The 72,089-nt window shown below is 40.8% G+C and overlaps 1 protein-coding gene across 2 annotated transcripts; it reads left to right on the forward strand.

Moving 5' to 3' along the window:
* Positions 1-8,647: 8,647 nt before the first annotated feature.
* LOC148040411 (uncharacterized) lies at positions 8,648-42,475 on the forward strand. 2 transcript variants are annotated; one of them, XM_087699398.1, is made up of 2 exons: positions 8,648-8,926; positions 41,623-41,862. In XM_087699398.1, exons 1-2 carry the CDS (start codon positions 8,747-8,749, stop codon positions 41,644-41,646), a joined length of 204 nt encoding a protein of 67 aa, XP_087555524.1. In that variant the 5' UTR covers positions 8,648-8,746; the 3' UTR covers positions 41,647-41,862. The 2 variants fall into 2 exon arrangements, with proteins under 2 accessions (XP_087555524.1, XP_087555519.1); XM_087699393.1 differs by lacking the exon at positions 41,623-41,862 and adding an exon at positions 41,901-42,475 and having other exon boundaries at positions 8,656-8,926.
* The last annotated feature ends 29,614 nt before the right edge of the window (positions 42,476-72,089 follow it).

A 72,089-nucleotide genomic window follows, 5' to 3' on the forward strand; every position in this document is an offset into this window, starting at 1 on the left:
ATCAAATTTATCTCCTAATGCCTACTTGAGCTCTTGTATTTTCTCAAGAAATTGGTTATGTCTCAGCAAGAGGATGAATTTGAGAGAATAAGAGTTCAAGAACCAAGTACCCTATGATGCTTGATGAAGATGGCAATCAGACAATGATTCAGCATTTGTTGAGTGCTCCAAGATGCTCCATTATGCTCCAATAAGCTCCATGGTTGCAATGCTCAGCCAAGAGAAGAATCTTTGAGCTTGGTTGCTTGCCACAACATTGATGTTGAAGGCTTGGCACACCTCAAACATGGCTGCAAATCATTACAGATGCTAGATATATCTAGAACATTTAGAAGTTGGAAGGCTTGCTACCCTTGTAACATCTCAAATATGATAGAATTATAGAGGACGTCTCAAAATTAAAGTTAAAGCCAATATTTTGGACCTCACAGCAAACTATTCGCTCACTTTGTCATGTGTGAGCAGAAACCTGCCCAAAGTAATGACAGTGGTAGGTGTCCTTTCAGACTTTCGAGATGGTGGAAGCATCAATGGGTCTCTCCGAGACACTCCGCTTGTGATCCCACATGAAAGAATTATGATTGTAGCCCACTTGCTACCTATACAGACCAATAAAGGCTTGAATGGCTTATGGTCCTTCTATTGGGATGAAAACTCTCTTCTCTTGCAGATTAAAAAGAAAACTGAGGTTTTATATGTTGGATGCTTGAGTGTGGATGTTGGTGTTCCTGAACATGACGATGTGGCAGCCACATTGCTTGAGAAATTCAATTGTTTGCTTGTTTTTCTTCCTCTAGATCTTAAACACAGGTATTATGATGGCTTCTGCGACTTCAGAGATTTATCGAACACTTCCTATCCGCGAAGAGATCCTGCGGGGGCTTGTTAATGCAGATTTTGATTGGTTTCCATACCTTCGACTATGCCAGACACTTCCTTTCTTGTTGTAGCAGGATGTTGGGGCTTCAATTCAAATCGCAAAGGGGATATATTGGCTTAGAGTACTTTGGAAGGAAGGTAGATATCAAGATCATGCTAGTGGGCATTCACATGGGTCTCTTGACGGGAAATCTGAAGCACAAGGAGACACAAAAAAAAAAGCACTTGAGTTGAAGTCACAATTTGTAGACAAGACCGTGATTCTTGGAGTTGATGATCTTGATGTTTTCCAAGGCATCAGCTTGAAACTTCTGGTAATGGAACAACTGCTGATGCAGCACCCTGAGTGGAAGGGGAAGTTGGTCATGGTACCGATTGCAAATCCAACATTGTAGAGACTTGTGTTGTAACTGCAGTGAGAGATGGATTAAATTTGATTCCTTATGAATACACAGCCTGCAAACAGGGAGCTGTAGATTTACAAATTTTAAATCATCTCCTTCAGAACCAGAATGAGTACTGCATGGAGGTCACCCCCAAGACTTTAGCAAATGTTAAGGGTGGGACACTTATTTCTTATGAGGGTAGAGTTCAGCTTTTGGAGATTGCCCAAGTTCCCGACGAGCATGTTGGTGAGATCAAGTCGATTGAGAAGTTCAAAATTTTCAACACAAATAACCTCTGGGTGAACCTCAAAGCTATTAAAAGGCTTGTTGAAGGTGATGCTCTTCAAATGGAGATAGTTCCTAATCCAAAGGAAGTAGGTGGTGTTAAAGTTTTGCAGTTAGAAACAGTAGCAGGAGCGACTATTAGGTTTTTTTGACAAGGCAATTGGTATTAATGTTCCTCACTCCCACTTTCTGCCTATGAAGGCAACATCAGATCTTTTACGTGTGCACTCTGACTTGTATACTATAGAAGAGGGGTTGGTTGTCCGAAACCTTGAGAACAACATAGGAGGATGCATCTCTTGCAAGTTGAAAATGGCTACCATCACTCCATGAATAATCATCAAGATGGTCATCTATTAGAAGCTTACGATGTCAAGAATGCATTTCTTGTAGTTATCTCCCACAATGAGCAAGTGATCAATATAGTAGAAGGGATTTCCTCTATGAAAGCTTGAAAGAAAGCTCCAAGAAGAAGAAGAAAATTCCTATTCTCAAAAGGTAGAAGGGAAAATAGTCTCCTCTAAGTCTTCTAAAACCCTCTTTAACCAAGAATCCTAAAATTTACCTCAAAGTTAGTGACGAGCTACTAAATCTGTTCTTCCAGCCTTTAAACTTGGTCCAAGGACTCCATTAATGCTCCAAACTGCTATCATCCTGGTCCTTGACCTCTAAGTCCTTCAATGCTCCTCCATTTTAGTGCCTATCCCTGTGTACATGAAGCTTCTTGGAATTTTAATTGAAAAGGATGGTAATTGAGCATGTAAGGTAACTAAATGGATCGGAACTAGAGCTCTGATACCACTTGAAGAAGAGGGCATAAGAGAGGGAGAAGAAGAGGAGAGAGAGAGTGCAAAAGAGAGAGAAATATTGCAAGAAGAGAGAGAAAGTGAGTGATGAGGAGAGAGAAATACTAGAAAAGGAGAGAGAAAGACAGAAAGAGAGAGAATGAAGCCATGAAAGCTTGGAGAGAGAGGTGAAAGCTTGGAGAGAGAGGTGAAGATGAAAGGAGACTTGTATTATTATCTGATGCCCAAAAATCAAGTCCCTAACACCTTATATACCAGCCAGTGTAGCTAGTATTTCCCCATCATTAAATCCCCTTCTCTTACATAATGCTCCTACATATGGCTTTAAGCTTGAAGATGTAGAGGATGCCTTGCTTATTAAGGAAGTAAATAGAAAGAATATTGATGCAACATGCACCTCTCATGCATTCATTGTTTGAGGCTGTAATGATGGTAGATATGGTAATGACGGTTGTGGTAGAGATGCACAACAGGGAAGGCCAGAGTCTAAACCTCATGGGTAGGGTCACAATAAATCTCATAGCCCCCACGCAATCTCTTATACATCATTATTATGGATAGCAAGGTCACATTCAAACACAATGCCATAAAATGCACCAAGATAGGCGAGATAAAGGTAAGAGAAAAGTGCATGATAATACTAAGATTGAATGATCATAGCATCACAAAGTCTACCGCCAAGATTGAGGAGATAAATGCATTGAGGTATAATTTTTATGAGTACATTTTGGTTGCTTCTTCACTTGATATCCAACTCATTGATACTCAATCATCTTTCTCTCTGTGTTGATTGCTTGATTTGGGGGCTTTCTTTCATGTGACCTCACATTGTGCCTGGCTCTATACCTGTTATCTTATGACAGGTTTTATGAGATTGGGAGATGATCACGTTTGTGATATTGATGGCATCGATGATTTTCTTTTTACATTTGCTATTTGTATTTCATTTATTTTACATAATGTATGCCATGTGCCAGCTTTGACTAAAAGCCTTATCTCTGTAGGATAGTTGGGTGATACTAGGTATCATGCTTTTTTTTGTGATTCTACATGAAAAATCACTCTTGGAAACCTCATTTTGGCTAGAGGTATTAAGACCAATAGTCTTAGCTAAGATCGTTAGTCTTTATCTCTTACTTGTGTTTGGCATTGCTAATCATGTTTTAACAATGACTAATCATGTTTTAACAATGACTAATCTTCCACATATATCTCTTTGGTATCACTATCTTGGGCATATGTCCCTCAAAAGGAATGAAAGCCTTGGCTTGTTTGTAGTACCTTTGCCCCTAGACTTTACACGTTTTGATTCATGTGATCATTGTTTACATAGAATACAAACTCATAACATGCATAAAAAGTCTAACACTATGTGCACAAGTGAGCCTTTGGCTCTTATTCATTCGGATGTTTATGGTCCCATACTCGCTTAGTCCTTAGGTGGTGCAAAGTATTTTATTACATTCATTGATAATAATTTGCATAAAGTCTAGTCCTATCCCATAAAGTAGAAGTTTGAAGTTTTACCTGCTTTTCAACGCTTTCTTGCTACGGTTGAAAACCAATTAGAGCATAGGCTTAAATGCCCAAGATTTGACAATGGGGATGACTACGTCTCATGTGCTTCTGAGCAATTTTGTGATGAGAGAGATATTAAGTGTTAGTTGATCACCCCTTACATCCCACCCCGGAATGGTATTGCAAAATGCATGAATATGACTATTCGAGAAAAAGTCTATAGTATACTTAGTCAGGCAGGCTTACTATATACATTTTAAGCTGAGGCAATTACTATTGCCATTCACTTAATTAATAGATCCCCTAACACTACTCTTGGTAGAGTTGCAGAGGAGATACGATTTGGTAAGGCTCCCTCCTATGCCCATTTGTGTGTCTTTGGATGTGAGGCATTATGCCATGTTCCCAAAGACAAATGCAACAAAATGGATACAAAGTTTGTCAAATGCATATTTCTTAGATATGGTGATGCGATTGAGATGGGCTATCACCTTTGGGATCTACAAGCTTAAAAGGTTATCCATAGCCATGATGTTGTCTTTCATGAGGGTAAGATGTATAAGTAGCTAGAGCCAATGATTGAGATACACAGGATGATATTCCAAGAGAAACCTTTTATTATTGTACAACCAGCCCAAGTTAGATAGCCTATTGATCCAATGGTATAGAATCCACTTCTTATGTAAGATTATGATGTTAGATAGAGAAGATAGGATGTACAAACACCCCCCTGCAAGTCTTGAGATGCTCTAGCAGAGCCTCACATGGAGGCTATGCATAGAGGTGATATTCATACTTGGGAAAGGGCCATGCAGTCTAAGTTTGATTTACTACACAAGAATCATATGTGAGATTCAGTTCCATTGTCTAGTGGAAAATATGTATTGCCATGCAAATGGGTGCACAAGTTGAAGAGCATCCTTAGTCACCCTAAGCCAATGTATAAGGCCCTTGGGTTGCTAAGGATTTTAAATAGGAAAAGGGAGTTGATTTTGATGAGATATTCTTTCACATAGTCAAGACAATAGTCCTTCACTTGGTTTTGGTCAAGACGATAGTCCTTCACCTGGTTTTGGTCTTGGTTGTCTAGATGGATTTTGACTTGTACTAACAAATAGATGTAAAAACATCTTCCTTACATGGGGACCTACATGAGGACATCTATATGTAGTAGCCTAAGGGCATTGTGAAAAAGGGCAGGCAACACCTAGTGTGCAAATTGAGGAAGAGTCTTTAAGTATCTAGGAAATGGTATCACAAGTTTGATCCTTTCATGCATTCACAATCATAATATTCCCATAATGATTATGGATTTGTGTTTGGTTCGTAATGGTAGCATTATTATTTTAGTATTTATGTTGATGATATATTAATTGTTGGGAATGCTCATGATGAGCCGGATACTTCTCATATACTTGGTATACACATTACATGCAATTGCTTTGAGAGACTCCTCTACTTCTCACAAAAGGAGTACATTCACAAAGTACTTGAGCAGTTCCATATTTAGGGTGAAGGTTAGTCATGTAGATTGTCCCTAGTACAATGATGAGAGGGTTGAGATGGCCAAGATCCCATATGTATCTACAGTGGGCAACTTGATATATGCCATGATAGCTAGTAGACTTGACATAGCGTTTGTAGTGGGAATTGTGGCTCCTTATATGGTAACACTTCATAACCAACCTTGGGACGTTGGAGTCATGGGTTATACACACTCAGATTATGCAAGATATGTAAATAGTAGAAAGTCTACCTTTGGCTATGTCTTCACCTTTGTTGAGGGTGTTGTTTCTTGGATGTTTAAGGTATAGAAATGCACTATTTTATCTACTACCGAGGTTAAGTATATTGCAACCACCATTGAATGTCTAAGGTATAGAAATGCACTATTTTATCTACTACCGAGGTTAAGTATATTGCAACCACCATTGACGCTTGCAAGGAGGCCCTATGGTTAGGTCGCTTGATTGCAAACCTTGGTATCATAGGTATATGACTCCTACATTGCATTCAGACTCTATGAATACCACCAGTTGGCATGTAATTTGGTCTTTTATTCAAAGACCAAGCATATTGAGATTTGTTATTACCACTTTATTAGAGTGATGGTAGATGACAAGCAAATATAGCTTGTCATCATCTCTACAGATGAGAATCTTGCTAATTTTTTCACTAAAAGTCTCTTAATGGAACGTTATGCCTTTCTTAGGAAGATGATGGGCGTAGGATAAAATGATGTCTATTTTTCATTTAGTTGTACTTATATGTATACATTGTAGTTTGTCGTTTTTTTTCTTATTTTCTCCTTAGTTGGACACATTCACCTTCAAGTGGAAGGTTGTTGGGTTAAAGGCACCATGTGCCTAGCCACTATTGCTTGCACACTTGTACATTGTAGGTGGTGGCCACCCATCACAGTCACTTTATTCTATATTCTTACTATAATATTAGAATAAGGGAAGGCAAGTTACACATTGTGACTATTGGAGTTCTCATATATGGCCTTGTTATCTCTTCTTGCTTCAACCTCCATAGCTCTTGCTTCTTGCTTGTGCTTGTACTCTCATTCTTGGTCACCCTTTCTACCTTTCACTATAAGTCGTGAAAGGATTTGAGATCCATCTGTGAGCTCTTCTCAAGACTTGCAATGACTTGTACTTTTATTAAGAGCCTATTTTCAATGCTTTTAACCATGTTTACATCTCCCACAACAGTGATTGGACATTAAAGTCATTAAAGAATTCCATAGTTGTTGGGCATTACATTGAGCATAAACAATTATTACTACAAATCACTCTTGTTCTTTGAAGTGAATAGATAACCACCTATTGTAGTTGTTTGTAGTTATACTTATCAAATAACCCTTGAAGCTAATATGTATTCCGATTATTGTTTCCCCACTTTTGTGATTATGATGGGTATTAAACCATACATATTTACTATTGACAAGTCTTAGATTTTTATCCATGTTCTCTCTTGTGACTTTGACTTCTTTTAAGTAAAGAACATTTAGGGCAATTGGTTGATCTTTCAACCACTCAGATGATGGTCTTGTCACGGTCTTATCAACCCTTTGTAGTTGAGAGATAGCATTTTAATGGACTTAATCATTAAAATGATTATTTTTTGGCTTTTCCTTTCCTAGCACTCTCCTTGTTCTATAGACTTGATCATTAAAATGATTATTTTTTTGATTTTCCTTTCTTACCACTCTTCATGTTCTTGGAGAAGGGATTACTTACACTAGTCACCACTTTAGAGTATCTTCTTTTTGCATGTTTACTCTTTATGTCATTATCTAATTTTTTTGGACTCAAAGAGATTTCACTTTACAAAACCAGTCTTCAGTTCCTTTGCCCTCTTTGACATTCTCTATGGTAACATCACATTGCTCATTGAAATCTAAAATATTTCCTTCTTTTTTTTGGGAATTGTCCACAAGTATTTCCTCACCCTTAGAATCTGATGAGAAGTCTAAAGTTTTCTTCTACTAACTTGGGTCCATTTGAATCATTAGGGACCTCTGATAGGAGGGGAAAATATCTATTGCTATCCCCCCCCGGGCAATCTTTGATAGAATACCCAATTTTCATGCATTTAAAGCAAGCATTATGTAGATTTCCATATGACAATGCTTGCTTTACAATGGTTTTACCTTTTTTGTGTTAGAGACATGTAGTCTTTTACTCATGTCCATCTTAATCAACACCCATGGATACCACCTAGGATTGATTAGATTCATTGGTCTCTACCCTAAAAGCCTTTGTAGGGGTGCTATTAGGGTTTTGATGAAGGGGAAGAGGTTTTTGGGTAGGTCAATTAGCTCTATTAAGGCAAGTACCAATCCTTAGCTCTAGAAGTTTCTTCATGTCCAACGGTGTCACAAGAGAGTTAACCAACATTGCAAACTTACCATGCAAAATGTGAATTTAAGGACTTCCCTTCTCCTCTTACAAATCTCACCTTACACAAACACACACATGGGAATGTCAATCTCTCTCTCACTTTCTCTCATTAGTTTTGCTACTAATTTAAGGTAAGTGTACCAAAAATAGATAGAGATTGTGCATTCATTTTGTGTGAGAATATGTGTGCGTGCATATGTGTGCGTGTGGCAGTTTGTTGGTATAGGGCGAGATTGATCTCCTAATCCAACATTCCTAAGACCTCCCAAGTGAAAGTCTTACGGTTTGGGTCTCTTTGGCACTTTCCCCCAGTCTTGGCTCCCTCCATTCTGAGGAACAACATTTTGCTAGATATTTTGATTGAGTAGGTCAGTATTTTGGTAAATAGAAGGGGCAAATAAAGGATTAAATAAGAACATTAGAGAATTGACAAGTCCTTGATTTTCACTATCATAGGAAGCGCCTATTGATAACATAATGCTTGTTGGAATTGTTCCAAATTGTATTGTGTGAGCCATCATGTTAGCTTGTGGCGATGACCTTCCCCTGTTTGAAAGGGGAGAGATTGACAACATTGCCCCAAGCCTTACTCACTGCTCACAAAGCTCGACAATGATAGGGTGGAGGTTCCTCTACTCCATGTAGGATAAGTTGCCCAAATGGAAAAGTTTCCCATTGGGCCAAGTTCATTGGCTCTTCGCGTGAGAGTTCTCAACAGCCCTAAAATCGTTCCTTTTCGCTTGTATATTTTAATATTTGTGATTGTCGATCTACCCCTAACATGAAAGAGGTTTTTGCAAAACCAGGAACCACTAAAAAAACAGGCTTTCAGAAAACCACTCACGAGAAAAGTTCCCTTGGTTTTTAGTGAAGACAGCGATACTATTGGATTGACCAGCGATAGTCGTAGTAGGTAACTCACTTAGCAGGGGTGCGGGCAGGAAAGAGGAAGACAGAGAGCGCGATGGCGTCGAAGGTGGTCCCTAAGATCGCATGGAGCCCCCGTCTGGTCATCACCCTTGTACGCGGCTTCCCTGGCTCTCGGGAGCTCCATCGTCGCACCCTCCACGCCCTTGGCCTTCGCAAATCTTACCGCACCGTCATCCGCGACAACACCTCCACCATCCGTGGAATGATCAATCAGGTCTCTCTCTGTACCTCTCTATGTGTCGTATGTAACACGCTAATTTCCATCCTTATGTTGATCATCTTGCTTTTCGTTTCTTTATATCCCTTTATGAATGAACACTTTAGGCAAGGCATTTTGCACAATCAATCAACCTCGACTTTACCGTCTGTGTCCATAAAGCAAGTGGCAATCTTCAAAAATCTGCATCCTGTTGCGAACAACCACACTCAAAGCAGCCGTCCATTTACAAGCATGCATCCTCAGAGAATAAGAAGAAGATACTCCTCACTAACCACTTAAATGAGGATAAAGTTCTCGGTGTAGTACATTGCACCGTTAGCCCCCTCTTAAGCTAAAAATTAGTCTTTCTTCGGTGTAATGTTAGTCGATATCTTTTGGATAGTGGAGTCACTACTATGATAGTGGAAGCAGCTCCATTGACTGATGAGATCAAGGGCAGCAAGTCTAAGATTGGGCATAGGCTCTAAACTAAGGACTAGTTCCCAAAGGCCTCGAGACTTCACAGCTGTTGCGTGAGATTGGACTGAATTGTGAAGTTTGACTTGTTAAAGTATTTTTTTACTAAAAACATTCTTGCTGGTTGCAACTAGAGTTTTAGTACTGGCTGAAGAATAGGATGGGGAGTGGATTACACTTGGGGGATTTGCCCCAAAGTGCCCATGGGCCACAATGTACATGCATAGTAAATCCAAAAGTGGTGGTTTAAAAAGGCTAAATTCAACAAAGGCACGAGAACCGTCTAAGTAGTTGAAAGATGAGAGCGGTGCAATGTAAGCAAGTAAGGGAAATCCTTGCGTTCAAGTGGTCAAAATGTATGGTACAAACTACACCAGTGAGATTCCTTATGAAGATGTGCTAGGGTTTGCAAGGAGAAAACACAGAATGTATAAACATGACTAAAACTCAATAACTTAGACATTAACATAATAAATGCAAACCCTAAATGTAAAACACAAAAACACAAATACAAACACAAACAGAGAGAGAAGAGAACTTTGAAGTGAATGAATCAATACAGTAAATGAACGTAAGAGTGTACAGAATGCTCAAATGCAGAGTAGTGAGTGATGACGTTCATTGTAGACGAATCTTGGGTGTTGAAACCAGCAGTTGGAGTGCGGAAGAAGGTTGGAAAATGGTCACCTCAGGTTGTAGACAGCTAGCTGATAGTATAGGAGGGGTATGATGATGAAGGTGGCTTGTTGGACAGCAAAACACAGTGGTAACAGGTGTTGGAGGGCACGGCAACATGTTGACCAGTAGCAAGTGTAAATGTAGGTTGGGAAGGTGTGGGAGAGAGGAAAATAGCTAGCGATGGTAGCAGGATTGCAAATGGAGTTGAGGGGATGTAATATTCCTGCCACAACGTTTCATATCAAGAAACAAATTCGGGCTTGAGGCGTTTTACTCACCTAGGGATAGGTCTTAAAACCTTGGTCAGAAATTATCTTAGGGGAAAGGTGTGGTGGCTGTGCGAGAACTCCGTTAAGGTTCCCCGAATCCTAGCCAGTTGCTAGAAAAAAGCGTTTCACTTCATGAATCAAGGGTAACTACGATCGCTCCAGTCGGACGAGAAGCCCTTATGGGACACCTTTGATGGAGCTAGTTATGTATCGAGACCTCAATTGTCAAATTAGGACCCCGAGCTTATAGGTTGATTCTCGTGGGAACGGCTGGTACCTTCCGTCATGGGGTGGACTCTGGGAAACCTAGACGATAGACCTTGTGCATTCTCGCGAGTGCTGGGTGAAGCCGTCTAGGATAGTTCCCCCATGGACCACGAAAATGTGCTGCCAGGGAATTGCTAGCTAGACACATGACAGGGGAAGATCTAGGCAGCAAGGCGACAACTAAATTGAGGGTGCCAAGTGCTGGAGAGGGTTGTGTTGTAGTTGGGAGGGTTTGGACAATAGATGGTAGGTGATTGATGGTTGAAATCTGCATGGTAGAGTAAGAAACTTGCACACAAGAATGGAATTGAATGGTGGACAACTTGTCTATTTATAGATGCAGAAGGAACCACCTAAATTAGGGTTTTGCATGTGGGACACAAAAACTCTCTAGGACTGTTTCCCGTTTGATGACATTCTTGGTAATTTATATGTTTTCGGGTAACAGTTTTAAAGAGCTAATCGGAATATAATGAATTTTTAGCTTAACACGTCCTCTTAAGCACAAAATTGAAACTAGAAAGGGATTGTAAGAAAAGCTCAAGTCCATTTTTACCCCAAGACATCCCACCCCAAAGTAGCTAGGGTATCGAACAAAGGGTGCACGACAACTGCGAGCAATGATTGTCTTACCAAGGGAGTCCAAGTGATTATCCTAGAGAGGCCAAGGTATCAAATAAATGTTTCTTGTCGGCTGCCTAGTGGTCTACCAAGACCTACAAAGGTGGATGGGATCAAATTGAACTTTTTCTTTTTGGGTTAGTTGAGAATAGATATGGTTTGTTGCAGCCTATTCTCAAGATCAGTTTGAGATACCAACCATCTATGAGATTGGTGATGTCTTTGAGGGTCTTTTGCCTCTTGCATTGGGACGTGCGCCTATTGTAAATGCAAAAAAACAGATGTATTATAGCAAGTTGTTGCTTCACCTGCCCCAAATCAGTCCTTGGTTGATTATGTCTTGCCTTTGGTAGCGGACCAAGTAGCTGAGCAAGAAAGAGCTGTTATGCAGCAAAAACAGTCCAGAGATGGCTGTTACAAACTCTCTTGGAGAGTAAGGTTGATGCTCCTTTGCTTCAATGTACTAGAAAAGACTACTAAACAAGTTGCTCATAATGCAAGGTGGTACATTTTGTGGAGAATTCAGAAGTTAATACTCTTCTTGATGAGCATGCATTCATTCATGAGCTCACTTTTAGATGAGGATGAGTGTACTTCATCCGATAATGCACAATAGGATGTACATTGGTTGCAGGCCATGCAAGAGGAGTTGGACTCTGTTGCTACCAATGGTACTTGGGATCTTGTTGAGTTGCCACTTGGCAAGAAGGCTATTGGCACTAAATGGGTTTTTAAAATCAAATGCACGGTTGATGGTTCGATTGATAGATACAAGGCATGCTTGATTGCCAAAGGCTATGCTAAAAAAAGGGGCATAGATTTTGAGGAGACTTTTGCTCCTACATCTTGCATGAGTACAAATAGATGTGTTATTGCTATGGGTGCCCATCATGGATGGAAAGTACATTAGTTGGACATTAAGACAACATTTCTTAGTGGTGACCTTCATGAGGATTTTTATGTAATCTTTAGGGTTTGTGGTTAAAGTAAAGAGCACTTGGTTTGCAAGTTAAACAAGGCTTTGTATGCCTTGAAATGAGCTTGTGCATGGTATTAGAAGGTAGATGCTTATTTGAACAAAGGATTTAAGAACAATCCAATTGCTCCTACTCTAGCATTAGGAATGAAGGGGGGGGGGGGGGGGGTCTTGTTAGCAGAGTATTTGTCAGCTCATGTGTGAGTCTGAGCTTGATCTGGGCTGGGCATTTTTATTAGGTATTTTAGGTATTTTTCTAGTGTGGCATTTTATGCCAGTGGAGCATTTTTATGCACCAGTCGGCCAGCATTAATGCTGTCCGACCAGCATTATTGCTCCCCATTTTTCAGCCTATTTATACTCAGTGCTCCTCCTCAGTCAGTATCATCATCTTCACCATCTGCAGACTCTGTGGAGAGAGGAGCTAGTGCCAGTGCCCACGCAACCAGTGACTCACTGTTGTATGCGACTATCTCGTGTTCAGATATATGGATTCCATTTCCCGTGCATACATATGAGTTCTCATCTGTATCGTGTTCTTTTCTTTTATCTTTTTGTCTTGTGTTTCAGCAGTTTATTTCAGCACATGTTTATGCTTCCACCGCTGCTCCACTTTTGACATGGTATCAGTTTTCAGGATTTGTGTTTCTGCTGCGTTTTCTTGCTGATTTCAGGACTGTTTTGTACCCCTGCTGATCAGACGACTGCTGTCGCAGCCAGGCGACCTGTTTTGGGGCTATTTTCAGCCTGCGTTTTTTGCAGTTTTGCCCTCGCCTGCTGCCTCCGCACCCTCTGCTGCCTACGCACCCTCTGCTCCCTGCGTTTTTCATTTGCAGCTGCTGGCGATAGTTTTCTACCTGTTTTTCTTCAGTTTACAGTCTGTGTTTGCTGATTCAGCATCTCTCGTGGCTGGGTGACTGTTACTTCAGGCCGTTTTCTCTGTTTTTGGCAGTTTTTGACTGATTTTTTGACTTTCTGCAGCAGATTTTGTCTTCTATTGATCAGATTTTGGGTTCTATTGCATGTGAACTCTCTTTTTCTGTAGTCTGTGCTTGTGTTTTGGCTGTGTTTCCTCTCTAAATTCTATCTCTTCTCTACTTCTCTTCTTATCCTCTCCATATGGCTCCTCCGTGCACTTCCACTGATGATAAGTTATATATGACCTCGATGCTTCTTGAGTATGAGACATCCTTGAGATTACAGGGGCGGCTTCCGGCACATTATGGCGGTGAGGCTTATGTAGCTTCAGAGAGGGGTGACGGGAAGAAGAAGTCGAAGGCCTAGTGTTACCACTGTGGCAAGAAGGGACATTTGCGGAAGGACTACAAGAAGTTAGTGGCTTCCAGGAAGAAGGAGCAGAAGACGAAGCGGGATGTTGACTCTACCGATGAGTCCTCTCCTTCATCCGACTCCGACTCAGATCCTCCGACCAAGGTGAAGTCCAAGGCGCGGAAGGGATCCTCTTCTTCGGATCGCGGGAAGGGCTTGGTGGCCCCTTCCTCGGCTGCTTTCTAGTGGTGGTGATGAGGTCATCCCTCACGACTCTCTTGTGCCAGAGAGGGAGTGTGAGCGGGTGTTCAGATGGGGCAGCCGCGCCTCAACTATATTTTTATACAGGTGCATAGGTTCCAGAGAGGGACGTCCCTGACGCATCGACTTCAGTCTGGTGGAATCAAATCCTGGAGCTGGGATTGACATCCAAGTTCATGATGAGCTGGTCATCTGACAGAGAGCGGGAGGCTTTCGTCTGGAGCACACATGAGGGGACACTTTGGCGGTCTGGCCGAAGGCAGGGAATCCATGGTCACCTATGTTCAGAGGCATTTTTGACAGGATGGTCTTGTATGCTACTGCGAGACATTGGTGATGGACACAGAGACATGCTATAATCTCTATTTTCAGGTGTTTGGTATGATCGACATCGACATCAGGTTCTCTCCGAGGCACCTTGGTGGTGGCTTGATCACCCACTGCTTGGGTATCCATGGTTCTACTTGGTGGTTCTATGTTGTATAGTTTCTGATCCCTTTTCATTGTTCTATTGTATTGTATCAGATCCCTCATGATCTGAGAGAGGGTGTTAGCAGAGTATTTGTCAGCTCATGTGTGAGTCTGAGCTTGATCTGGGTTGGGCATTTTTATTAGGTATTTTAGGTATTTTTCTAGTGTGGCATTTTATGCCAGTGGAGCATTTTTATGCACCAGTCGGTCAGCATTAATGCTGTCCGACCAGCATTATTGCTCCCCATTTTTCAGCCTATTTATACTCAGTGCTCCTCCTCAGTCAGTATCATCATCTTCACCATCTGCAGACTCTGTGGAGAGAGGAGCCAGTGCCAGTGCCCACGCAACCAGTGACTCACTGTTGTATGCGACTGTCTCGTGTTCAGATATATGGATTTCATTTCCCGTGCATACATCTGAGTTCTCATCTGTATCGTGTTCTTTTCTTTTATCTTTTTGTCTTGTGTTTCAGCAGTTTATTTCAGCACATGTTTATGCTTCCACCGTTGCTCCACTTCTGACAGATCTTTCTAGTCATCGTTCTTTATGTAGATGATATGTTACTCATTGGACCTTAAGAAAATAGAGTGGCATATTTTAAGGGTGAATTGAAGAATACATTTTCTATGTTAGATATGGGTATTTTACATTACTATTTGGGGATTCAGCTCACCCAAAATCAGCATGGTATCATCATGCCATAGTTACAGTATGTGGAAAGCTTCTACATAGGTTTAATATGTACAGAGTATCCAAGGATAGAGTAGTGTTGTTGTCACAACTCTATAGAAACAGAATTTGTATCCTTTTTCATTAATTTATCTATATAATGATTTATTAAATTTATTTCCTTTGCACTAATTAGATATAAAGAAAAGTGCATTGGAGCTGGCCACTGATGAGTGGTCACAGGTTATGGTGGACCCACACGGTGGGTTAGAGAAAAGATAGTTTACACTTCCACCTATATGACCCGATTGGGCGCCTGTGACTAGAACTCACGCATATCAGGGTTAGACTCGCACACAGAAAGGATTGATGCCTTGAAGTGTGGGCTAGATCCACCAGAACAGACAGTTACAATCAACAAGATGGCATGATCATGAAATGCTTGTATAATGTGCATGTGTGGGCTGAAAGCTTGAAATGCACATTTCTTTGCATAGGAAAGTCACATGAAGATTCGGATACCATTTTTGCGATGTACACGGAAAAAGCTTTCATATGATACCCATATTGGGGGGGTCCCTAAATTCTAGGAGATCCCTAAATTTTAGGAGGTCCCTAAATTTTAGGAGCCTCGAATTAGCCTAAAAATGCTAGTCCTAAAAAATAGGGATGTCATTTTAAAAATAGTAAGTTCTGTACTCTGATTGTGCTTACTAAATTTGGTTGTTTCTATTCTTGACAGTATTCAACCCAAAAAGGAAGGCCATAGAGAAGAGACAAGTGTCAAGACACTTGTCACACAAGTTTCCAAGTGTCCCACCACTTGTCACATCTCATGACATGTGGATGGACACTTGTCTTGTGCTACTCCACTTTCCCCTTTTGTACTAGCTCTCCCCTCTCCTATAAATAAGAGCTCGTTTTTCTTCATTGTACATCATTTTTCTTTGCTGTAAACTCATGTATAGCACCCACAGATAGCCAGAAACTGGCCCCATCCATCCCCATCATCATTCCCCACTTCTCCATTATCAAATTCCTCCATATTCCCTCTTCTATCACTGTTGTTTTACAAGACAGCAAGACTGTAAATTCATTACAGCACCTCCTTCTTGAGCTCTTTCTTCCATTTTAGCTACAAGAAGCAAGCTCTATCCATGTACTGCTGATCAACGATGGAGAAAGGCTGAATTCCCCTTTTTATTCTCTCATACTGTAAAGAAATCAGTTCTTATCATTGCATAATAGATAATGCATGTGTGTTTGTACATCTTTGCATGATCTTGTGAGAGTGAGAATTACTTCTTCTCACTCTCAGGTTGATTGTAACTGAGCTCTTCCCTAAGGGACTTGGGTTGAGCAGAAATACATTCCTTCGGGGGGGGGGGTTGCCCATCTTCAACCCTCAATCTTGTCTCCATTACTTTTACATTTTTATGGCTGTAATTTTGTGAGTAATTTTCATTTTCAGCTTTAAGTGTTCATTCTCTTTTCTATTAAATCTCGAAAACAAGCAAATATCATAATTGTTAAGCATACTACATTGTTCGGGGCGTTTACAGTTGTCGGAGAGTGATTTCACTGGAGACAGATCCCATGTCATGAGGACATGTATTTTTGAAACCTCACTTAGCATGTGGATTAATTTTTAATCACATGATTAAGTAAATATTGCACATGTGAGGCGCCACTAGGATTAAAGTAAATTTACGAGCCTGGGACCTGAAGAAATCACGGGATATCAAAGGCAAAAGTTGCTATAAGTCATGCCGCACAGGTACTTGGTGGTATCCGGTGCCAGTTGTTAACCTAGATCATCCATTTGGCCATAAGTGTTAGTTGGTGACACTAGAGAAGTGGTGTTTAATGGTACCTAATGCTAATCTGATGGTCAAAGATGACGCAGAGACATTTGGGAATGGAAGTTGCCTAGCCAATTTAATTATTGGCCAGTCAGATTATTTTTCAGGGCACCAAAATAATTATTAGATTAATTTTCAGTATTTAAAGACTGAAAATTAATATTTAATTATGAAAAATGCTAGAAAAACCATTTGGGAAGGTTGCCACTTGTCAAAAATGCCCATGCAAGATTGAAAAACGTCTTTAGAGGCTGGAGAGAGGCATTTTTATAAATTCAGTTTGCAAGAGATAGGAAGGGGAGGTTGCTGGTCTGATTTGCAGCCATTGGAGGACCTTCTGAGCCTATCAAGGGCAGGAGAAGACCAATCAATAGCAGGAGACAACATCTACAGGTTGTTGCTGTTGAGATAGGGTAATAGGAGTAAACGACTGATTTTCTTCAGTTTTTTGCATCTACAAGCTGTTGTGGCAGGGCAGCAGCTGCATTTGACTGATTTTCAGCCATTCTTCACAACAAAACTCTGAATTTTCGCTCTTTACAGCTTTCCCCTCCAGCCATTTCATAGCCTTGCTATGAAGATCTCAGTATTTGGACCCTTGGAGGCTGAGAAATTTCATATTTCTCTGCTGTAAACCTTTGCAGCAAGAATTAGGGTTTAGCAGCAGTCTTGGGAAGCGTGCTAGAAATTGGAAGCTCCAAGACTTGGATTCAAGAAGGCTGAAGCTGTTTTTAGCCTATTCAAGTGGAAATACCAACAAATAATTGAATTTGGGGCATTTTCCATCTCCATTAAAGTGGGTGAAGGCCAATTGATTGCTCGAATCAAGGGGCAATTCGGACTAAAGACTTGCTAGTGATTCATCACAGCAAGGGGAGTTGGAATACGGAAAGGGATTGGGAGAATCCCATTGTAAATCAACTTCTTCTTCAATAAAGCTAAAGAAATACCGAAAGGGGCACCAATTTCGGGGCCAATCGGGTGTGCATTGTCCAAGATCAGTAGGTAAATTTGTATTTTCAGATTTGCATTAATTGTTTGCTGCTGTAATTAAGTTGTAATCAGGGACTTACCACCCATCCACGGAAGGAAGGCTGGTTACATCACAAGTACTTTTTTTTTCTTTCAGAGAAAAGTAAAATTCTATTAATACACCTTAGAACAAAGTGTCCCAAGACTAGAGCATTATAGACCTCCCAACTAGCAGAAATGTGCCACTAGAGAAAGCTGAAAACTAATCACTCAAGACAGAGAATGGTTAGGAGACAAAAAGAGAGGTGTTTGCAGACGTAAGTGGCTTGCTGGAAAGCAAAAATACAGGTATTGCAATAATTGCTTGGTAGGAGAACCAAATTGTTCAATAACATGGTCGACAATTGAGCGAGTTTGAATGGATGCCATTCTTTAGAAATATATCTTACTTTAATACGCTAATGGAAGGTTGGTTGTAGGAAGAATCACTGTTTAATATTGAACTTGAAGCAGAAAGGTGACAAAAATGGAGGGATTCTTAAATGCATGCCAAAAAGTTGTATAATATTGGATATTGGAGGCAATTTGTGTCAGAGTGCAGTGAATGTGGAAGCATATGGACAAGATTGAAAGAAAATGAACATGAGAGAAAGGGAGAGAGAAAAGAGTTAGAAGGACGTAGAAATCTATAGTTAATGAAGGCTGGCATGAAGAGGGCAGATAAACAAGGGCTGTAGACATATCTCTTTGAGTCGAATCTCTCCCACCGGCACTTGGAAAACAAGTATGTGTGGCAGGCTGCCAAGTGGGTTAAATAGGAGAAAAGAATGCAGTCAGCCAGCAAAAAACTGGCCGATGTGATAAAAAATTGTTGACTACAACATAAATGAATAAAATAATCAGCGATCAGTCCTCTAGTTGCCATGTGGCACCATCGCCTACCTGACAAACTACCCATACATTGTGTCTGGTGAAAATGTTGAAGATAATTGCTGGTCCCTCCACTTGAATTTGATTGAAAACAGCTTCAGCCTTGTTGAATCCAAGTCTTGGACCTTCTAATTTTTGTCACGCTTCTTGAGGCTACTGCTAAACCCTAATTTTTGTTGCAGATTAGGGTTCATAGTAGAGAAATCTGAAATTTCTTAGCCTTTTGTGATCTCAATGCTATAACCTTTAGAGCAAGGTTGTAGAAAGGTTAGGAGATGAGAGAGAATGTTGAGGAGAGAGAAAATTCAGACTTTCTTTGGGAAGAATTGAAGAAAATCTGTCATTTATTGCTGTTGCCTTGTCTCAACAGTGTGTGGATGCAAAGAATTGAAGAAAATGATTCATTTACGGCTGTTGTCCTGTCTCAACAGCCTGTAGATGCTGTCACCTGTTGTTGATTGGTTTTCTCCTACCCATGGCTGCCTTTGGTCCTCCAATGGCTGCAAATTAGACTAACAATATCTCCTTCCTCTCTTTTGCAGGCTGAATGCACTAAAATGCCTCTCTTTAGCCTCTAAAGGCGTTTTTCAGTCTTGCATGGGCATTTTTGACAAAGTGACAGCCTTCCCAAATGGTTTTTTAGCATTATCCATAATTAAATATCAATTTTCAGTCTCTAAATATTGTAAATTAATCTAATAATTATTTTAGTGCCTTGAAAAATAATCACACTGACCAATAATTAAATTGGTCAGGCAACTGCCATCCCAAGTGTCTCTGTGCCATCTTTGACCACCATCAGATTGACATTAGGTACCATTAAATGCCACTTCTCTAGTATCACCAACTGACACTTATGGCTAAATGAATGACCTAGGCCAATAGTATCAGATATCGCCAAGTATGTGTGCGGCATAACTTACAACAACTTTTGCCTTTGACATCCCGTGATTTCCTGGAGTCCCGGGCTCGTAAATTTACTCTAATCCCAGTTACACCTTACATGTGCAACATTTACTTAACCATGTGGTTAAAAATTAATCCACATGTAACGTGAGGTTTCAAAAATACATGTCCTCATGACATCATGTCTTTTGAGCTAATCGCCTTCCTTGCGTTTTGGGCTTGCATCTGCAATTGCTAAAGCTTATTAACATGCTCCCGTATAGAAGAAGACTTGTTAGGACTTAAAGTCCTCATTTGAACCTATAGGGACCCGCTTCACCATGATCATCCCATTGTACATTTGATCAAGCTCCAACCATATATCCCCAACCACAGTTAAGTGCTCGATATGAGCAATGATGGCTCGAGTATAGGAGAGAATAAGGAAAGAACGAATGCGGGCATTGAAATTGTCCCAATGTGCTTGTATCTTCATCAAGTCGGCTTTCTCATTTGAAGAAAGCTTGGAGGGAGGACGGTCTATAGCCTCGGTCACAAGTTCCGTCAAATCTTAAGACTCCAAGATGGCAAGCATCATTGTATGCAAGATGGGATGATTCTCCCCATCAAGCTTTTATTTGTAGGAAGAGTCGGCAATACGGGGTCTTGGGTCCATAATAGCTTGAAACTCCGTGTCAATTTTGGTCGACATTGTAAATAGAATGACTTGCACAAAAACAAGGGCAGCCCCCTTTGACTCCGCGCACGGTGCTGGTGCCTACTAGGGCTCCCTCTGCTCATCCTCAAAAGAGTTTCACCAATCGGAGGTGATGAAAACTCAAAATTTGTAGGGAAAGGTTGAAAACACAGCCTTCCTCCTTCATGAACAGCAAAAACTCGCAAAAAACAGCAACTTTGCTCCTTCCTATTCACTATAGCCTCCAAAGGCTGAAAACTGAAGCTTTTGTCATGAAGAATCTTCGTGATCAAGTCTTCCCATGATCAGTCAGCCCTCCTACGCTGCTCTGATACCATATTAGAGTGCAATGAATGCAGAAGCTTATGGTCAAGACTGAAAGAAAATGAACATGAGAGAAAGGAAAAGAGAAAAGAGACAAAAGAACGTAGAAATTTGTAGTTAATGAATCTTGAAATGAAGAGCGCAGATATATAAGGGCTGTAGATGTATCTCCTCAAGTTGAATCTCTCCTACGAGCACCTGGAAAACAAGTGTGTGGGGTAGGTTGCAAAGTGGGCTAAATAGGAGAAAAGAATGCAATAAAATAAAGTAGACGGCCAGCAAACAACTGGCTGACTTGATCAAAATCTGCCGACTAGCACATAAATGAATAAAATAACCAATGATCAGTCCTCCATCTACCACATGGCACCATTGCTTGCTTGACAAACCGACTATACAGTGTCCGCTGAAAACACCCATTGATTGATAGGAATAATGAATAATGCCCTTCGAGAGTATCTCTGATAGAACTAATTGCACCAATGGTAACTTGAGAAATGCTAGTCTGAGGGATGAATAATCTCTAACAATTTGGTACTAGATGTTGAAAACGCAGGCTGATTAGGTGCTATGATGATGTAGCAAGTGGAGACCTCCAAGTAGCAGGGCGATGGTTGGAAACAGGTCGCCTAGGTTTGGATGGTGATGGGTTGTAGTTGGTGATGGTTGGATAGCACATGGTAGGTGATTGATGGTTGAAATTTAGACGGTAGAGTGAGAGAGCTGCACAAAAGGATGGCGACTGAATGGGGGCAATTTGTCTATTTATAGATGTGGATGGATCCTTCGAAATCAAGGTTTCATAGAAACTCTTGAACCGCACATTGTTTTTGTGTTTTTCATTAAATAAGTATGTTTTGGTGGGCTATTTAAGAGGCTAATCAGTATGCAATGCATTTCTTAGCTCAACACCTCCTCTCAAGCCCAAAATAGAGCTAGAAAGGAAGGCCAATTGAGGTTTGCCCAAGGTGCCCCATCCCAAAGTAGTTAGTGCATCGGACAAACGGTGCACGGTGGTTGCCCAGTGGCCTATCGAGACTATAGAGGCAATCGTTATCTTACCAAGGGAATCCAGGTAGTTGCCCTAGAGAGGATAGGGCATTGGACAAAGGGTGCTCATCAGTTGCCCAGTGGCGTATGAAGTCTTGCAAGGGTAGATGGAACCACAATGAATTTTTTTTTTTGGTTTGGTTAAAAAAAAGAAACATATTTGGAGAGATGGTTTGCAGTGAATTATGTAACTGTATGATACGGGAGAATGAGAAGGGATGGTTAGGTTCAACCTATCTCAAAATAGATAAGCTATCTATCCACTCAAGGGTATTGATGACAAGGGAAGAGTGATAAAGTAATGGTGGTGCGGTGTACAAACCGATGGTGGAAACACAACTTAGAATTTGTCTAGTGGTGCTTTGCACAATGAATATGCTATAGGCTGTGAAATGCTCATGTAGTAGGGTGCCACTTGGATAGTGCCCCTTGTGGGGAAATCGTTTACTTGCCTAAGTGCCCTTTACAAAGATGATGAAATCATGCAATGAAAAAGGAGGAGGTACAATAGGGGGGGAAAAGGCCAATATCAAAGACAAGTGCCAAAACTTGTAGAATAGCAAGAAGGGTAGTAACTCCCTCTCAACCTTGGATGTTGAGGTTGAAGGAGAAAGGGGAGACGAATGTTGATCTTCATGTGGTGCCAAGAACCATGATGTGAGGAAGCAACCCAACTGGAAGAACAAGATAGAAGGCATTGCTATGATAGGATCAAGAGAAATGCTACACGATCCACCTTGGGAGGGGAAGCCGCCATGTTGATAGAACTTAGAAGAGCAAAACTCCTAGTATGGACTAGCTAGGCATGGGTGTGGTAACCACATGAGGAGCCCATGGAGGAGAGATAGGGTCATGTGGAACAGAGGATGGGAATTTCTTTGTAGGAGTGACCTATGGAAAGCGTGATGATGTACCATAAGTAGAGGATGGAAATTCGTGCGTTTGAGAAGTCAAAGGTGGTGTGTGACTAAGGGTAGTGAGGGGGATGCTTATCGCAACCGTCTCAAGGAGAAATGATGTGCTCATTGGCGGAAAGGTGAAGGAAACTATGTCAAAGAGTGGGATTTCTTGTAGCGAAGCCCTAGGGTGCAAAGTGGCTTGAGGGGGAGTGGTTGGTACAATGTTAAAGGGTGGCATACCTTGAAACGATCCACCATGATATAAGTGGTAGGAAAGTGTGAGCATGAAATGGAGAATGAGAATGTGCTAGGAGCGGAAACAGAGGTTTCAACTCCCAATGTGAATGTGGAGTGCAATCCAAAGTTTCGGAATGAAGAAGAGAGGAAATTGAGGTGGGAACAAGAAGAGGGTAGGATGGGAGGGATTTGAGAAGAGTGACTTATATGCTCAAATGAAATAGAAGATGTATATATACCTGAGGAAGGATGTTTGCTTCAAGAGCCCCCTCTATTGAAGTTTAGATACAAAAAATCAACTGGATCATGTGCACCAAAAGGGGAAACAAGAGAGGGTTTTGATTCATATGACCCAAAGGGGTTGAAACTAGCCTTTCTTCCATGGATGGGTGGTAATTCCTTGATTACAACTTAGTTACAGTAGTAACATTTATTACCAAATTGAGAAATGCAAAATTACTTAAATTGAAAAAGAAGCTGATACACAATGGGTTCTCCCAATTCCTTTTGGTATTCCAACTCCACATGTTGTCCAAAATAACCAACGAGTCTTTAATCTGATTTCCCCCTTGATTGGGGCAGTCAATTGGCATTCACTCGCTTTGATGGAGATGGAAAATGCCCCAAATTCATTATTTTGCTGGTCTCGCCACTTGAATTTGACTGAAAACAACTTCAGCATTGTTGAATCCAAGTCTTGGACCTTCCAATTTTTGGTACGCTTCTCGAGGCTGTTGCTAAACCCTAATTTCTGTTGCAGATTAGGTCTCAGCTTTCTGTGATCTCAATGTTGTAATCTTCGGAGTAAGGTTGTAGAAAGGTTGGGAGATGAGAGAGAATATTGAGGAGAGAGAAAATTTAGACTTTCATTGCGAAGAACTGAAGAAAATCTGACATTTATTGCTGTTGCCTTGTCTCAACAGCTTGTGGATGCAAAGAACTGAAGAAAACCAGTCATTTACTGCTGGTGTCCTCTCTCAACAACATGTAGATACTGTCACTTGCTATTGATTGGTCTTCTCCTGCCCATGGCTGTCTTAAAAGGCCCTTCAATGGTTGCAAATTAGACCAGTAGCATCTCCTCCCTCTCTTTTGCATGCTGAATGCACTAAAATGCCCCTCTCTAACCTCTAAAACGTTTTTCAGTCTTGCATGGGCTTTTTTGACAAGTGGCAGCCTTTCCAAATGGTTTTCCAGTATTATAAATTAAATTTCAGTCTTTAAATATTGTAAATTAATCTAATAATTATTTCAGTGCCCTGAAAAATAATCAGACTGACCAATAATTAAATTGGCTAGGCAACTCCCATCTCGAGTGTCTCTGTGCCATCTTTGACCATCAAATTGGCATTAGGTACCATTAAACGCCACTTCTCTAGTGTCACCAATTGACACTTATGGCCAAATGAATGACCTAGGCCAACAACTGGCACCAAATGCTACCAAGTAACAACTTTTGCCTCTGACATCTCATGATTTCCTCAGGACTTGGGCTTGTAAATTTACTCTAACCCCAATTACACCTCACATGTGCAACATTCACTTAACCTTGTGATTAAAAATGAATCTACATGTTAAGTGAGATTTCAAAAATACATGTCCTCATGACAGGGGTTGTACGAAATTGACACTATGCTTGGCTAAGATGAAGAAGATGCGTTGCTAGTCATCCCAAATGTCCTTTGTCTTCCATTCTTCCATGATTGGAGTGGTGGCCAGCCTCACCAACTAGTCCAGATGGAGTAGCAAAGCTGGTAGGAGGTGTGTAAGTTAGACTATACGTTATGCACAAGTAATTTTGAAACTCCTTTGATATGAGATTGAAATCTGGAATAGGAGAAAACAAAGAAGGTGAAGGTGAAGAGGAAGGCGGGGTGTCATCTTTCTTGTGGAGTCCATAATGTCTTCTCAAGGCCTCCAGTGATGAAGAAGCTTGATAAGACATCATGAGGTCTTGAGAAGAAGGCGACCAAGACATTGTGATTCGGTTATGAGTCATTCGTGTGCCTCACACAAAACCTAGCACTCCTTAATATCCTCAGGATGCTCTCTACAAGAGCCTCTAATACCATGTGAAGAAAACTGTGGAGTAGTTGCTAGGGTTTGCACTGAGAAAACACAGAATGTATGAGCACGATAGAAACACAATGATACAGACACGGACGTGCAAAATGTAAACCCTAAAAGCAAGACTCAAAACTCAAACATAGAAACAAACACAAGTAGGAGAGAGAAAGAACACAACTCAAGTGAATGAAAATTGCAAATGAATGGAGAGTGTATAGAGTGCCTAAGGATAGAGCGGTAGTGTTAGAGAGTGATGTCCATTGAAGGTGAATCCCAAGTACTGTAACCACTAGTCGAAGATGAGAAAATGTTGAATAATGAAGGGTAGCAAGCTAGTCACCAAAACACAACAGTTGGAGGCTGAAATCTAGTAAACGTAGCAGTGTACCACTAGAGAAGACTGAAAACTAATCACTTGAGGTAGAGAGCTATCAGGAGACAACATGAGAGGTATTTGTTGATGTAGGTGGTTTGTTGGACAAGAAAAACGCAAGTACTGCAGTAGTCGCTTGGTGGGAGAGAGAGAGAGCAATAGCGTATCACCTGTCATCAGATGCTGAAAATGCAGGCTGATCAGGCGCTATGATGATAGAGCAAATGGAGTCCTCCAAACAACAAGGCAATGGCTAGAGCTATCTAGGTTCAAATGGTGATGGGCTGTTGCTGGTGATGTGGACAGCAGATGGTAGGTGGCTAATGGCTGAAATTTGGCCAGTAGAGTGAGAAGTGTGCACAAAAGGATGGAGATTGAAAGGGGGCAACTTGTCTATTTATAGATGTGGATGGACTCTCCCAAATTAGGGTTTCACAGAAATTCTCTTGAAACATGAACCGTTTTTTTGTTTTGTATTATAAGCATGTTTTGGGGTTGTTTACGAGGCTAATCAACATGTAATCTATTTCTTAGCTCAACAAGTACATGGAAGTCTTCATAGCACCAATAGAATGTGTATCGCTGTGTAGATTGCTAGCTAATCTACAAATTTCATTGGAGGGTCCTATGCCTATTCTCTCAAGCAGTCAAAGTACTATTGCAGTAGCACAGAATCTTGTGTTTTATGCTTGCATGAAACACATTGAGTTTCATTATCATTATATTAGAGAGAGATCTTATGCAAGAGAGAGCAATTCGATGTATGTTTCCATACAGAAAAATGTTGCAAACATTTTCACCAAGGCTTTATCACATAGAGCATGAAAGACATTGAGTTTATCACATAGAGCATGAAAGACATTGAGTTTATTACCATTATATCAGAGAAAGATCTTATGTAGAAGAGATCAACTTGATGTATGTTCCAACACAGAAACATGTTGTAGACATTTTCACCAAGGCTTTACCATGTGTGAAGTTCAAGGCTTTTCACAAGTCCTTAAACTTATTTTTCTTTGGTGATTTATGATCCTTGTACTTCATCACATTGGCATTGTAGAGGGGTGTTAGAATTTGCAAATTCTGGGTAGTGGCCAATGTAATTTGTGTGGTGTGCCTTAGGACTTTAATGTGGTGACACTAGGCCCTAGAGTTAGTTAATTCAACTCTAGTTAGGGTATGGAAGGTTGGTTAGGTCAACCTTAAAGCTTGATTGTACTTTTATTTTGTCATTCAGACTCGAGCTCATACACTCTCTTTAGCTCATACATTTTCATTGTCTATTGTCTCTTGTTTCTCTCTGTAGCTGGATCTCACAAGATAGCGGATGAGAAATTGCATAAATTTTTGAAAACAAAATTGGGTTTTTTTGTAGAAAATGGTAGGCAAGATTGAGAGAGCCAGTGGAAAGAGTTGTGTGCGAGATTGAATGTAGGGTTGCGTGCAGCTTGGAAAATTGACAATGTAAGCGTAGGGAAAAACGTGAGAATGACAATATTTTAAACTTAACCAACTCGATTAATTATCACCATGAAGATGAGAGAGAGAGAGAGAGAGAGAGAGAGAGAGAGAGAGAGAGTCGATACCATGTTGAGAGGGAAACCAACCCGTCTCTCTTGACAGAAATTTATTGAAACAAAACCATGGATACCAAGTGCTTGAACCATATACAAAAGGGTTGATTTGCTACAATTTTGAAAATTAGGGTTTTGAAATTCTAATTTGTACAAACTCCAAGTAGCAAGTTGATTGTCTTCTTTAGTTCTTGGATTAGATCAAGCTAAGTAGAAAGTGCTTCTTGGATAGTAGATAGATAGAAAAGTCAAGTAGAAACTATAAATGAGAAGTGTTTGTTGAAAATGATAAGTATAGGCTTTGCATTAGATATTACAATTAGTAGTTTTATCATACAACAAGATACTAATGGATAGTTCTGGTCGGCGAAATTTCGGAGCTTTTGAGGCAAACAAATTTTTATTTAAGCAACTTTAAAAAATAATAACCTCCTAAATTTTAGGAGTCGCTAAATTTAGCTTCTGGAGAGTTTCATTATATACGTTCATCGGTTCATGGTTTGTTTCTTTGATCATGAGCATCTGGCTTCACTTTCTAAAACCACTTATTATGTGGGTTTTCAGTCAATGTGACTATTGGAGTGTAAAAGTCTTAGTTATTTGAGCTTTTCGGTGAATTTGACCGTTCGACTAAACTTTTAATTTCTCTTGGATATCTCATCAATGACGACCCAAGTATAATTATAGGGCGTTTTGATCTTTGGCCATACTTAGATAGAAAGATGAACATTTAATTATATTATGAAACACTTAAATAATACAAATCGCCTTTTAAAATACATGAGCATAAAATTAATTTGGAATCATTGAGCCAATATGTCTTGGTAACAATTGATATGCAAAAGGTTTGTTACATCCATCCCTTTTAAAATCTATCTTGTTTTCAAGATGTTACTTGAAGTATTTTTAATCCTATAACTTCTTCATAAGCTGCAAGTATTTTTGAATAGTCTTTAAAATACTATTATGACATTCATTTAGTATCTAATTAAGAGTAATTTTTAAATTTCAAAAGAAACTTTCTAGAAATATTCGAGACGTTGCTTGAAGTATTTTTGATCCTACAACTTTTTCATAAGCCACAAGTATTTCTAAATAGTCTTTAAAATACTCTTTTGAATACCATTTAATATCTAATTAAGAGTAATTTTTAAATTTTAAAAGGTATTTTCTAGAAATGTTTCTTTCTCTTTTTTTAACTACATGAAAGACTATTTGCTTTGGTTGAAGTATCTTTTCTTGCTCATCTATTTTAGGTGGATCCTCTATTATAGATTCCAATGGTGGAGGCTCTTCATAAGGCTTTAGAAGATGGATATGAAAAGCACAGTGAATTCTCTAATGCTCTGGAAGTTGTAACCTATAATAAATATCATTAATCTTTTCAGTGACTTGAAATGGTCCATAATTTCTTGCTGCGAGCTTAGTGACTTGCAATGAAGGCTTGTTAGAGCTTCTTAGACAAGCTTTAGCAAATTTCAGCCACACCCAATCTCCTTTTTGTAAAATCAATTGTCTTCAATGCTTATCTGCTATTTTCTTTTGTTTTTCTTGAGATCTTTGGATAGCTCGTCTTTTTTTTTTCTGGAGATCTTTGGAATGCTCGCTTAACTTGAGCGAAGGCTATATCCATATCATGCACAAACTCATTGGCATGAAATATCTTTGGAGATCTTTGGATAGCTCGCTTAACTTGAGCGAAGGCTATATCCATATCATGCACAAACTCATTGGCATGAAATATCTCCTCCTCAGTTTTGAAAATAGGTAATAAGAGTGGTTTTACATATATAATCTCAAATGAAACTTTACTTTTAGAAGTATCAACTGTGTTGCATAGTACGGGGGAGTTTCGAAAACGGGAGAAACGAAAACGGAAAAAACTGGAGTTTCTGCCAAATTTTGAAAATGGGAAAACAACGTTTCGGATTGTACACTAAAATAAATACAGTATTATATGGGTATATAAATATATCAATTGCTACAATATATACCCAAATTTCATATAAAACTTTGAGTCTTCATGTCATATGATTGAAATTATGATTTATTACACATGTCACGACTCACGAGTAAAGATTCATGAGTTAAGGCTCAATAGTTGAAACTTAAGACAACTTAACACAATTAAGACTCAATTTTCAAAACTTAAGGCAACAAAATGAATTATAATTTATGGCTCATGAATCATCTATAATCTAAAGAGCAACGAAGATTGACATTAAGAATAGTGGAGATTGACATCAAGAACAATGGAACAAGAATCAAGATGTATAATAAGTGAAATCAAGATCAATGATCATGTAATTATGTCATGTGAATAATCTGTCAAAACTCCAAAGTCTAGTGTAAACTGAGTACTATGTATCAATCTCTAGACTCTAGTAACTACTGAGTAATAAGTATTAAGTGATCTAAGGATTTCGGAGCCTAGAGTGAATGTGTAGAGAGTTGAGAGCAGCAGAGTGAGAGAGTGAGCACGACACTTCATGTTGGATACAAAGACTAGTGTGCCACTTCTAGGTTTTGAATATATATATAAAGTATAACAAGTGAATGGTGTGTTTACACTCATATCCGAACTCGAAAAAAAAAAGGCACAGTGAGCTTTTATTCCCAACAACCTCCCACTAAAGGCAACGTGTGTGAAGGTAGAGAAAAAAATCAGCCAAGTCTATGTATGTACAAAGTTGAAAGATACATATACTATCCAACCCCATCATTTGGCCGCAATGAGCAAACCGCTCGATTGGAAGGCCGTTTGTAAGAAGGTTTGCAGGGTTATCATCTATATGTACCTTGTCAAGCTCAATGCCTTTGCTGTCAAGTACATCCTTGATAAAGTGATACTTTACATATACGTGCTTTGTCTTTGTGTGAAAAACAGGATTCTGTTCTAGCACGATAGCACTATGATTGCTACAGTGGAGGATAGGAACCTCTATAAAGTCTCTTTGCATGCCTCTGTGGCAGCCACATATTGTGCCTTTGTAGTAGACAATGCAACACACTTTTGCAGTCTAGATATCCAAGAGATTGCTCCTCCTGTGAACATGAATACATATCATGAAGTAGACTTCATGCAGTCATCAGGATGGCCAACACAGTTTGCATCCATGAAGTCAACAGCAAATAACCTTTGATTACCAAAGCAGATACACAAATCCTTTGTGCCCTTAAGATATCTCATGATACCGTTCATTGCTTCCCAATGCTTTTTGCCAGGACATGCCATGTATCTGCTAACCACTCCCACCGCAAATGCAATATCAGGACGTGTGGCAACCATAGCATACATCAAGCTAACAACAATTGAAGCATAGGGTATCTTGGCCATTTCAACTTTTCCATCATATGATGCAGGGTTGTCATCTGCACTAAGTTTCACATATGGAGGCAATGGTACACTAATAGCTTCCCCCCCTCCATATTGAAACGTTGCAGAACTTTCATAATATACTCCTGCTATGATAGATAAAGAAGACCCTTTGATCTGTCTTTGAGTATACTCATGTCAAGAATGTGATTTACCTCACCAAAATCTTTCATATCAAAGCTATTGTGTAGACTCTACTTCAAGGAGTCCAAGGCACAAACATCCTTGTTTGCAATCAGCATGTCATTCACATACAGAACCAAGAGAATAAGATTGTCATCTGCTGCCTTCTTGGTGTATAAGCAGTGATCAACTTGAGAACGATGAAATCCTTGAGACTGCATGAATGTATCAAATTTGTGATACCATTCTCATGGTGCATGCTTCAGCCCATACAGACTCTTATGGAGTTTACATACCATGTGCTCTTTTTCCTTTGCAACAAAACCGTCAGGTTGTTGCATATAGATTTCTTCATGCAGATCACTATGTAAGAAGACGGTTTTTACATCCACCTGTACGAGTTCCATGTCCTTAGATGCAACCATGCCCAAGATGGTTCGCAAAGTAGTCATTTTGACTACAGGAGAAAAGATTTCATCAAAATCAATTTCATGTTTTTGCTTGTATCTTTTAGCAACTAAACGTGCCTTGTACTTGGGCAAAGAACCAGAAGTGACTTTCATTTTGTAAACCCATTTGTAGGGTAGTACTTTTTGTCCTTTTGGTAAATATACCAAATCCCAAGTGCCATTCTTCAATAGAGATTCCATTTCCGATAGCATTGCTTTTTGCCATTTCTTACTATCCTATCTGTCCATTGCTTCTTAGAAGCATGACGGTTCACCAGAATCTGTTAACATGACATAATCAGCCACATAGTTTACTCTAGGAACAAATCTATTCGGTTGTTTTTTGCACTCTCGTTGACCTACGGACCCAGTGGTCAAAATTTGCTAGCTGTTCAGCCAGCAAATCTGCATTAACAGTTTGCTGTTCTGCAGGTTCAGCATGCTGTATAGCTAGTTTAGGTTGTTCCAGGTGCACATGTTCTTACTGAATTTGTGGGACATCATGGGCAAGATCCTGTTGACCATTTTCAGCATCATTCCCTGCATTTTCAAGGACATTTACAACATGTATTTGTTGCTGTCTAACGGGCACTCTTTGTTGTCCTATTGGTACATCCTCCTGGAGTACAACCCTTCTTCTTAACAAAGCAATTGATTTGGTGGACGAAGTAGCTATCAAATTGAAGATGAAAATAACATCAAAGCCTACTGTTGAAAGGTATGGGTTTACCCTATTCGTAGCAAGGATGAAGTGCTTGAGAAGTTTAAAAAATTCTTGGCATTGGCTGAAAATTAGATTGATAAGTGTCTTCACTCTGACAATGGTGGGGAATATATGTCCAAGGCCTTTCAGGCATTTTGTGACAGCAAAGGGATAAAGAGGGACCTCATTGTCCCTCATAATCCACCCCAAAATGGAGTTACAGAGCGTATGAATTGGACCATACAGGATAAGATCCGTACGATGCTGTCTCATGCTGCATTACCCCATGGTTTTTGGGCAGAGGTTGTTATGACAGCCGTACACTCGATTAATCGGTCACCAAACAGGTCTTTGGGGGGGGGGGGGGGGGGAGTCTCCAAGAAGCGTGGTCGGATAAGCCACCTTCGTATGCACACTTGAAAGTGTTTGGTTGTGAAGCATTTGTAAAGAAAAATGCAGCAAACTTGAGCCAAAGTCCTATAAATGTATTTTCCTAGGATATGGTGACAAGGGTGAAATGAGATATAGATTATGGGATCCCGAGAAAAGGAAAGTAGTACGCAACAGTGATGTTGTCTTTTGGGAAGATCGCATGCATAAACAACCCAAAAGTTTGAGGAGGTCTGTAGGGTTGTATTTTGGGAAGAAATACCTTTTGGATAGCAAAATGTGCTCGTTGTACAGCAGCAAATACCTATTGTAAATGAACTTACAAATGCAAAAAATAATGCTGGAAATGATCAGCCAGCTATTGCCCATGATAATGAGCCACTACATGTGCAGGAAGAGCTAGGATAACAAGCTGTTAATGCTGATTTGCAAGCTGAAATGCCAGGACAGCAAGCTGAAAATGCTCAACAGCCAGCAAACAATGATCATTGGGTTAGGAGATCGTCTAGGGCTACTACACAACCTGATAGATTTGTTCCTGGTGCAAACAATGTGGCTGATTATGTCATGTTGACAGATTGTGGTAAACCGTCTTGCTTCAAGGAAGCAATAGATAGACAAGACAACAAGAAATGGTATAAAACCATGTTGTCAGAGATGGAATCTCTTGAGAAAAATGGCACTTGGGATTTGGTGCAGTTGTCGAAAGGACAGAAAACCCTTCCATGTAAATGGGTTTATAAGATGAAGGTCACTTGTGGTTCCTCACCAAAGTACAAAGCAAGATTGGTTGCGAAGGGGTAGAAGCATGAACATGGAGTTGACTTTGATGAGATCTTCTCTCCTGTAGTCAAGATGACTACATTGAGAACCATTTTGGGCTTGGTTGCAGCTGAAGATATGGAGCTCATACAGATGGATATAAAGACTATATTCTTACATGGTGATCTGCATGAAGATATATATATACAGCGGCCTGAAGAGTTTGTGGCAAAAGGGAAAGAGAACATGGTATGTAAACTCAAAAGAAGTTTGTATGGGTTGAAACAAGCACTAAGACAATGGTATCATAAGTTTGATACATTTATGTAGTCTTAAGATTTTCATAGAAGTCAAGTGGATCACTGCTTGTACACCAAGAAGGCAGCAGATGGCAGCCTGGTTATCTTGGTTCTGTATGTTGATGATATGCTAATTGCTGGCAAGGATACTCATGTCTTGGACTCATTGAAGCAAAGTCTTCATGGCAGCTTTGACATGAAGGATCTTGGTGATGCAAATCACATTCTTGGCATGCGAATACTTAGAGATAGGTCAAAAGGATTACTCTATCTATCTCAGCAAGAGTATATCTCCAAGGTTTTGTAGCGCTTCAATATGGAGGGGGGAAAAGCAATTGGGGTTCCATTGCCTCCGTATGTGAAACTCAGTGCAGAGGACAACCTTACATCTGATGATGAGAAGGCTGAAATGGCCAAGATACCATATGCTTCAGTTGTTAGCAGTTTGATGTATGCTATGGTTGCCACACATCTTGACAGTGCCTTTACAGTGGGAGTGGTTAGCATACATGGGAAACCCTAGTAAAAAGCATTGGGAAGTAGTGAAAGGTATTATGAGATACCTTGTAGGCACTAAGGATTTGTGCATATGCTTTGGAAAGCAGAAGGCATTTGTCGTTGGCTTTACGGATGCAGACTATGTTGGTCATGCGGACTGCAGAAAGTCTGGGTATATGTTTACCTTCATAGGAGGAGTAGTCTCATTGAATCTCTAGGCTACAAAAGTGTGTTGCATTGTCTACTACAGAGGCGGAGTATATGGTTGCCACTGAGGTATGTAAGGAGTCTTTATGGCTTTCACATTTGGTGGGAGAGCTTGGCATTACAGAGTTACTGGTTTTCCATTGTGATAGTCAGAGTGCTATCATGCTAGCACGGAATCCCGTCTTTCATGCAAAGACGAAGCACATACAGGTGAAGTACTACTTCATTAGAGATGTACTTGACAGCAAGAGCACTGAGCTTGTCAAAGTGCATACTGATGATAATCTTGCAGACCTTCTTACGAAGGGTCTTCCAGAAAGCGGTTTGCTCATTGCCGACAGATGATGGGAGTTGGATAGATATATGTATTTCAGCTTTGTACATACCTAGACTAAGCTGATTCTTTTCTCCTCTTAAGGCACATTGCCTTTGGGTGGGAGGTTGTTGAGAATAAAGGGCCCTCGTGCCTTTTATATGTGCTCGGGTGTGAACACACCCTTAGCAGACTTATACTTACATATATATATATATATATATATATATATATTAAAAACCTAAAGAGGTACACTCGTCATTGTACCCACAAGTCGTGCTTACTCTCACTCTCTACTCTACACTCTCTCTGTCTCCTTGTTGCTAGCAAGCAGTGCGTGTCTCGATTCTCGCATCTCGGATCTCAACAAATTTCTTTGCTCAAATTGCTCAAATGACATTAAATATAACTCCTGAATTGATTGCACAATCCAAATTTACCAAATTTTCACAAATTTTGCAAAAGTTCCAAAATTCGTCCGGGGTTCTAATTTGCATAGAAACTGTATTGCAAGTACATTCCAAGATTAAATTTGATCCAAATTTTGCAAATTTTGCAAAAGCCCCAATTTGTAAGGGGTCCAATGTGTCAAAATTCCAAGAATTATACCTATCCCATTGCAATTTCTGCACACACGTGAAAAACCCCAATTTCTGAGACTTGAGAGTGTGCAAGAAATACACAAATTTTACTTTGACGAGTAAAATCTCCCGCATATACCAAAATCCCTAAATTTCAAGGTTAGAAGCGTACCCAATTTCCAAGATTTATTGGACTGTGCTTGTGTGTGTATGAAAGTCTGTAAATTTTAAACAAAGGATTGACCTTTGAAGAAAATAAATGATTTCTTAAAAAAAAAAGATGTGACAGGCGATAGCTTACTGTCCGTCGAATCTTGCACTAGTGTTGACGTGGACGACTTGTTGGCAAAATTGACCTACTGACAGAACTGCTTGTCAAGGGCAGTGCTCTCGAGGGCTTGTTTGCCCTACGTTGACTTGTTTGACTGGTGTGTTTGCCTCGTATTGACTTGTTTGCCTTGTTGAGGGTATATTGGTTGCCGCACACTTGATCAGGGCTGACGACATGCAACTTGATTGCGACTTGCAACCTTCAGCTTTGATACCACTTTGTGGTGATTGATGAGTAGTGGAGGTTCAATGTTAGGCAATGGCAATGGCACACAGAGAGAGAGAGAGAGAGAGAGAGAGAGAGAGAGAGAGAGAGAGAGAGAGAGAGAGGAGTGTGTGTGTGTGTGTGAGCAAGAGTAGTAGAGAGTGATGCATGATGTGTGGATATGAAAATATATACCACTCTTTACGTTTTTAATAGTTATATGTAAAGGACTAAAATACAAGTGCTAAGGGCGTGCTCACACCCAAGCACGTATAAAAGGCACAGTGGCCCTTTATTTCCAACAATAGATAGGAGAGTACGAAGTATGTGGTTGAAATTTCAATATGAGAGCTGGTTTCAATTTAAGAGAGAGGCTTTCAATATATAGATGTGGAGCTTGGAAGCTTGGCTACAAATGACAAGTGTTTGTTGAAAATGACAGTGTAGGGAGACAAGGACACTTGCCTCTTCAAAATGACACATGTCCTCTTCTAGGTGCTACATGTTACTTTTCTAGAGAGAAACTTCTAAACCTTCTACTCTAAAAATCTCTCAAATGGTTAAGAGCTTGAGATAGCTGTTGAAGACAAAATTGTTCTTTGCGAAATTTGGAGCCCTTGATGCAAACAAAATTTCCATTTGAGCAACTTTCAAAAATAGTAATCTCCTAAATTTTAGGAGTTGTCAAATTTAGCTTCTAGAGAGCTTCATTATATAGGTTTACCGGTTCATGGTTTGTTTCTAGTCAATGTGTCTATCTGAGTGTAAAAGTCTTAGTCATCTAGCTTTTTGGTGAGTTTGACCACTTGACTAAATGATAATGAAGTAGTTCAAGATGTGAAAATTTGCATAAGTGCATTGGACATGTAAACATACAAAGGCTGAAAACCGTGCAACAAAAGGAGATTACTTGCCTTGTCAAAGTTCATTTATACAAATTTAGGACATGTATATTCCGCTTGTCGATTTGAAAAGCAAGTGTGGTTTCTGTTTGCTAGACACGTCAGAAATAGTTCTAGACCTTCGCAATTGGTGCATTCGAATGTATGGGTCTTGCACATAATGCATAATGTAGTGGTGCAACTTTTAATTTCTCTCGGGCATCTCATCAATGATAACCCAAGTATAATTATAGGGTGTTCTGGCCATTGGCCACCCTTACATAGAAAGATGAATATTTAATTATATTTTGAAATACTTAAATAATACAAATCGCCTTTCAAAGTACATGAGCATCAAATTAATTTGGAATCATTGAGCCAATATGTCTTGATAATAATTGATATACAAAAGGCTTGCTATAGACGGGTGGACTTGGTGATTGGGAGCTCCTTCTTCTTGAAAACAGTAGCTTTTCTTACTTCTTTGGCTGAGTGGATGTCATGTGCATGGCACCGGCTAAGTAGTGTTTGTTAGCCAGTCATTTCCTGGATAGTCAGTGTAGTATGGCAGAGGAGGTGCCACGTCATCAGTGCCGCGTCAGCAATGCAGTTGGACTGCACAGTCGGTCAGATTTCTGCTGTTGGTTGCATTTAATGCAGCTGACCTGATGCTGTTTTTTAATTATTTCTTGGCTATGTAATAGCCGGTTCTTGTGTCACACTTCATCATTCACTCTTCAGTGATTTCAGATTTTGATCTTGAAGATTTGTTGGCTGAGACAGACTGTGCTCGGGCTGACAGAGATCGAGGTCATCAAGTCGGAGATACATATATATTTCCTCTGCCCCCTTGTGTATTTCTGCACTCTTATACAGCATATTACACCGCATATTTTCTGCTTTTACACTCTCCTTTTCTCTCTCTCTCTTCTCTCTGTGTTCACTCTCTCTCAGTCTTTGTCCTACGCTTCCGCATCGCTGCACTCTGACATGGTATCAGAGCGGTGAAGATGGACTGACTGAGGGCCGAATCTATGTGAAGAGGAGATTTCAGTGCGACACAAGGCTGCGTTTCGAGGTTTCGAGGGCGAGTGGGAGGGCTGCCCATCGGATCAGGGCTGAAGCGAGCGTGGGCGTGCGGGAAAGGAGTCTAATCGATGAATTTGCTGCAGGTTATTGCTGTTTGTAGGTAAGGAAGGTTGTGTTTGAGGCCTTCCATTGCAAATTTTACCTTTTCATCGCCTCCGGCGGGTGAAGAAGATTTGGGCAGCAAAGGAATCAGTCCTAGAAGGCTGCGTTTTCACAGTCAGAGGGGGTTGCTTTTGCGTTTTAGCAGGTATTGCAAGTTAACATGTCTTCAGAGACTGATTTGGAGTTCTAGGCGATCATGGACAGGAAGGTGCCTGTCCTACCGGCTCTTCCCACGGATCAAAAGCTTGATGGTGACAATTACTTCATCTGGCGGGTTATGATGTTGGCCATTTTAGAGTCTTATGATTTGGCGGAATTGGTGATGGAGAAGATTAACAGGGCCTCAGTAAGGGATGAGTCCAAACTCTCTTCCAATGCTCGTGCGGAGTTGACCAAGGCCCAATCTCATTGGGACAAACTGAATGCCAAGATTCGATCTTTTCTGTTTCTGTCTTGTACCACAGCCGTGATAGCTCACATGGAGTACTTAACGGTGGCTCGTGAGATATGGCTGGAGCTCGATTAGATGTACAACCGGATGACCCTAATGTGAGGGTTTCTTTGGAGGTGCAAATGCGGACTTTGTCCGTGAATAAGTATTCTTCGCTTCGGGAACACATCATTAAGCTTCGACAGCTTCAGATGCAGGTTCAAAATGCGGGGAAGTCTATTTCTTCCGAAGACATGGCGATCACTTTACTATCCCAGTTGCCGCCACGATTCAGTATTTTTTATTTCTCTTTGATTGCTTCAGGGCGGGAGTCGACTCTTCAGTGGGAAGAGGTGGTTCCTATGGTCTTGGACCAGGAGGAATTATTGAAGGGACATAATGCTTCCAAATCGGAGGCATTGGTTGGTCAAGCCTCTTAGATAAGGGGAAGGACCAAAAGAAAAAGAAGGACAACAAATCCAAGAAGGACAAGGAGAAGGAATCAACTTGCCATATTTGTGGCAAGACTGGTCACTGGAAGAAGGATTGCCCCGACAAAGACAAGAAGGATACCAAGAAGAAGGACACGAAGGACTCTGGAGCGATGGCTACACCCTCATCAGGTACTTTTCTACACTTAGCAGTCATTGAGGACTCTATACTGACAACTTCTGATGTTGCGATGACAGCTCCCCAGGCTCGAGAGTGGATTGTGGACAGTGGTGTCTCATGGCACATGACTCCTTCTGCTGGTGTTGCCCATTTGCGACCTTCACGTGGGCAGATTTTCATTGGAGACAGCTCTTCTGTGTTTATTGCTACGCGGGGTGAGATGCAGCTTATTCCAGATGGATGTGGTGGTACCCACACCTCAGAGGTGTTGCATGTGCCAGGATTGGGGTATTGGTGTCAAGTGGGTCTTCAAGACCAAGTACCTTAGCGATGGTTCTTTGGACAAGCACAAGGCTCGCCTTGTTGCTAAAGGTTTTGTTCAGTGCCGAGGCATTGATTTCCATGATACTTTTGCCCCCACTGCTCGTATGGCGACTATTCGAGCTGTTCTTGCCTTGGCTAGCTATAGGAGATGGCCTGTTTATCAGTTGGATGTGAAGTCGAACTTTCTGAATGGCGACTTGCAGGAGGAGATCTATGTTGAGCAGCCTCCTGGCTTTGGCTCCTCGGATGGGAAAGTTTATAGGTTGAAGAAGGCCTTGTATGGCCTCAATCAGGCTCCGCGTGCATGGAACGAGAAGATTGACTCGTTTCTTTAGTCGCAGTTGGGATATCGGTGCTCCAAGGCCGATCTGCAGCTCTATGTGCACACTTCGAGGTTGGTCGTGTGTTGTTCGTGTTATATGTTGATGATTTGATTTTGACAGGGGATCATGCACAGAAGGTCGGAGAGACCAAGACAGCTTTACATCAGGCATTCGAGATGACGCATTTGGGGCGGCTTCATTTCTTCTTGGGTCATGAGATTTATCAGTCTCAGAGAGGGATTTTTATCTCTCAGCAGAGGTACATTCAGGAGCTCTTGGTGACTTTCGAGATGGAGACTTGTCGGTCCATTCCTACTCCTATGGATCTAAATTTGAAGGCCACTTTACACTCAGATTCTCCGGTGATGGATGCTTCACGCTACGGTTAGTTGATTGGATCCTTGATTTGGCTTCTCAACACTCGTGTTGATCTTTGTTTTGCTGTGGGTCTTTTGGCAGGGTTCATGACGGAACCCAAATAGGTGCATTGGCAAGCTGCCCTGTGGATTCTTTGGTATTTGAGGGAGACCTCTGACTTAGGGATTTCTTATCCCGTAGGTACAGAAGCTACAGATTTGGTTCTTGCAAATTGGAGTGACTCGGATTGGGCTAGAGATGTGGACCACCGACGGTCTACTACAGGCTATTGTTTTATCTTGGGTATAGGTGTTATCTCTTGGAGTAGCAAGAAGCAGCCCATGGTAGCCCTTTCTTCTACTGAGGTGGGGTATTAGGCTGCGTCTTCCACCACATGTGAGGTTGTGTGGCTTCGGAGATTGTTGGAGGAGCTTGGTTGCCCCCAGACTCGTCCTATTCTTCTGCGGTGCGACAATGAGAGTTGTATTGCCTTGGTACGGAATCTCGTATTCCGTGCCCGGACGAAGCACATTGAGATCCAGTATCACTTCATTCGGGAGAAGCTTCTGGATGGGACCATTGATGTGGAGTATTGCAAGGCAGAGGATAATCTTGCAGATTTGTTTATGAAAGCGCTTCCCCAAAGCATAAATTTCAGATCTGCAGATAAATTTTCAGAAGCACTAAACCTTGTGCTACAGCATTCCACAACTGATTACAACTGTTCCAAGGACAAATACATCACATTACATGAGAAGTCCCAAATTTTAGCTGCAATTTCTGTTGTACATGCACCCACGGGCACAAAATTTGACACGCACGGTCAAAAGTCCCAAAATTTTGTGCTCAAAGCATCAACCATACATCTGCATTGTCTCTGACATGCATAGAACAAGCCAATTTTGCCAAAATAGAGCGATTTCAGCAAAACCCCTAAATTTTCCAAGTGCTAGATGTCCAAATTGTATGAAATTGAACCCCCCATGTACATAAAATGACCAAATGGTGCACAAATTTTGCCCAAATAGCAAAAGCCCCAAATTGCACGGGGTCATATGTGCTCAATGCCGAGAAATTGGGTAAATTTCAGCCCAATTCTTGCATGTACATGAAAAGCCCCAAATGTTGGAGGCAAAATGCCACAAATCCTTGCAATTTCTGAGACAAATGGTCTTGCTCTGCATCACAATCCCCAAATCCGGGAAAAGCCCCAAATGTTCGAGCCAAGATTGCACAAATTTGAACTCTGTGCTTATGCGTGCGAACACTTGGTAGTAGAAGAGGAAAAATTGCAAGAATTTGACAAAAAAAGACGAAAAAAGGAGCCCGTCCGTCGAACTCGACACGTTGACCTGTCAATGTGTCGTCAGCTCGCTTCGTCCGGCCCACACCTGTGCCTGGTCGCTGTCAGTCAGCTGCCCTGTCGCGCCCCCGTCACGCAGCTACAGGTTGCGTGCTGCCGTGTTGGTCCCGTCTGACGTTGACCCGTCCTATCTGGTTGCCCGCTAGCAGGTGCCCGTTGGTCCCGCTGGTCTTCCGCTCGTCGACTGCTTGCTGGCGCCGTTGGTCTTCTACTTGACCTGCTCGCTTGGCACCACTGGTCCTCTACACGACTGCTTGCTAGTCTTCTGCACAACCTGTGCTACACATGTCGTTTGCATGTGACCTGTTCTGCCTCACTTGTCGAGTGCTGTTTGTAGACTTCTGTCAGTCTTGCGACCTGACACTCCTTGGAAACATGAATGTTGTAACCAACGCTCTGATACCAGTTTGTTAAGGCCTGTGGCAGGAGGATTGAGACACACACTACTTTCTCACAGTAGAGAGACAGAGAGAGAGTGCAGAGTAGAGAGGAGTGAGCTCGACTTGTGGGTGCAATGACGAGTGTACCTCTTTAGGTTTTTAGATAGATATATATGTGAAAGTACAAATGTGCTAAGGGTGTGTTCACACCCATGCACATATAAAAGGCACGATGGCCCTTTATTCCCAACAGCTTTTGAGCTTCTCTACACTCCAATACTGAAGCCTCTTGTACACTTGAATCTACTCCTGAGAGTGCCCACTGCCTCTCCCAACTAGCACTCTAGGAACATTGCTGCAAAAAAGTAAATGATAATAAGGCACAAAGAAAAAGAAGAAATAATGAAAATGTTAATCAAACCTTGGTGTTGATTGGCGAGCAGGTTGAATTCATTTCCCTCTGCTTTGCTGCTGTTGAAGGTATTCCTGGTCTGAGAGGATTGTGGATGGCAGACAGTTCAATTCCTTTGTGTGTGCTATTTTGAATTTTCCAAACGAGTGGGTTTGGACATGATGCAGCATGACATTTTTAGTGTGGGGTGTGTGCATGGTGGGTCTGTATTTACAGTTGTGATCCTCATTAGATGGTTAAAGCAATTTTTGGCAAGAGACTAACGTTGATCATCTGTAGGGGGTTTATAGTTCTTCTTCCCTGTTTATAGTAGAAACTTCAAAATAATTCTTTATGTACAGCATATGACCCGAATTTGATGAAAATATCAGGTAAAGAAAGTTCAATGCAGCTAAGATTCCCAATGCCTACTGAGCTGCAGACTGTGAAATGCACTGTTCAGAGGAAAAAACAAGTGAATAAAAGGACACATGCTATTAGAGCTCAGATAAGAGCATTTTCCCTGCCACATTTTGTTCTTTTCTAGTTTTGGTGTTATTATTTTTGGAGGGGGTGGGGGATCGCGTAAATTGTTAAGTCCACTTTGGTGAATCCTGGGTTAATGGTTAATGGCCCTCTAAAAGCTGCAATTTGTTGACTTGGTTGGCAGGTTAAAAGACATTTGAAGGTGGAAACAGAGGAAATGTACAGGGCTCGATTGCAACAAGAAGCTGAACATAGAGCCCTTCGAGCACCGATTGTGATAAGACACACAATACCCTCGCCTCCAACGAAGGTAGAGGGAGTAAATTCTCAAAAGAAGTGATTGGTGCTCATTGCAAGTAATTGCTTTGTGGCCTTTGCAATTCTGAGGGCTTTGTGGATGAAGGAAAACTTCAATCTTGTTTGGGATGGCCTTTTAATTCCATGTAGGGTTTTTTCCATAGCCTGTTAAGTGATCCTACCGGACTTAATAGCAAAGTAGTCCAGCAATTCGGTTTGAGAAGGAAGATTTATATTTACCATGCGTATATGGCATGTTTTTGTAAATTATGAACTGAAAGGTATCAGAACTGTGGTTTCTTTCTAGCCTTACCTAGTGCTACCATTTTTGGAGTAGTTTACGGCAAGCATACTTATACATATGCTTTTTCTTTGGTTATCCTTCAATCGAATAACCTGGTCAAACTTGTAACTTAGTTCTTGATTTAATCTTTAGATTCAAAGGAAACATCAAACAAAGAAGGATTTTTGATAATGCTGGTAGATTTCTTAAACTTGAGTTAATCAGATTTTCAGATGACTTGTGACTCTGATGATTGAAGTTTCTGTGTTGATTGGGACTCATCATATTTCCACTCATTTAGTCTCGTACGTACGATTTATATTTCAAGTTGGTGTTTTGGAGTTCAAATTATGATAGGTTAGAAGAACAGAAGGTTTTATATTGGACCTCCATTCTAAGGTGACATTGTGAGCAACTGTCAAGAACTTCTTGTTCTTCTAAGAACTACAATAGTATAATTATCTCACAGGTTGAGCTTCTTCAAGGTGGGATTGGCTTGCTCTAGACAGTTCCAAGGAGGCTTGGAAGCATTCTGTCTGTATGGTAAGATCAAACCAGGATCAAGGTTTCTGTGCACATTTTCCCCCTCTATACTATAACTCGGTGGTTGAAATATTGTTTTTATACCTTTGATGGAGAGATCCTAGAAATGTTCTGATGAAGAGTGGGTTGTAGTTCCCCAGGGTATTGCTTTAAGGCTTTTGCAAAGTAAGGGCGTCAATTAACTGCGTTTGACAGCACAGTTTCATGTGGATACACTCAAAATCACATCAGTGAGCTGTTTTGCCATTTGATTTCACGGATCAACTGTTTACAATTTGTTAAAAGACACTGGTTTCCAGACTAGGGTAACCAATAGTCTTAATGGATGGCCTTCTTTGATTGGCCACCTAATGTGCAAATGGGGCATTGTGTGCAAGCTAAGACACTGGTTGGGCTTCATGCATAGCTGTTTGTGATATATGATACATTTCTAGCTGTAGTCTGAGATGAGTTGGCTGTGATTTATATTTGAGAACTGGTTGAGATATCATTTAGAATGAAGTTGTTCTGATGCCAGTGTTACAATGCTACGGCAATTTATGCATAATTGTCTGTGTTGTTGAATTGACTTGCCATGGTTGCTCATAGTTTTCTGCTTGCTTGAAAATTGGAGCCATAAAGGTGTGAATGGGGCATTATGCAAGTTGATGACAGTTGTTGGATTCCATACATGGACATTCGTGACATAATTCATATGGCACCATTCTAGTAGCCTGTTTTTTGAAGTGAATTAGCTGAAAAATACCATATATAAGAGAACCGGCTTGGGATGGATGTTGTCCTGCTGCTAGGTGTCATAGTGCGTGATGGAACTCTATTGGATTTTCTCACCTACAGTTGCTCCTCGCCTTCTGTTACCTTGATGACTGATGATATGTTCGGATTCAGCATTTTTATACATGAAAAGACAACTGTGGGGTTAGACTTCTGTTTTTTTCTGTTATCTCTACTTCTGATGAGACTTATGTTTTGTGGGGTTAGACTTCTGTATTTTTCTTTTCTCTCTTCTGATTATAGTTGCTATTTAGAGGGTTTTTTGATTATTTTTCTGTTATCTCTAGTTCTGACTATAATTGCTGTTTAGAGGGTTATTTGGTCAATTTTGACTTGATATCACCTTTTGCAACAATTCATTTGGATAAATATATTGCCCAAACCTGTTCTTGCTCTGACATGGGAATGCGACCGAGACAGCATAGGGATGGGATGGGATTGGGACAGGAATCTAGAAAACGGTCGTCCCATGTTACTGTGTTTGGAGTTCAAATTTGGGTCTTAGGACAGGGATTGGATGGGATTGGGACAAGAAGCTAGAACACGGTTGTCCCATGTTACTATGTTTGGAGTTCAATTTTTGGGACTCGGGAAACAGGCAAGTGATAAAAGCTTGATCAATTATACTGGACTTTGCCTGTGGTCATCTACTTTCTGAGGCCCCTGCTTTATAGTAGCACCAGCTATGAATAAGCATGGTGTGAAAATATGGCCCATACTCATTTTCTTTCCAAGAAAGACAAATTGAATGGCCGTATTCAAGGTACCTGTTTTCCTTCAGGCAGGCCAGAGTTAAGCTGAGGCTTGCTTCTAGTCGCAGTAGATTCTTAATTTTCATCAGAATGCAACTGACTGAGAACTTCTTCCCTCGTGCACGAGTTCTTGAAAATGGATTGGTGGTAATGTACCCCTGAAGCAGTTGAAAAAGTCTAGGAATATCGCTTACATCTTGGTAATAGTTGGCTGGCTGAACGTACTAATTTTCAATTGGATCTCTTTGGTAGTCATGTCTTTCTGGAGTCTCTGAGAAGTGTGCTGTCCGTTAAGGTCCTTATATGGGGATGTGGCAACGGTTTATGTGGCTCCAAGATTGAATTTATGAGCTGCAATCTGGATTCTGAACAACCTTAATTGAGTGAAGAAAATGGATCTCTTTTCACTTTGGTTATCTACACTGGTCTCTTTTCTGCTAGACAATTTAGAAGATTCTGTGCAGGTCATTTTTGCACGTAGTCTACCTGCTGTAGGGTAGCTTAGTGATCGTTTTAACCAGCATATACATATGTTGAGGGAAAATATGAAACAACAAAAAGGCTTTGTAACTGCATGGTGGTTGGAATGAGCAGAGTTCAAGCTTTCCTTCTGATGTAAATGCAAATTTTAGAGGCATGTAGTCGTCAGACCGAGTCTGTTGGCCTGCCCTAATGCCATAGTAAAGAGTTTCGGCAAAAAATTTTCCCAGCCCAGAAATTAGGGAAAAACATTATAATAGTAGTTAAAATTATGCAATGGTTGAGCTGCCACTTCTTTATGATGCAGCGATGAGTTAATATAGAAAATATTTACACGAGCCCTAACAAAAGGGGGAATGCTACATAGCTGGATTAAGAGAGCCCTAGCTATTCTTACTGAATGTCTTACAGGCAGCTCTAGCTACATAGCTGGATCAAGAGAACCCTAGCTATTCTTACTGAATGCCTTACAGGCAGCTCTAAACAGGCGATTCTTCTTTCCTAACAGGGCTATCAATGCCGCCTCCTTACATTTGGCACTGCTGAGAGTAGTAAACCTTGGGAATCTACCAAAAACCCTACGATTTCTAAACTTTGTAATATATCTTAGCACTACACTAGTGTTCTCAGTACATTCCAATGAGCTGAAGAGCCTTCGTTGAGTTTCCCCATGTCTCCAAATGTGGAAGCCAGCTGCTTTCATCCATTTCCGAAGGGTTGTTGGCCATAATGGTTCGACTTACTTGCAGTCCCAAAATTAAGTGTCGCACCGACTTCTCTGATCTTCTACATAGCTTTGAAAAGCCATTCCCTTGCGGGGAAGTTCATTCAGTAACACTTTACAATGCGCAGAGCTTTGCTGCCTCGAAGGAGTGAGTACTCCAGATTTTCCTGGTTCTCTTCCAAGTCCTCAGTTTTGTGCGTGGCTAGACCTTCCTCCATTACAACGGAACCTTGAAGGCTTGCCGCCCTTCATAGAACTGGAAATCCTTCCTTTCGGAACAATCCCACGGCTTCATTTGAAAGGGACTTTAGTGGAGGAAGATCTCTTTTCAAGTGACATCAGTGGAGGAAGATCTCCACAGATGTACGATGTCGGCCAGTTAGACACCTTCCTATTCATGACATTTATCAACCAGTCGTCTTCTCTCTCATTCAGCCTCCGCTTGTTCTCCGTTTCCTCTTGCATGAGCATTCTCAAGTGTGTAGGTTCCCACCTTCTCACTACTTTTAAGGTTTAGCATGCCAAGCTTGTTCATTTGGAAGAATGGAGAAGGTGTTATTACTTTAGTTGACATCTCTCACTCTCATAGCTTTAGTAGTCGGTTTTCTTTTTGGAGCCAATAGTGCCTTGCTATCTATTTCTTTTTGTGCTGATGGCTCCTTGAAGTGGATTGTGACTGAAAATTTTGATTTTAGTCTTTGTAGCCATGTGCACCGTTCAGAACCTTTTTAAAAGCCTTGCCACCCACAATGCCGCGTAGCCAAATGAATACGTGGCATTAGTCTTGCCACAGAGTCACTCGAATGGGGTCATTTAGATGAGGGTTGGCAAGGTTATGACATGCCGTTAAAGCAAACCAATGCACATTCTCACACACACAATAGCTTTGCTCCAGGCCACGTATTGTAGACACAACATGCACTATAAGATCGTAAACATAATTCCAATTTCATAAGATTAAAATATAATGTAAGTTATTTTATGATAAAAAACCTCGATTAAAATGACTGTCAATATGGAAAAAATTTGAAGAATGACCCCTTAATTATAGGATAATCCTTAATATATAGATTTGTATTTTAAAAAAAAACATGACTTACATAGAATATGCATCTTACATTCAAAAGTAATTTCAAAATTTAAAAAAAGAAAAATATTAGATTTAGCAAAAAAAGAGAGGTTATAAATAAGTATGATGTCAAAAATATGGAAGGGTTTAATGAAAAAATGGAAGAATATAATCACATTTATATTCAAGAGTGACTAATTCTCTCTTTTAAATACATTGATGATACAAGTAAGTAACACTAACCAATCCTTGCTTTCCTACAAGCTAACCAATAAGCCACAATCAAAATAAATCTTCCTTTTGATCATCATGCATATCCAAAAGCCTTTACTTGTCGATACAACCATAAATCACATGGGATTTGGACAATCTTAGAATGTATTGTAACCACCTAGTTTACACACAACAAACATAGTCTTCTAAATTAAGTAAGTATTGTATTAAAAGTAAATTAATTGAAGAATACTCTCACTACAATGTAGTGGAAATGAAATGTCAACAATTTAATAGCTGCATGCAATTAGAGAATTAGCTTGACACACAATTTGCAATAAAATATAACTAACCATTGCTTAGAATAGTTCGAACTATGTCAAAAGCAATGATATTGCACTTTCTTTGATCATATTTAGGTCATGATATCACATATTAGTGTTGAAGACCAAGGCCAAAAAACTTTGCATGAGAATACAAATCACATAAATAATAGAAAAAATACATTATGATCGATTTTCAAACAACACAAACAACAAGATAGACCTATATTAATGGATAATAATACATTAAATATGATTGATTTTCAAACAACACATAACTAACAAGATATATCTATAACAATGGATATAAACATTCAAGATGTTCAATCTTCGACGTATAACAACATATAAGTAACAAAGTAGACCTATAATAACACACAAAGAATGAGATAGGTCTATAGCAATGGATAAAGACATTCCAAATGTTCAATCCTTGAGGAAATTGCATCAAAGGGATAATCAAGGGTGTTCAGAATGTCTTAATTGTAATGTGTTTGGCCATGTAGTAAAATTGTAGAAAACAAAAGAGATCAAGTGTTAACCTCAGCACAATAAGAAAGCGAAAAAGGTAGAAAAGCGCAAGCTAAGTTAAAGGCAGAAGCACATTTTTAAATGCAAGGCGCCCCTAAAACTTTTTGTAAAAGAGCGCGAGAAACTTTTTGTAAAAGAGCACCCGGCTCCCTCCAGTGCAAATTGTAAAGGTAGATGGGTGGTAAAAAGGAAGCTAAGAAGATAGGAGGACAATGGGAAATAAGATCGGCTATGTAAAAAGGGGATAAGGGGATGATTGCCCAAAATGGATTTAGGGTTTTATATATAAACTCAAAAAGTAAATGAGAAGCTCATTCTTTGGTGTGTGGCAAAGTGAACTCTTCTTCTTCTCTCCTCGTCTCTTGCTTGCTTACTTGTGAGTGCTTGAGGAAGGGAGTATGAGTGAGTGAGGGAGTGAGTGTGTGAGGGTGAGGGATCTTGGAGGTGAAGCCCTCCACCATCTCCTCTCTTCTCTTTTATTCTCTTCTTTCGTCTCGTACGTGGCTATGGAGGATGGAGCTTGGAGGAAGAGGCTTGAGGATACTTGAGCTTGCATCACGAATCGTGGAGCTATCGGAGTGCTTGAGAGAGGAAACAACTCAATTAGGCATCAAGGTAAGCTCATTACACTCGTAGAGAGGGATAGCGCGTCGGCTATGTGAGAGATAGCCATTAGTGCTTGCTTGAAATGCTTGAAGGAATAAGCGGTTCGTGGGTCTTGGCGGTTGAGCATGAGCTTTGGTTCCGTTGCGGAAACCAACGGATTTAAGCTTGAGTGGTTGCGCGCTTCAAATCAAGCATCAAAGTAAGGGTTTCATCTCCGAACCGGAGCTTGAGATGGGTAGGAAGTTTTAGGTTATTAATCTTCACAACAAGTATTTTGGTTATTTTGGTGGTTCGATGATTAGGAGAGTAGGAAAAATCGTTTCAGTACTTTGCTTTCAATTCTTGTTGCATTTAGAGTAGGTTAGGATTAAGAAATTGGATTGGAAAAGCATAGAATTTGCTATTGTAAAACAAACCCAAATAGTGCATAAATCAAGAAAAACGGGGAAAAAAGAGTACTCAAGGGGATTAAGGTCGACAAGTGAGTGATTAGGAGTGGCAAGACGTTTGCCGGGAAGGGGTTTAATAGCAGAGAGAGAGAGAGAGAGAGAGAGAGAGAGAGAGAGAGAGAGAGAGAGAGAGAGAGAGAGAGAGAGAGAGAGAGAGAGAGAGAGAGAGAGAGAGAGAGGATTCACTTTGAACTTGCCGCCGACGAGTTCGTTGCCCACTACAGGTATATCCAACCCTTTTTCTTCATTCATAGATATGATTTGGAAGTGCTTGATGATTTCCTTGTAGTGAATCCATCAGTTCGTCAAATTTTTTGGCATTTTGGCCCTCGGCCACTTGTCCTTGGCCTCATCGGCCCAGTCCCATTTGGTCACTTGGCCTCGGACACATCAACCACTTGGCCCTTGGCCATTCGACCCACCAATCATTCGGATCATCCGAACCCCATATTTGGCCTCAGCCCACTTGTGCCACGTGTAATTCGGACGTCCTAATTCAGCCCAGTCCCACTCAGTCCTGGACCATTCGGCCCATCTGTTATACACTCAGCCCCTCCAATTTGGACCTGTTGGGCCGAATTCGATTTTTCCCAAAATTTTTAAATTTTGGACCAGACCCACCTAAACCCAGACTGTACGAACCTTCAAAGGCCATACAGACACTTGAAACACATTTTTTGCGCAAGGAATAGAATAATCAGTAAGACACAAATGTAGAGGCAACGCTAGTCAACTATCTAGCGACCCAACCCATTAGCAGCATCAAGCGGAGTCGTAAACCCCTAAATGAATCTTGAGTGAGCGGAAGGTGTAGCAAAAACCCTATAAACCGTCGGGATGGCCAGAAATCGAACATACAAGCCTATCAGGCCAAACCTAGGAATGAGAGTGCAAGAGCCACTTAGACACTTTGTTTTCTCACTCACTTTGATTTCCGGCACTTGAAACACACTTAAGAAAAGCTAAAAGCCTAATTGGGGACAATGCACGGAAAAGAGTACACATATACACACAGAGTGAAGGTAAGTTGAGGACTGTTTGTAATTAACAAGGAACTCACTCAAACATAAAAACTTGAAAGAACCCACCAGTAAGAGAAGATCCCAAGACATAGATGGGTGATCGAGTCCCCAAGTGTAGGACCAAGCAAAGAACACAACTGACAAGCCAGACATAGCAACAAGGACCGACACTATCGGGAAAGTGGATCTACATGATCTCATCAATTTGATTGACAACTTGGAAAAATAGAAAATCTTAGACATGGAAGAGGGTAGCTCAGATCGTAAATGAGACAAAGAACTTGACCTAGGAGACTTTCTTGAGGCAATCCAACAATTAGTGAGCAAGTATGACACTCAAACCCGATTAGAACATTGGGGCAAACCTGTAGAGGACATCATAGAGGACCTTGAGGAGGAGAGGAAACTAGCATGCCAAGCTGTGTAAGGCATAATCACTTACAACCAGGATCAACAGACTAGAAGCTTGCACTAGAGCATGGAAATGCAAGAGATCTAGAGAGTGCTAGCCCTAGCAGGCAGAAATCGAATAGAGAATGAGAGAGCGCTAGAAGGAGACCTCACAATGAGCGAGCTTCTGATGACGAAGCGACTGCTAGATAACACGACAACAGAGCAGAGTGATGTAGCATTAGTAACATCGCTATTGGCAGGGTTAGGAGTCAGCTAAGGCTCTAAGAGCTAATCGAAAATTCCCATAGTAGCAAAGCAACTAGACAAATACCAGCCAAACGACGATCTGTATAGCTTTGTAGAGTAGTTTGAGTAGGTTTGTGAAGCCAATGGCCTTACTGATCTCACTCAACGCTTGCAAGCTTTCTGTGCTTAGGTGATAAGGGTAGGACTTGGTACATGAGTTTAGATGTTGCTGAGCAAGCCAATTTCAATGGCGTGAAAAATCTCTTCATTAAGAGATTCTCTGGAACCAGGGTACTCCGATAACCTACTAGTGCAACTCATGAATGCCAAGCAGAGAGAGAGAGATATCTGAGATTACATGACCCATGTGACGAGCCTTTTCAAGAGAATCCCTATGGGTGAGAGACCTACCGAAAGAGCGGTATCCACATTGTTCATTAATGGAATACAAAGTGAAGAGCTCTACAAAGCTTTGGTAGGCAACTCAAGCTTGTAGCGAGACGTGCTGGCAAGGGTCTTTGAGGAAGCTATTAGAGTGGATGACCAACTCAAGGAGAGAAGCTCCAGGAGCTCGAATCGAGAAGAGTCCAACACTAGGAATTTCGAGAGAGCTTCAACACCAACCGAGAGATCATGCCTAGGTGCTCAGGATAAAGGGAAGGGCACTGATTCAGGACAAGAGCTAGCATAGATGAAGATGGACATAGCCAAATGGGAATTGATTTTCGTAAAAGCCATGATCGAATCCTCATGATGGACATAGCCAAATGGGAATTGATTTTCGTAAAAGTCATGATCGAATGCTCACGATGGACATAGTCAAATTGCAGGAGATGATGAGATGACCAACGCATCCACATGTCCAATACGTGTATTGTGGCGAAAACCACTTGCCAATGGCAAGTGTCAGGACCCTAGGTCATGACCTTGCGCTAATTGCGGTAGGTTCGGCCATGATGCCATGCATTGTCAATTACCTCGGAGACTCCCATACGTGCAGCCTTATGGTCAACCCTACCTTGCGAATAGGCCATCTAACTTCTTTGGAAGGGGAGCCCCATTGGCCCTCCCATCACCTAATGACACTAAGCCAACCATCCCTAGGATGGAGATGAACCCTACAAGTATCCCTAGGCCACCCGGACACGTAACCCATCCACCGAGTGACACTCTAGTCCACTATGTGGAGGAGTTGAACAACAAAGAGCCTTATGTACACCCTTACGTATCGTATGATGAAGAAGGAAATACAATCCTTATGGATTACCGACCAGTAATGGTGATGGCGTTAGGTAAAGGGAGAGGCGGAGTCCTAGGAGGGCAGACCGGAGAGCCAACAATTGTATGTTGGACTTGCGGTCACCCAAGACACGTTTCTTCACACTGACCCAAGAGGGAGCAAGGAAATAGAGACAGGTTTGATCTAAGATGTGTTGAGTGTGGAATCACTCATCTCTTTGTCGATTGCCCTAGATGAAAGCCATCCTCTAGTTCGGCAGACAAGCCATCGGTCCCATTGGGGTTATTCGGTGTGTCGAGACACTCGATGGGGAGGCCACACCTATCCCATTGCATGTCATCATCCGTGCACAGACAAAGCAGGCAAACATATCATTGCCAGGGCCTAGCAATCTCGATGCAACCTCAATCGGAAAGAAGAGCTAGAGACGGAGGAAGAAGAGACCAGATGCTAAGGTTATGCTCAAAACTGAAAGTGCCACGACATTGCTTGCTGGAAAGAAAGTCACTGACACACAGAGGCAGAAACATTAGCTCCAAAGACGGCTAAAAAGGGAAGTGCCAAGGTCGGGGAGTATCCCAACCCGAAGCACCAACTCGAAGCCATCGAGAAAGTGAAGGAGTGGGTGAAGAAAGCCCAAGAGCATCTCAAAGATGCTGAGCCCATACTAGAAGACGAGGTTGATGATCTCTCAAGCATAAGCACGCTGGTCTCACCCCCATGACCAAAATCAAGGGATGTGGCTACACCACAAGCAATGGTGTTTTGACAAAGTCTAAATGCTATGGCCAGCAAATTAGTCAAGGCCATTGGCCAAGAACCGTGGATTTAGGAGAGAGGCAAGCAGCTAGCGACCTCCTTGATACATTAGTGACCACCCCTGTGACTCTACGCTTAGGAGACTTGCTTAGGCAGCATCCAACGCTATGACAAGAGCTGAAACAGTGGGTCGAAGAATCAAATGAGCAAGCTGCCGCTGACTTACACGAGCACAATACAGAAATGAAAATACCGAGCTTGACATTGCACTTCGTGCCTAAGTCCTTGTATGTCAATGCTTTCTGGGAAGGCATAGAGATGCATGCAGTCCTGCCGATCTTAACTCTTGGAGATGTCACAAGAAAGGAATCGTAGACACATGAGTGGGAGTTAGTGTGCTAAGCCATGTGGTACTCCAAACTTGGGGTAATCCACCTGTCGAGATTGCTAGGTTCAACATCACACTGGCTAATGGAATGAAGGTGAGACCATTTGACGTGTTAAAGAATTAGCCAGTGAGCATCACAGGAGTCCAATTCTCTGTTGACTTTATAATCATGAAGGGAGTGGACTTTGACATCTTGCTAGGTTGACCTTGGATGCGCAACACGAGAGTCATAGAAGACTGGGGCAACTGTCTCATCTTCCTAGGCAATTGAATGAAGGCTGTAAGGGTAGAGATTGACACCTGGAAGACTACACCAGTTGACCTAGATGCCATATCCACCATGCTGAAGGGTGACAACCAAATTAGGAAATCCTACAGGCCCTTAACCAGATATATCCCGTGTCCTGAGGATGACTGAGACTCGATGCATGTTCTTGCTACCATCGACCTACCGTTCTCGGACAATGAGGAGTAGGAACAAGCCATCAAGACAATTGGCAAGCCCAAGGACATAGCCTCAGTACTAGTCTACATGATGGTTGGAAGCCTATGCGTAAGACCCAACCTTGTCACATTCCAAGTCTTGAACAATAGATGAGAGCTCCTTGAGATCCTAGGATATCTGATTGACAAGTTGGCTGGTAATTCGACAACGAATCTCAAGCCACTCCAAGATCTCTTGGACAAGCCTAAGTGGCGATGGTCCAAGGTGCACTATTTAAACTTGATGTACAATTGGGCCTTAGTCCCTGACCAATAAGAAGAGATGATGGAGCGGTCAGACAAAGATAGCTCTGATGATGAATATGAAGATTGTTGTTCCTTTAGTAGATGAGAGTGAAGGGAAAATAGAAACTATAGAATACGACAATGGGGGACGTGTAATCAAACAAATACCAGATGACTCCAGACCATGCAAGCAGAATGCCTTTAGGTTAGAGAGAGGAGTCATGTGCATGGATTGTGATTGAACCTGGTTGGAGCACATAGGCGCATCTGACTACGAGTAGGCAAGCCTAGCCCAACCAAGTGTCACACCATTGCTGAGAATGGACTCACCTTCTGAGTTGCGACCACTAGGAGAGACCCCCTCTTCTAGTGAATGTGGAGAGTTTGATTCTAAGTTAGAAGTCATCTCAAATAGTGATCGTGAGGTGCCTCGACCTTCCAATACTAGATGCACCAAGGGGAACCTACCTGTCCACCTAAGGCGCCGACAGTTAAGGGAGAAATAACATAAGCTACCTAAGGATACGTAGGAAGAAGAGTGACAAAAACCGCAAGGCCTACCAAAGCGATTCACGAAAAAAAAAAAGACAGGATAGTAACCTTGCTGGGAGCCAAAAGATAAGGGCAAGCAAGCGAACCAATCAAAGGACCAGCCAAGGTCAAGGAGGTCAATTTAGCCAAGGAAGAGGAGTCACTCTGACTTATCTTTATAGCTGATGAATTGATTGAGAAAGAGGAAGCAAGTCTCATTGCTCTCTTACGAGAGTATATATACGTCCTTGCTTGGTCCCTAGAAGAGCTCAAAGGGGTAGACCCGAGTGTAGTGACTCACAACATACCCATGACACTTGATGTAACGTCGGTCAAGCAACGACTGTATCCCATGATGCCCACGTCGTCAAGGAAGAAATTGACAAGTTAATGAGAGAAAGATTCATCTACAAAATTGAGCACACGGACAAGGTTTCACTCATAGTCATTGTATTGAAGAAGAATGGAAAGATAAGAGTGTGCATCAATTACAAGAAGATAAACACTGCTACGAAGAGAGATAGCTATTCATTGCCATACACCAAGCACATGCTCGAGAGAATGGCTGACAAAGAGGCCTACACTTTTTTGAACGGCTTCTCTGGATACAATTAGGTGCAAGTGCATCCTAATGATAGACATAAGATCGCATTTTCCACTAAGTGGGGTGTCTTTGCCTACATAGTCATGCCCTTTGGGTTGACTAACGTGCCAGCTACCTTTCAATGACTTATATACACTATATTCAAGGATATGCTTAGGAAGGAGTTAGATGTCTTCGTGGATAACTTGTGTGTTCAGTCTACTTGGAGGGAACACTTAGACTAACTCAAAGTGGTCTTTGAATAGTGTTGACTATATCGTCTCTTGTTGAACCCCTTGAAGTGCCAGTTTTGGGTAAAACACGGATTCATCCTAGGGCACGTAGGGTCGAAGAACGACATTGCCACAGACTTCTCGAAGGTCAGGGTCATTGTCAATCTTCTACCCTAACTGATTACAAGGGCGTTCAATGCTTCTTAGGCCATACAGGGTTTTATTGGTCGTTTGTGTTGAACTATGCATTGATTGCTAGACCTCTATACAAGCTGTTGATCATATTCGAAAATGGACGGAGGAATGCCAATGCACATATGATGAACTGAAAAAGGCTCTGATCACTGTACCAATTCTACGAGCCCCAAATTGGACACTCACATTCCATGTGCATATTGACGCTTCGAAATTCGCTGTAGGAGCTATGTTGTGCCAGCTTGGTGAACACAACCTAGATTACCCAGTGAGCTTTGCTAGCAAACAACTCATTGAGATGATAATAAATTACTCAACAATGGAGAGAGAGGGTTTGGCCATGATGTTTGCTATAACGAAATTTTGGCAATACCTTGTGCTACAGGACACATGAATTTGACTTATGCATGGTGGTATGTAAAGGGATGCAACACTACATGGCTAACGATATGTCTCACATCCTCACAGGAGAAGCTGCTACAACGAACTACCACACATGTATCTATTCAACTTATCTAGCGAAAGAGATTTGTTTAGAGTCGACATGACACTGTATTGGAAAAATGACATAGTCCAAGTACTTGAGCATGGACTATTCAAGGTATTTAAGGCCTTCTATTGTCTACACTAAACTATCAATCAATTTATCTTCTAAGATTCATCTAGTTTAGTTATGACTGTCGTGATAAAGACCCATAGCAAAATATGTCTAAGTCTAGACCTGGTGGATAGGGTCATAGTAAATATCACAAACCATAGTGCTGTTTCATGGGTGGTGTTTAAAGAGAATCCTCGCACATAACCTGAGAACAAGACGACAAGGAGTGCTAGTAAAGTGATTGACTTTGCTCAACTCAACTAGACTGTCGTGACAATTCATGACCAAACTCCAGTAAACCCGTTCCAAAATAAACAACTACTATGCCTCTCATGTAGCTTCTAACACATTGAGAATATTCAAAATGTAGAGCATCTACAGTTTCAAACAAAAACAAAGTAAAGAATGCGAGTTTGAAAAAATAACTTCACACAATCTTCATACCTCTATTAAGTTGTGGTGATACATCGAGCCTTAAGCATCAGGATTGTGAAAGTTCGACAAACACAAACTAAATTCCAAAAGCTTGGATGTGACCCTCCTCTTCTCTCAATTAAGTCTTTTACAAAACCAAGAGAAGGGCCCTTTGCTTTTTGTTCTCTATCTTTATATAAAATTTTCATCTTGTACACATTCCAAAAAGCTTAGGCATGTTTCAAAGGATGATATGATTGCAGTGACATTGAATGGGTTAGGCAACGAGTATAAGGCATTTGATACATCAATTTTTGTGAGAAAAGATCCCCTAATTGGGATGAGTTACTTGCACTCCTGCTACATGAATAAGTAAAGTTGTCTTAAATACGGGTTCAAGCACATCTCAAGGCAGAGACACTGGCTTTTACTCTAGTTAGTGAGCTAGAGGTGGTAGAGCTTGTGGAGCTTTTCGGGGTTGAGGAGACACTCGAAATACACATGGATAGCAGTAGAAAAATGCTTGGCATAGCTCAAATATGCAAGGACAACGAGGATCTGGAGCCTTTGGAGGCAAGGGGAGATCACTTAGAGGCAGAGGTGGCTCGTGGGTACTCGCATAAGCAGTCTAACAAGGATAAAGAGTGTCATTATTGCAGGAGATATGGGCATATTGCGAAGGATTGTTATAAAACGCAAGCTGATATAAAGGCAAAAGGTAGACAATATGGACATTATGCATCTTCCAGTGGTACTCAGGATGACTAGGAGATAGACTGTTTGCTATGCAACATGTATCAAAGAATACGCCTAAGCAAGGCAAAAATGAGAAATGATACATAGACTCAGGAGCATCCAATCATATGACTCCTCATGGCAAATGGTTTGATGAGTTAGTAGGGTCTCATGGATTTGTATGTATTGGTGATAATACACAGCATGATATTCAACATACAAGTGTGGTTCCATTGTTCATGCTTGATGGCAAAAAGAAGAGCCTACATGATGTACTACATGCACATTCTATTATTGAGAATTTATTGTTGGTTGGGTCAGATTCAACAGGGATGGTTGTTTTATTGAAGAATATGGCAATGGCTATAAATTGATTGCCAAAGGCAAGAGAGATGGTAGAATGTTTACTTTGGATGCATCTATCCCAAAATTAAAGGCAGCTATTTTGCCCATGATAATGGAGTAGTTCGAGATGTAGAAATCTAGCACAAACATATTGATCATGTTAATGTATAGAAGCTGAAAAATATGCAGTAGAAAGAGGTTGTACTTGGCTTGCTGAAGTTCAAGTACAGTGATCTTGGACATGTATGCTTTGCTTAATCAGCTTGGGAAACAAGCGAGATTTCCATTCATGAGACATTCAGAAACAGTTCTCGGCCTTTTCAGTTGATACATTCGGATGTATGGGGTCCTGCCCATAATGCATCTTTTGGTGATGCCAAGTATTATGTATCCTTCATTGATGATCTCAATCGATACACATGGCTATACATTCTAAAGCACAAGGATGAGGTGCTCGATGTCTTTAAGGACTTTAAGAAGCATGTTGAAAATGAACTTGGCTATTATATCTCATGTTTGAGATTTGATGGAGGTGGAGAATATGTATCCAGAGAGTTTGATAGGTACCTTGCTAAATATGGCATAAAAAGGCAGCTCACATATTGTTACACACCTCAGCAGAACAATGTGGCAGAGAGAAAAAATCGGGTGCTTATGGAAGTTACCAGGGCAATGCTTAATGAAAAGAATTTGCCAAATGCTTATTGGGCTGAAGCAGTGGTTACTACAATTTATGTGCTGAACCGAACACCTACAGCTAGGGTTCACGATTTGACTCTGTATGAGAAATTGTATAGGTCAACATTAGTCACCTAAAAGTATTTGGCTGCATTGCCTATGTACATGTGCCTGATGAAAAGAGGAAGAAGTTAGACCCGAAGGCTGTCAAAAGTGTTTTTCTTGGCTATGCATAGGAGAGAAAGGCTCACAAATGCTATGATCCATCCATCGGGAAACTTTGATTAGCATGGATGTACTTTTTGATGAGCTGGCCTCATGATACGGTAATCTTAATGCAGTGGTCTTTGATGGACCAGCCATCCCTATTTATGTTGAAAATCACCCTTTAGCTAGTACGTCTATGAGTGGACCAGATGGTTTTGTTGGACGACTCTGCAGTCGCACTATTGCATCCACTGACATGGATATGTTAGTGAGGGGGAGATTGGATAAAAGCAAAGAAAAGATGTTTGACGATGTGATTGGCTTGCTTACAGCTGGATATGAGTCACATGTGACAGTCTTGATAGTGAATTGGGCATACCATCAATTATGATGCCTGGTGCAAGGCAAAGTAGGTATGTGCCGCCTCATGAGAGGCAAACCCAGAGTGCACCATAGTTAAGGAGGTTTGAAAGGGTTAGAAAACCAGTTGATAGGCTGACATAAAGTGGGTATTCAGCCAGACATTATGCATATATGACTAAAGTGTTAGGGTACAGAGAACCTACGAAATTCAGTGAGATAGTTACAGATAAGAATTGGTGTGTTGCCATGGATGAGGAATACGAAGCATTGGTTGAAAATGAGACATGGGAATTGGTCTATTTGCCTGAAGGCAAAGTACCCATTGGCTGCAAATGGGTTTATAAAGTGAAATGCAAGTCTCATGGTCTGTTGGAAAGGTATAAATCCTGGTTGGTTGCAAAGGGATATGCACAGCAATATGGCCTAGATTATGAGGAGACTTTCAGCCCGGTTGCCAAGATGGCAATGGTGAGAACAGTCATTGCATTAGCGGGCTCTAAGGGTAGGAAATTATGGCAGATGGGTGTCAAAAATACATTCTTGAATTGTGACTTGCTTGAAGAGGTGTATATGGAGCACCCTGAGGGATATGTACACCTTGATTATCTAACATATGTGTATAAGCTGAAAAAGGCCTTATATGGGTTGAAATAGGCACCGAGGGTATGGAATGCTCGCATAAGCACTTATTTTCAGTAGCTTGGTTTTCAGATAGGTCATATAGATCACAACCTGTTTACAAAGAAGACAAAGCATGGTTATGTTTTTTTGGTGGTTTATGTTGATGATTTGATCATCTTTGGAGATGATGATCGTGGGATTGTTGAAATTAAAGCAATGTTACAGGAGGCTAAATTCAAAGTCAAGGATCTTGGTGAGCTGAAGTACTTTCTCGGGATTGAGGTTATGTCTACACCTCAAGGTATATGGCTATTGCAAAAACAATATGCTCATGATATGTTGTTGAAGTATGGCATGATGGACTGTAAAGCCATGGAAACACCATTGGATCAGAATGTCAAAACTTGCAGTTGATGTTGGGATTGAGATCGAGAATGTCACTATGTACAGACAAATGATGGGTAGCGCGATTTACCTTACTATTACCCGTCATGACTTGAGTTATGAAGTGGGGTTGATCAGCCAATTTATGCAGAAACCTCGTAAGCCACACTTAGATGTAGTCAGGAAGATTATGCGGTATGTGAAGGGTACTGCTAATTATGGGTTGTTTTATGAGCATGGAAAATCATTGGACTTGATAGGTTATATGGATGTTGATTGGGCTGGTTGTCTCTATGACAGCAGGTCAACCGGTGGTATGCTTTCAATTTGGGCAGCAGTATGATCAGTTGGAGTAGTGAGAAGTAGCCAGTTGTTGCTTTATCTAGTACAGAGGCAAAATACAGGGGTGCAACCTTAGTGGCATGCGAAGCAATTTTAGATAGGAAGGTCACCTTGCATTGTGACAATCTTAGTAGTGTGATGTTGGCTAGCAACCCTGTCTATCATGCTAGATCCAAACACATAAAAGTTCCTTACCATTTTATCAAGGAGATGGTACTCGCTAGAAAGATTGATCTACTCTATATGAAGACAGAAAACTAGGTAGCAGATATCGTTACCAAATCACTTGGTAAAGAGAAGTTTGTGCATTTCAGGGAGCTACTTGGAGTACAATAGTTAGCTTGAGCTTGAAGAGGAGTGTTGACAATTAAGCTCGTGATCAATATCACCAACATGACTGACCTTATCTAGATAGTTGTTGTCTTTAGTTATCACTCTACATGTGCGTTGTAATAATTGAGTCGATCAGACTCAACTACAGTTAGTGTTACGGTCAGTTTTAGTGACATAGTGTATTTATCGGTTATGTGTGATTAGACTTTAGTAAGCATTATGGAAGAATGAGAAGAAGAGAACAATGGGAGTTCACTACTCTATGTTACAACTCCATGTCTTTGTCTTTGTCTCTCTCCCTTTGAATCTTGAACACTCCTTGGTGCCTCATACCACTCCGCTTTTTTTCGCATCCCCTTGCCCGTCGATTTCTTACCGCACACCATTTTACTCCTACCCACCCAACCCTCCCCTTTGGTCCCCCCTACGCCCCTTTCCCTTTGCCCGATAAACCCTCCCCTTTGACCCCCCCTCCCACCCGCCCTCCCCCTTGCCCATTGGACTTCCCTCCCTGCTCATCTTCTACCCTTCCCACCCCCCCATTTTTAAAACGCCCCGCCCATTGGATCCCTGTTCCTTGTCCAACCCTCCTTTCCCCCTGAGCCCCCTTTCTCTTCACCCCCTCCTACACCTTTGTTGAGAAATGACAAATGATGTATGCTCCAGGAAGAGATGTCTTGAATTCCATATGCACAGTGAGGAGAGTGGAACAACCCAACTATTATAAAGCATTGTACGTGCAAGATGAGTAATGCAACATGATGGTAATTTTGTCCTTTCAATTGAGAGTCTGAATCATTGTTCAACCACACAAGACTATGTATATGAGTCCAAGCTAATCAATCTCGGAACCTAATTCAATTGTGTGACATTCCATCTTCAACTCTATGTCTTCATGAGTTTACTCTATCTCTTCAAGCCACCATAGCCATGCTCTAGATCCGTTCTTTTGTCAACCTTACCCCCTCCCTAGCGGCCGTTCATGTGTGGATCTTGATAGAGTCTTGCTTGCATGTTTTTCATCATGGTTGTTCATGTGTTGCACCTTCTGGTTTGTTGCATTCGTGTGTGTGTATTGTCCAATTCCCATTCACACGCGATGACACACATGGGATATTGTTTATGTGCCGCCACACTATTGTTCATATATAGCATAGCCCGATACTTGCCTTTTTTTGGTTTATATATTATTATTAAAAAACCCAAAATATATTAAAAAATCAAAATAAATGTGCCAAATTATTGAAAAATCACCCAAAAAAAAAAAACTTCAAATTTGGGACAACAAAATTTAGTGGCAATTTACATTAAAATTTTTTTGAAATATCTAATCAAAAGTGATAAAATTCATGAAAATTTTGTATAAATCCTCAAAAAAGCAGCTGAAAATTTTCCCCAAAAAAACTTAAAATTCCAAAATACTCGCCTACATAAATTCCACACATTTTGGTTAGTGTTCGGGCATCTAAAATTAAACATTTCTCTCCACCAATAAGCCATAATTAATAAAGATAAACAAAACACAACAAACAAACAAAAAACCACAATAATGCAAGAATATTAAAAGAGAAATACAAAGAAAAAAATGACAACAAACACTAATACAACACCAAAATACCAAAAAAATCAAATAAAACACAATTCAACTCACATAAAAGTTAAATTTACAAACAAAACAAATAAAATGAAAGAAAAACCATACTCTCAAAATCACAAATGAAAGAAAAAACAAAACATAAACACACTCTTAAAAGAAGAAAAAAATGAAAAAATGATCGAGAGACTAACAAACAAAACCAGACACTGCTATTGTTTTTTTGTATACATGGATATTCACCATTGTTGTTTTTAATTTTATTATTGTCCATAGATCGACTCTTTGCTAGTCGGCCTGTTGGTCTCTTGTTTACAGATTTTCTAGATGTGGGATTTGTGTTGCTTCTTTTTCGATGTGCAAATAGACCTTGTGGGTGTCCCACACACTGCCAGGTTTAATTTCTTTTCCCTCTTTTACGTGCACCATAACACGCATGGTAATGGTATATAAAATTAATTCGACCGTTGCATACACCAAATTAACAAAATGCACACCATAAGGTTTTCAATTAAAATAAACTGACCATTAATTTGTAAAAGGAATCTCACCATTGCACGTGCACCTTGCACAATCACCCCCATCATTGTGTAAATTAAAATTACCCTTGATGTTCACAATGCATGCACACATGCACTGCACACATTTAAATTGTAAATAAAAATGAAACCCCGTCATCACTCATGAATGCACTTTGCACCAAACATAATCTAACTTGTATCAAGGAAGTGCATTTGTAGAGACTATCATCCAATCAAGTCTAGTCTATGTGGGTTTTGGGTTGCAAACTATGACTCATGGTGCATTAAGGGCATAATTTAACACACAATGAACGGTTGCTAATATCATTTGCTAAAAGGAATCCTTGTTGTTTTCACCTGTCTTTCCATATCACAGCACGATAAGTTGACAACTTGTGCTTACGTGGATGGGATTTATTTGTAATACATTGGGCTTATCAGTCCTCCTTGTCTATTCTGGGTATTAAAGTTGATGGTTTTGGTATGAGTTCATTTTGATTTGTTTTGTCTAGTTAGTGTCAGGGATGTGGCATGACTGTGCTTATATTTGATTTCATTGCTTGATTACAGGGGTTTTAGGGTGCTTGCATGTTGCATATCACGAAGCTTTCGGTTGTCGCACATGTGCATAGGCCATGTCGGATTTTTTCTATAGGCTGTGGTTTAATTGGGGTTGTCTGGTTTAGTCTTGTTAGTCTTGTTCTTTAATTTAATTTTTTCTATCTCAGTTATGGTCTATGTATTGGTTTTTTGCAAGAATTCCCTACTCTATTTTCTTGGTGTTCTGTGTGTTTTTGCCTGAATAGTTGAAATGGCACCTCCTGAACCTCCTACGCTTATGATTCAGAATCTTCTTCTTCCAGTCCATGATTATTCTCTTCTTGATTTTTTGATTGCATTTGTAAGGCTAGTCTTCATCTTTTGTGGCCCTTAAGTCCCCTCCAGTGGATGCGAAACTTTGTTACTCTTTTTTGGAAACAAACAAGAAGTATTCGGGCTTGGTTTATGGCTATTCTTTCTATTTATTCCCTGCCATAGTTAATGAGGCCCTATTCCTATCCTTTGCAACTTTCCCTATGGATGGTAATAATCATTTATTATCCACTGCAGAGATTCTTGCCCTATTGCAAAAGGAGACCTCTACTCCTTTGGTAGTGAATAAGGTTGTCACTAGTTCTCAAGAGTATCAATGGTACAATTTTTATCTCCCCTGTAAATTAATTTGCAAATTTCTCCATGATTGATTTTTTCCTAATCAAAATTAGTCAAAAGAGTAATAGGATGCTCACAAGCTCCAAATACAATGTATCATAACGACTTTTGCACAAACCAAGCTTTCATGATAACAGTCCATGAGAGATAATCAAGGCCATATAATTTGTCATCAGTGGAACAATAGGGGGGAGCCATCTAGAGACGATAGTCATAGAAAAGAACAGAAAGAAGAGGAGGAGAAAGAGCCTACATCCAAACCAAGAGCATAGACTGTACAATAGAGTTCACATGTAATGGATAAGGTGAAATACGGACTAGACATAAAAAATCAATCTGAAATACTATCACCCAACCTTGCACAAGCACAAGCAGTGAAAACACAGAGGAGGCTAAAGTCAAAATGCATTTAGTAACTACAATAAATGCACTCGTCCCCTGCACAAAAATAGGTCACCTCATGTTGTCCCCAAAATGTCGATGGTGGACTATAAAACTCTAGGAAAAAGTGCAAAAACCAGGCCAAAAATGAGCAAAAGATGGTTGCCCATGCCAAAAAACCAGTTGTAAAAGTAAAAAATGAGTCCAATCAACAGAGTAGAAAATTCAAAATGTAGATATGAAACAATAGAAAAGAACAACACGAACCATGATCTTGAACTTTGATATCGTGTCAGAAGCGAATGTAGCAATGAAAGCATAAATAGATGATGTAATAAACTGCTGAATACAAGGATAAAATATAAAAATATAGAAGAACACTACAAAGAAGAGAACTTAGAAGAATGTTTAAGAAATGGAATCCATATACCAAACACAATACAATTGTATGTGTTCGCTTGTCTACTTGTGGGACACGTCTTAGTAGCCCATCGGGAAGAGAGTCTAGAAAGCGCCGCTTGGCACTCGCAAGGAATGTCACAGGGTTTGCGATCTAGGTCTTCCCGAGTCTGCCCCGAGTGGAAGTATCCGGCCGTTCCCACTTAGGATCGTCGACCTAAAGTCATGGTTTCTTTCCTATCAGAAAAGTCTCTAGGAAGTAGCTAGCGTCGAGCTCCAGATGACCCACTTTGAGTAGGAACAATAGAGTTGAAGCGGATTTATGCTGCACTTGGTTCATGGAGAATGGGAAACAAGAGGGATGCGAAGCTCAACCTCCCTGTCCCATTCCATTTCCCTAAAACAACATAAATCTAGATTCTAACTCTACTAACGCTAGGTCTTCGCATTCTTGTTATCACGTCTTTTGAGAAAAGTTCCCAGCTAACCGGGATCACCTTTCCGTAGGACGGACCCAAGTCACGTCCACCACACTTTTCTCGGTTTGCTTAGTTATCTAATTACCTACCACATTATGTTTGACATGAAAAAGCAGCTTCCTTAATTAATCAATTTAAACACAGGTTCCTTCACGTAACTTAGGCACTGTCACAAAAACAATATCAAGCAAGTTCCTTTTTCAAATATCTAATCTTTATTTATCATAGTCCTGAAATATATCAAGTATCACACCTGAAGGCTATCCCAGCAATCAACAAGATTGCTGCTCCAAGTTTCATCCATAGACTAGTACACGGGCCTCGAGATCCCATCTCGAGTCACGTTGGCCTGTGCGGGATCCGGAGGCAAGGAATTTACAACCAAAGCCTCCCTTGGCACCCAAGCATCCTCCTGATCCAAGCAGCACCCACGGAAAGACCTCTCGCGGCGAGTTCGGTCCACATACTCGGCGCGGCTAACAACCCCCTTGGATAGGGCCAGTCAGAGGTAACTGAACCTGCCATTCCCTCCAGGCCAGCATTAAGTGTTTTGCATTGAATTAGTTCCTTGAGCAAAGAAGTTCAAACAATGTACCTAAGTGTACAATCATGATCATTTCAGAGGTCATTTGTATGACCAAGTGCTAAGGTGTGATTCCTTTTTCCCGGATGCTCCCAACATCCGATCCTGGATCGTTCACAATTTGGTGAGAATCCAAGGGCTTGGCAAGCTAGGTTGCTTGTTTCCCCTTTTTCCTTCGGGTTAGGGTTTGTACCCTACCGACCCTAATTATCCTTACCTTAGGTCTTCTTGTAAAATAGGTCATGGACAACCCCGTCGTCCTCGGTTGGTCAACTTGTTGGTTATCTCCTAGATCCCTCGTAGTACCAATGTATCTTTATCTTTGATCTTAATTGATCAAGATTGTCTATCCCCTTGACCATGGTTGGTCAAGATAGTTCTAATTAGAATAGTTCCTACTCCGACTTAAGTATAATCTTCTTAAGCCCTCTTAATAATGCTCACAAGCACTAAGCCTTTACCTATCCCCCTTGAAGTCACCACAGAATTTGTCATGGGATTCATGGATCTTAGGCCCACTTGGTAAATTACAAACACTGTTGAATTTTCCCAACAACTTTAAAGCATGCAACGTAATGCCATGCCTTCATTTCAATGCTTACAATTTTGATATTTTGTGCCACACATGCGAAGGTGCTTTCTATGCATGCAATCTTAATATTATCCTCCATGTAATTATTTACACGATCTATGACCTTCTTGAATGATGTAACTTTATGTGATCATTGTATGGGCCTAGTTGCACTTTAATCTTTTCAACAGATTATTACATGTACCTTAGAATCCATCCTGCGATATGGAGATGCACTTTGTTTCTTTCAATGTCCTTTGAAATGCATTTTAAGCAAGAACTTGTGCAAGGAACAATGCACTTTATGCAAGAATTTTTGGTAATTTACGATGCAATTTCTAATCAATTCCACCTATTATGATGACATCTCACGACGTAAATTATCTTGCTTGTTACATACATCACAACTAAGTTCATACCTAGGAAATTATCAAACACGCAATTCATGCGATCCATGTGAATATGTTTTTTCGCCGTGATATTTATAACCTATGATTTAGTGATAGAGCAACCTGGGTTTGGAGTAAAGCCATAATTCTAGTGGTATTGTTGCCTGAAGAACCGTTCGCGGTTGCGGTGCCACCTTGTTTCGAACCTCCATCCACACTTGTAGGGTTTCCGGCCATCTTTGTGGAACTACGCTTCGAGGCCATACTCGAAGACGCGTGTACGAGTGATAGAGTTCTTGCACTCTCCTATGCAAGATTTGTTGCCTCTCCTTGAGTGGAGGAAGAGATTGAAGGGGCAGGAGCGTATTTTCGGAGATGTTGAGAGGGTTGTGTGACCTCTCTTTAAGGAGGGGGTGAAGAAGCTTCTAGAAGCTTCTCTCTCTCTCTCTCTCCTTCTTCTTCTTCTTGTTCTCTCTTCTTCTTCTTCTTTTTCTTCTTCTTCTTCTTCTTCTTCTTTTTCTCCTCTCTCTCTCTCCCTCTTCTTCTTCTTCTCTTCTTCTGCTTCTCTCTCTCCCTCTCCCTCTTCTTCTTCTTCTTCTTCTCTTCTTCTCCTCTTTCTCTCCCCCTCTTCTTCTTCTTCTCTTCTTCTCCTTCTCTCTCTCCCTCTCCCTCTTCTTCTTCTTCTTCTTCTTCTCCTCTCTCTCTCTCCCTCTTCTTCTTCTCTTCTTCTCCTCTCTCCCTCTCCCTCTTCTTCTTCTTCTCTTCTTCTCCTTCTCTCTCTCCCTCTTCTTGTTCTTGTTCTTGTTCTTCTCTTCTTCTCCTCTCTCTCTCTCCCTCTTCTTCTTATTCTCTTCTTCTCCTTCTCTCTCTCTCCCTCTTCTTCTCTCTTCCTCTTCTCCCTCTCTTCTTCTCCCCTCTCTCTCCCTTCTTCTTCTTCTTCTTCTTCTTCTTCTTCTTCTTCTTCTTCTTCTTCTTCTTCTTCTTCTTCCCTCTCCCACTCACGGCCAGGGGGGGTTTCGTTTCAGCCCACGAGGGTAGGGAGGGGCTGCGCTGTTCCACGAGGGAGGGGGGCACTGTTCACGACAAGGGAGGAGGGCACAGTCCATGAGGGAGGGAGGCGCTGCTGCAGGCCAGGGAGGAGGGGGGCGCTCTATCAACCAGGGAGGAGGGGGGGCTTCCCTTATAATGGGGGAGGGAGGTGGTATGGGGGGGGGGGAGACAGCCATTAACGGCCGCCACCCCTCCCACCTGGGGGGCTACATGCCCCCCCTTTTCTTTCTTACTCACACACACACTCTCTCTCTCCCCACCATGCACACGGCAAGGGGAGAGAGAGGGAGAGTAAATTTTTTTTTAAATTAAAAATTTTAAGGGGGGGTTCTCATCGGGGGGAAAGGCACAAGGGATATTACAGGGGATAGCCACAAACTCCTTGAAAGTCAAGGTGATTATATACCTTCCCCCTCCAATCAACTTCAAGGAAGTTCAACGTTTCTTAGACCACATAGGATACTACTGGCAAATTGTGCTAAACTACGCATTGATTGTTGGACCTTTGTACAAGTTGTTAATAGCATTCGAGTGGATCAAAGTATGTCAACAAGCCTATGAAAGGATTAAACAGGCTCTAACTTTAGGTCCTATCTTAAGTGCCCCAAATTGATCCATTACCTTCCATGTGCACATTGATGACTCAAAATTTTCCATGGCACCAGTGTTGTGCCAACTTGGTGAACATAACCTAGAATATCCAGTGAGCCTTGCTAGTAGACAACTCACTAATACAAAAATAAACTGCTCCACAATAGAGAGGGAAGGGTTAGCTATGGTGTTTGCGATAAAGAAGCTTAGATACTATCTTCTAGTGACCCCCTTTACCTTCTTTGTGGATCATCAAGCATTGCTTTAGCTTGTGAACAAACCCTTCGCAATAGGATGCATTGCTCGATGATTACGTTTGGTTTTGGAATTTGATTTCTCTGTGGTAGTATACAAGGATAAACAACACTATATGGTAGATCACATGTTACGAGTATACCCAAAGGAGAAGCTGTTGGACAAGGCATCATTGATGATCTACCAAATGCACATATTTTTAGAATGTCCGATGAATGAGACATGTTTAGAGTAGGCCTCACACCATATTGGGTAGATGACATAGTCCACATCCTCAAGAATGGATTGTCAAAACAAACCATGAAAAAAGCTAGATTATGGAGTTTGATCTTGAAAATCCAACCCTATCAGTTTATTGCAAGTCAATTATATCGGTTAGGAAATGATGGACTCTTAAGGAGAGACCACATTACAACTCTTCCTTTTAGGGTCACATTAAAGAACATCATTAGATACCCCTCAACCTGAATTTGACAATTAAATATGAGTTTCTAGAACTCAGTGATGTAAAGCCCTACATCCTACTCTACTAACCCATTAAAGATGGGTAGAGGGAAACCTAAGACTGGCAAATCCGACATTCCTACATCAATTGCAATAGGTTGCGCCATAATGACAACCAGATTTTCAATATGATTTTGTATCGGTGGGATTATACTTCCACTTGAAGTGGGTTGACTTACTAGGAGAAGGGGAGCACTAGAGCTTCTTCCTCCTCCTAATGGACTATTTGTAGCACTAGGGTTACTAAGACCTCTCCCCCGTATAGGGATATGAAGCTGTTCTAAGTTCTCTTCCTTGCAATGTTTTTCTGTGGTTTTTTATCTTCAATCCTTGTGTTTAGCAATCTATTACAAAATTTGTTTATGCTTCCATTGCTGCATCCACTTTTGACACAAGTAAGCTAGCCCAACAATACAAGTTGGCCAAAATTGTAAAATGGGCGACCAGTCTACACACTCTAGAAATAAAATACATAAATACCCATTGTAATGTATAAACTCACACATGAGATGTCTATTTTGCTGACACTTTATTGTGCGTGCTGAATAGCCCCTCTCTTGGCCTAAAAAGAAAATTGACTTAGAATTTTTTGGCTCACTAAATTGAAGAACTTTATCATGGGAGGTGACAAAAATTCAAATTTTCTTCAAAAGGCTCAAAATGCAGCCTTTTTCACATTAGCAATTGTTCTTGCATAAATAATGTCAAAAAAGCCTCATTTACATGCATCTCTGCTTGCTCCAGTCATGTGCTGATGTGTGTCCCTCTTGCTTATATCTATATGCTAAAAACATAGCCTTTGTGTTGCACCAAATCCTCCTCTTCAAATCTATCTATGCTTGATTAGCCCCAAACTTGCTCTAATACCACATCACAATGTAGTGATGCAAAAGTGTATGCATGCACTAATAGTAGACATTGAACACAAAGAGAAGGGAGAGAAAATAATGTTGAGAATGCTAAACATTGAATGCTAAATAAACAAGGCAGAATGAGGACAAGAGGTTGTGCATGTATGACAATCAATGAACCTCACATATTGTGTATAGGACATCCTCTGGACATGTGGATCTTGGATCTTTTTGCGTACAGCTCTACGTCATAGAGCTATTGTAAAGTGTTCATAATATTATCATGTCCAAATATCCATCTTAGGTCATAATGAAGATTCCATGGATAAAGTATTGCAGCATCATGTTTTAATTTGAATTGTATAGAAGGAGCCAAGAAAATGCACACTTTTTGAATTTTAGATTTGTAAAAGGGATAAAATTATTGCCTCCAAAATTTACAAAAGGGGTATATAAAATGGTGCAAATTTTTTAAAAGGAGGTTCTCAAACTATCCTTTTAACACACATTATATAGAGAGCTTCCCCGCACCCCCCCCCCCCCCCCCCCCCCCCCGGGCATCCTTGAGCCCCAAAGAATACTTGAATCTACTCAAAGCATTGGCTCTTTCCAATGGAAGGGACATAAGCATAGACACAATCATTGTAGGCCATGTGCAACACCTTGATGGGTACCCAAGGCCCTTCTATGCACCCAAGGGCACTATTAAGGTTGTAGATACCTTTGGCTCCCTAAGGAGAGCATGCCCCATGTAACCATACCACCAAGAGCCATTATCTCATCTTGCATTGGCTTGTATGAGTACCCAAATATGAAAATCATAGTAGCAATAGCCCCATGCTTGTACTTTATCTAAATAAAAACCATAAGGAGATTGAATCAAGACCATCTCACCACCTAACCCCAAAATCTATCCCACCAAACAACACATAAGATATCCACAACCATTATTCTTAACGAGAACTCTAGGTCCATGCTAGTTTTTTACCCAAGTACCTTACTATGTACCCATTGATTCTTCCTCGGGTGCCCATACCACCAAAATATAAGCACCTTTACAAGCCAATACTCACATCATAACTACCCCTAAATAACAAACAAGACTCTACGAGAAAGACTTAGAACTTCAAGAAAAGGCTTTTAAACTTAGGGGAAAATATTCAACACTCAAAGCTAGGGAGGAAAAGATGGCCAAGATGTGCAAACACCTATTAGAGACAAATCACCAATTGATTGAGGTTACCCTCTAGTAGGGAGGAAAAGATGGACAAGATGTGCAAATAATTGTTAGAGATAAATCACCAATTGATTGAGGTTACCCTCTAGCTAGCCCAAGAGAAGGGAAAAATAGTGTTGCATAAGAAAGCATGGATCATCAATAGGTACATGGCTAATGGAAGGCTTCATATGCAAGCCTATAGGACACAATAGCCACTAGCCTAACAAGGGCCATAAACCTAGTGGAAGGCGAGACCCAGAGGCTATATAAGAGGACACTAATGAATACATCTAGTGACCTAGGAACAACACTATATAGCAAAAGTTACCAACTAAAATCGTACAAGCATGTCATGGCTAAAAAGTAAGAACTTTTTAACAAACATATGATGTTGACCCACACTTCATAAACTGAGGACCCTAATTAACTCAAGGCTTCATTTGGATTGATTTCTAGCACCTTGGAGAGCATGGAGAAAATATAATAAATAAATCAAATGTTTGTAGAGAAAACCAAGGAAACTTGGTTTGTCACATAAGAAAGAAATATTATGAGGATCATGAACTAAAGGCAACTGGTCTATTGCAACCGAAAATCCCCCATCCAAAATATACCATTGCCATAGCGCCACAAATAGTTATGACACCTCCCATTGATCTATTGAAACCACTAGAGTTGGATACAAGTGAATCAAAAGAGCAAACAATAGAAGAACAATATCAAGAGCAGAAGGAGGCATACACCACCACTAAGAGTATAGTTTTAAAAGGTAACTAAGTAGCCTCTTTCCCTTGAGCTCTTATTATAACCCTCTTTTCCTTGAGCTCTTATTATAAGAAGAAGAGAAAAATCTTGAGAAAACTATACCAAGATACCAAGAGAGATAAAGATCTAGCACCTCAGTAGTCTTTGACTTCAAGGTGAATGAGGAAGGCATGTTTAGAGAAGACCACTACCCATATGAACAATACAATTGATCATACGAGCATATGCAAGTATAGAAAAGTAAGTGGCTCGGCCCTTTGGATCTCACTGTCTATTGAATATCTTATTGTGCACAAGGAAATAGGGGTAAATACATCAAGCAAAGACCAAGTGAAGCATGGTTGGGTTAGTTAGAATTGTAGTAACCCCATCCTAGAAAACAATAAGAGGGCATGTGTAGCCTTGTTCTACTCACATAAAGACAAGAGGGTAGATCCACTCTATTAACCCTACCCATGAAGGCATGGCAATGAGTATGAAGAAAGCAAACATGGTATATACGACTTCCCTAGGATTCCAAACATAAAATACATTCACATTAATAAAACCCCACAAGTGGCATGCATCTTTCAGCCATATTTGATACCACAAATCAAAGGTGCTTGGTCAGACTTGTCAAGATTATA

This window comes from Lygodium microphyllum, chromosome 2, assembly GCF_053477565.2.
Source record: "Lygodium microphyllum isolate KBCC chromosome 2, Lygodium_microphyllum_v1.1.10, whole genome shotgun sequence".
NCBI lineage: Eukaryota > Viridiplantae > Streptophyta > Polypodiopsida > Schizaeales > Lygodiaceae > Lygodium > Lygodium microphyllum.

What these genes read in the sequence shown, in the direction of transcription:
- LOC148040411 (XM_087699393.1), top strand. Translation starts at nt 8,747, where the DNA reads ATGGCGTCGAAGGTGGTCCCTAAGATCGCATGGAGCCCCCGTCTGGTC. An exon ending in TCCGTGGAATGATCAATCAG is followed by an intron (nt 8,927 to 41,900) that starts GTCTCTCTCTGT and finishes CTTGGTTGGCAG; the next exon opens with GTTAAAAGACATTTGAAGGT.